The 72,089-nt window shown below is 37.6% G+C and overlaps 1 protein-coding gene across 1 annotated transcript; it reads right to left on the bottom strand.

Annotated features, from left to right (window-relative positions):
- Positions 1–33,730: 33,730 nt before the first annotated feature.
- Positions 33,731–69,643, bottom strand: LOC122536776 (poly(rC)-binding protein 3-like). The gene is made up of 4 exons (XM_043669443.1): positions 69,351–69,643; positions 41,545–41,601; positions 36,482–36,865; positions 33,731–34,634 (listed from the first exon to the last, which is right to left on the bottom strand). The coding sequence occupies exons 1-4, from the start codon at positions 69,429–69,431 to the stop codon at positions 33,873–33,875; spliced, it is 1,284 nt and encodes a 427-aa protein (XP_043525378.1). The 5' UTR covers positions 69,432–69,643; the 3' UTR covers positions 33,731–33,872.
- Positions 69,644–72,089: the final 2,446 nt, after the last annotated feature.

Raw genomic sequence — 72,089 nt, 5'->3', positions numbered from 1 at the left:
TGCCATTCGTTTCTTTTCTTTCGAATCCGTACGTTTGTCCCTCTGTCTCGCTCTTCCGTTGTTGCTGCTTTTCCACTTGCGAATTAACAACGTTCGCCGCAACGTCGGGGCGAGGGAACGGAGCGGAATAATTGAAGAGGGGGAAAAAAAAAAAAAAAAAAAGAAAAAAAATACACGTTCGAACGGAGCGAATAAAAAGCACGAAATACTGGCGTTTCAATACGTTCCGTTTTTCGTACAATTCGTTTTTTTCCCCGCTCCCCCTTCTTTCCACTCTTTTCACCGGTTTTTGTTTCAAAGTTTTAATTTTTTTTTAAGCGTCATATTTTCACGATTATTCGTGCTGCACGTAGAAATTGAAACGCAGGAGTGCAGTTAATAACCTCTGGGAAATTGTTTCCTCTTTTTTTCTCTTTCTTTCTTTCTTTTTCTTTTTTATCTCGTTCTCCTCGCTTGCGCGATAAATTAGAAATATTTTAAAATGCGCGATATTTTTATCGTCGTAAATTCGTTCGTCGATGACTGAAAATTAAAAAAAAAAAAAAAAAAGAAAAAAGGTTACAGAATTTAATAGTTCTTTATTTCTCCGGAGCGAGGCATTATCAAAGCGTAATTGTCAGACATGCCGTAAAAGCAAAGTAATTTAATTGCTCCGCTATAAAAGTGCTATTAAACCGTTTAATCGTTTTTCTTTTTTTCCATAATTGGATTGGAAACATTCCTTTTTCAATGAATTGCCATTACTGCTCGCAGTGGTACTACGAGGTATCAAAGAAATAATTCGGGTGATAATCGTCGAACTAGGAACGAATGAAAAAAAAAAAAAAAAAAAAAAAAAAAAAAAAAAGAAAAAAAGAAACAATTCGAATGTTTATGCCGAGTTGGAAAAGAGATATTCCAAGGCAATTGGAAATCGAGCGAAATGTTGTTTTGATCGCAACGGGAGATTTCTTTCACGGTTAGTCGGTAGAAACTCAGCTAAGTGGATTAGATCGATAAATAGTTCTCCTCCCTCCGTTCCTCCCGTGGTCGCTTAATTCGCTTGCAGATACGAATTCTAACAGTCGGCTTTCACGGCGACGCCGAGTGCATCCGCATCGACGTGTGCATCGCGGCGCATCGATTGGCTGACGGTAATGTCACTCATGTGTACGTCGCCGTCGACTGCGCCAGTTCGCGTCGGTAATGATTACCGCGCCGTGCAGTCGACATTGCCGGGAGTGTCGACATCACGGCGCGATCAGCGTGAGAAATTTACACGCGGAAAATCGTCGGATTACGCCGAAAAAATCGTCGAACGTATAAACACGTGTAATGGACGAACGATCGGAGCACCTTGACACGACTTTTGTTCATCTTTTCTTTAAATAAATTACATTTACTTTTCTCACAGATTTCATTCGTTGTCAATTAATTGGAACCGATCGTTTTGCAAATTTTTTCGAGGAGCAACTTTCGTCGCTTCTTGTACGCTTTAACTTTTCATCGAGCGAGCGCGACGGGTATACTTGGTACGCCGCTAAATTACCGTGGAAAATCTTTTGAGAAAGAAATTACTTGTTAGGAGTAGGTAGGACCGCGCTCCTTTTCGGAGCAATCGGACCGCAAGTCGCTAAAACGAAACGCGATCTTCCGGTCGTGTACACCGGTTGCGTAATGCGATTCCCCGTTGGAAGATCGTGCAACGGGATGCACCCGCGTCGAACCGGGCCCGAACCGCGGAAATGGAATACGGTCATTAGCATGGTGAGGAGGGGCGAAATCCAATTAGTCCCTTACACCGAGGTTTCGTGCGGATGCCAAGGAATTGAGGGAAGGCTGGGACAGAGGAGCGAAGCGAAGCACGTAGCAGCGTAGAAACAGAGAACGAAGAGAGAGAGAGAGAGAGAGAGAGAAACAGTTGGATTGAAAACAAAAGGAGGGATAAGGAGGGATGAGCAACTAGCTTCGCTCGCGCCCGTCTTTGATCTGCATCGACTTGATTATGCGAGTGCATTTCGATGCACACCACCGGCGAGAGCATAGCTCGGGCATGCGCATTACCGACGATAAATATTTATTGACGTAAGACGAGACGACGGTGAATAACAATAAAACGTTTCTATTCCGGTTGTGTGCTTCTCCGGTTTGTTTCGTAGCCTCACGATCGCTCTTTGCTCGCTGCGCCCTGCATCGCTTCACCGGATCTGCATCCCCTTCCTCCCCCTCCCCCTCTCCCTCCTTCCTTTCCCCCCTTCCCCTCTCGCCCGTGGTTTTGCTGTCTTCGCCCCCGCGCCTTCCTTCGCGCCACCCCGCGAACCTCGCGGCCGTTTCTCCTGCGCTCGGCTTGCTCCACGTGCGCGCGCATCTATGTACGTGTTTATTGATGTAACTCGAGACGGTCGCACGCAGTTAACAGCCCGTAAACAGAGAATGCACCGGGAATATACGAGTGTTTTTCGTGCTTGCCTCTGGCATCCACTCTCGGAGAGCCGAACTCGAGATTTCTTTATGGCATTAATCCTGGAACGTTATGTATCCAACGCTGAGAGAGGAGAGAGAGAGAGGAAGGGAGCTTTACTTCGCTGCGTCCCTTCCTTTTTTTCTTCTTCTCTTTTACTTTCTATTCGTTAACCACGCGCCCTACCGATTTCCTTGATATCGAATCACCACGAATTACACGTCACGTTACTCGTGACCCGAGGCTTTTAACCTCTTGCGTTGGAATGACGTGCCGCGCACGTCGAGAATTTTTTTTTTAAATTGCAACATTTTCTCAGTATATTTAAGTATATTTAAATGTAACCCAGGTAGAACAAATGATAAAAGTTTATTCTTAATAATTTCTGTCCAGTGATATACCGAGACGAGTTCAAAAGAAAAAGAAAGCGACAAATTGTTGTATTGGATTTGGTCGCTCGTTATGGTCCGCAAACCAGTCAGTTGCCAGCGCAACGGGTTAAAACTCTCCGAATATCTTTCGTCGCATCGAGTCTCGACACTACCGTGGCCAAGTCTGCCACGTACTTCCTATTTAGGCTTATTGTTAGTGGAATGAAAACACGTCGCTGTCACTCTGATTCATTATAGAGGGGAGTAATTTTAAAATATTTGAAGAACACGGATAGCTTCTAATACGGTCGGTAACAAGTGAACAACAACGCACATTGATGCATATGTTAATTCAATCGGTAAACACTAGTTTCTAGATATCCGAATATCTAATTCCAGTCGATAAAGTATTAACCCTTTGTGCTCGACTGTCCCCTGTGAGGGGGCACATAGTAGCTGAAATTATACAATTTTTTATTATTGTTGATAGTTATAATGAACGTAGGTGTTGATACAACATGATATAACGACGTAAGAGGAATAGTAAAATTTCAAAAGAAGAAATTCTTGTCGTCGAATTATTATTCGAATAACTCGGCATAATTCGCGTAAACTAAACTTCTTATTGCTTCTTACGATGATTTATAAAATGGCGAAGAAAATGTTTCAAGAGATTGAAATTTCGTATGTATCATTAACTTCTATATACTATACTTGGTGATTGCTTTAAACCAAGCCACCTATTAGAGAAGGAGTAGATCCAATTTTGGTTTTTTGGACATCCAGAAGTTTATATTTTAATTTTATTAAGATTTGGAATAATTTCAGAAATTAATATATAAATAAAAGAGGAGAAAAAAGAAATTTTTGGAGATTTAAAAATAATTTATGCAATATTAGGAATTAGGTTTTTAGAATTTATTGTTTGAGCTCATCATATATGTAATTACTGTAGGATTAGATACACGTGCATATCATAGCAACGACAACTATTGCAATTCCATATTGCAGGAATTAAAGTTTCTAGATGCTTAGCTACTTATCACGGATCGAAATTAATTAATACTTCATTTTTATGATCAATTTTTATGATTTATTTTCATATTCACAATTGGAGAGGATGAACAGGAATAATATCATCAAACTCATCAGTTGATATTATTTAACACGACAACGTATCACGTTCGAAAGTGCCGCGGACGCGAAGCGAATTACAGTCGAGATTTTCTGAATCACGGTCACGGACTCGTTTGTGTTCCACGAGGTTCCAGAAGCGAGTCGTGCGAATACCGAATAATATTATACGCGTAACGGGCGCGCGGGAAAGAATGCGAGCTTGATTTGGCGAGAAAAAAAAAAAAAAAAAAAAATGTGAAACGGAAAGTTGAAGCTGGAAAGAAGAAGAAGAAGAGGGAAGGTCCCGGTGCGTTCCCCCTTGCAGCGCCAGCACAATGGCCGCGATTTCACTCAAGGGCAGGTAGCGACGGGCATAAACGAGTGATTTAACAGCAGGTTAAGCATTATTCTATTCGTACGGCTATCGAATATATACATACCACCGTCTGTCTATTCATTCGTTCGTCATGAATCTGCATACATGCATGCATACATGCATACATACGTCCGTTGGTTCGCCGAGTGCCTGCAAGTTCACTGATCCGGATACGCATCGCAGAATCGCGTATGACGCTTTTGCCAGCCCTGTGACGCTGGATCAGACGATCGGAGGCCTTCTGCCTTCCCTTCGTGTTGATCTTCCGAACGGTCAGAGAAAGGAGAAATCAAGGGAGCCGGTTACGCCGCTTCTTCTGTTCCTTTTTCTATTTCTTTCTCCAGTCGTCGTCGTTTTTTTTTTTCTTTTCTTTTTTTAATCATCGTTTAACCTTCGCCGCGCTATCAACGTTCAACGAAACGCGTCAACACGGCTGGAATGAATTTTATTTCCATAAATATTAAACGCGCGCGCTCGCGCTGGCAACGTACACTTGTTGCGTATAAATAGATGACACGTAATTTCGTTCGTTCCCTCGCTGTTTCGCCGTGTTCGCGGTGTCATCGATTTTTGCGAGCGATAATCTCGGAAATACGCGCGGGATAAGCGCGTGGAACGCGCGAGCGGGCATTCCGCCTTCGTGAATAACGAGCACGCTTGTTTACACGTTTCGGTGAAATTTGGAAAATTTAGACAGTCCACCGTAACGAGTCGCTCGGATCCGAACAATTACCAGAAGCCACTCGTAATATCGCGCGCTCGTAATTACCGCGTAAATAGCCGCGATTTAACAGCGTGCGCGTAATTGTTTGCCGCTTCTCGATACGCACCGCGCCGCTGCGTGTGTTGGCGCGCTACGCACGCGAAATGAAATACGAAGCGCGGCCTAACGCGAAATACAGCGGAGCTGTCATCGTCACGCTATGAGCGATAAAGTCTCATTAGTTCTCGAATATTCGCCGAGAACTGCGACAGAAATTGGTGTAAGAACGTGAACGAAAAAAATGAAAGAGTCAATCGGTATTTAACCTTTCAATTTGTTCACTTTGTTCGATCTAGAATACTCGGGATATTCAGGAATTCACTATTTCATTTCAAGTTGCAACACTTACGAATTTCCCACCTGTAAATCTTAATTTTTAGAGTTTACAGTCGTTGAAGGATCATTGGCGAGATCGTACGAGTTGATACTTGTGATAAAAGTGAAATATTCATTCAGTTATTCGTGTTTGCACGTCCAGCGAGGAAGATTTGAAAGTAATGAATTCTTATATTCAATGCAAAAATCGAGATTCCATTTTGTTCGTAATTCGTAATTTCTTTTTTTCGAGTATATAGTTTTCACAAACGAACATTCAAGAAAATTTGTTCAGAACATTCACTTAAAGTTTAGTTTCATTTCATTTAGTTTCATAGTTCAAGTTTCATTTACTCAATGAAAAACATGGTTTTTCATCAATTTAAAACGCACAAAAACGTATCTCCAATAATTTCCGAGATATATTTGACAAAATATATTCCGCGCTCTCAATTTTGAAATTTCACCCTCAGTTTTCACCCCTTCAACATCGACGATTGTCGATGAAAAAAAAAAGAAAAAAATAATTGCGGGTTAAATATTTTTTCGAAAACTGCATTTATTGTAATCAAAATTTCATGAAAATCCCATTAAAAACTTAGATATTCACAGTATCTGACGATCTTGCCAAACTAGTTGGTCGAAATGGTCGCGCGTTTATTTCTTTGAAATTCAACGAGATCTCGTCGACGCGCGTTATTTTTTCAACGAAGAATCGCCTACGCGTCTATGCACGGAGGAACGTCAATCACGTTGCACGATGCGTATGCATTTGCGTGCGAGGTATCAATGTGTTTTTTTCCTTTCCTGTCGTGCGCGCGCGCATCACAGATGCATTGTTACGAGCGTCGATAATGTTTTCTGATTTATTCAAACGGGACGGAATTTGCTCGCTCGCCGGATCGATTAAAACTAAAGGGATGTATCGCGGCACACGTCGTCGCGTTAAAATATTTACGATATCTATATTCGGCACCGACGTCGAATTCCACTCAACAAACGTTCACCGGAATATCGATTTAATCGTCTGTCAAAGTTTAATGAGCCTTCTCCGTTCGTATCTACGTTGGTACATTGGTACGATGATTTATACACTGGCTGTTAATTTTTTATTACACTCTGCTCATATATATATATATATATTTCTCGCAGAGACGACAAACGTCGTTGGCAAACTATTTTTACATTCCATCGACAACATATTTTCCTTCGATCTTGACTTTGCACACGTTTACGTTCGTACGTGTGTGTGTGTGTGTACGTGCGGTACGAAATCGATTCGTAAGATAAAACCTGTGTGTTTCGAACCTGTCCTCGTGAAACTTTTATTCGAATAAAAATCATATATTATACCGACGCATTCGCGCGATATAAATCATCGAAACAAAAGAGAGAGAGAGAGAGAGAGAAAACAGAGTGGTTTGGTGGAGATGGAAGATAAGACAAGTTACGACTCCCACCGTTCCCATAATTGCGAGCCGATCGAGAACGTAATCGCCGGCTCTGCCAGCAGCGGAGGGGGAACAGCCTCGAATGATTATTCACTGTTTACATTACAGTGCGCGCAAAGATGTGATTACGCATTTCAGTAATTCCATTATCGAGTTGGGCCCCATCAACAGGTATAGGCACATTGTACACGCGTTCGGTTACTACCTAAATTTATCAAGCGGCAAGCGAAAACCGGTTGAAAACGAGCAACTTCTCCGAGCAAACTGATCCATCAATCACGGCGGAAACTAACTTTAAAGCTCGTTTAATTGGCAAAGTGACCGAGCGAGGCTACTGTCTCTGGAGCGACGACACGCTATACCCGGCGCGAGTCACGAGCAGGGAATACGAGTGACCTCGACATCGTCGCGGCACGCTTTGAATTTGCTCGTCTCTCGCAAAGGCTCGCGCTTGTAAAATCGACGCAAAGAAAAAAAAAAAAAAAAAAAAAAAGAAAAAAGACACCGCGAGACAAACGGCGATGCTCGCCGCGAAGGGACGACGCAATCAGGCAGCTATGAGAACGCTACCTGCGACGAGCTTTGGTTGCCCGACGTAATAAATAATAAGGCAATCTTGCATCGAAAGCAGAGAGATCTCTTCGAGAGCGCATCATTTCGAGAGGGACAGCTGCGCAATGGTGAGACTGGGGGAGAAGCGCATCCGAGGAATATTCCCGAGGAAATTACCTGCGCGGCGTCGCGCGACGATAATTGCGATGAATGGGCTTTCATTGCGGCGGAACGAAGGAGTTTAGCGATAGAGCTGTTTTACAACTCTGTGGATCGATGCGCCGAGCTGTCTTCCCTCGTTAGAAAATAACATACTCGGTGTACGTGGGTCGATTCACAATGCACAATTCCGCGATGCATCCGGCGGCGTTGCGACTCTATGTACGGTGGAAACGTATTACGTTCACCGTGCCTCTGTATCGTGGCAGATAAATTGAACGTTTATTCTTATCTCTGCGTATATACTGCTGCTTCTCTTTTTCTTTTCTCTCTTTCGCTCTTTCTGCTTGATCGTTAATCCTTGGAGAGCGTGACTCAGAGGCACTAATTAACGCGTGAGCGCTCGTGCTGTTCCATGTCTCGCTCGCTCGCAGGAAAGAATCGTTTCAATTATCATTTATGTAACAGAAATGTACTTCTTCGTTCTGCGGTGTGTGTGTGTGTATGTGTTTGGAAAAATCATTTTGCAAATATGAAACAGAAACTGCTTTTGAATCAGTCTCGCGCATTCTGATCAATCGTCTCGATTCGTATCAGGTAATGGGCCAGTTAAGCCGGCCTCGTTGCACAATGTCGTTCGAACGATTTGTCCTTCCGAGAGAAACGATTAATGTTCATTTAGCAGTACCATCTGTTTTTCTAATTAGTTTGAAAATTAGTTCGACGGCAAATTACAATACGACGGATTGTGCAGGTACTCGTGACAACGACGTAATTATACGCTGTGACGTGTACAGGACGGTTCATTTAAGCGGGGACACTTAACCACTCGCTTGCGCTGGCAACTGGTTGCGCGGACCATAACGAGTGACCGAACCGTATACAATAATTCGTCGCTTTCTTTTTCAACTCGTCGGTGTATCACTGGAGATGTAATAAATTTATTATTTGTTTCGCCTATTATTTTGTTTTACTGAAATGTATACTTAAAACTGAGAAAATATTACAATTTCGGGAGAAAATTGCGTGACCGTATATAAATCGTATACAATAATTCGTCACTTTCTTTGTGAACTCGCCGGTATTACATCACTGGAAATTATCGAGAAGTAATAAATTTATTATTTGTTACGCCTATTTTGTTTTATTGAAATATATACTTAAAACTGAGAAAATATTATGGCACGTCGTTCCAGCGCAAGAGGTGAAACTATCTGTTCGAACTGTGACGATGCGAAAAATATTTTTCGTCTAAGAGGAAAAGCCCTCTGGTAGAAGAACATTTCTTTCCAAGGACGTTCTCTTTCGGAATTTCCAAGGTCATTGATATTTTTTCTTTATAACTATGTATTTTTTTTTTTTTTTATTGCATCCAGTAGCTGGTAAAAAAAATACGTATTTTTTATTGGATACAATAAAAAGAGATATATATATACTTATTCGAAGGAAAAGGACATCGATGATCTTGAAAACTCGTCGGTCTCTCGATACTACTTGTGTCAGACAAAAAATATTCTCTGTATTTATCTATTTTGCATCACCCGCTACACAGTTACTCGCAGTGTAATCAATTGCAGAGTTGTTACACTGCGCTTTCACCACGGATAAGAGTGATCGAGATACCTTCGAAACCTTCGTTGCGCGCGTATTGTTATTTTACGCGTGCGTGAAAACGCAGTTGCGAGTTTCCGTTTCCGTTCACACCGGATATCCGGATATCGACGTTAGCTCGGACGTTTGCACGATGAAAATTTACGCGCCCGCCGCCACCCGCCGGTGTCTTTCCCTCCTCTTCCGCTTTAGTTCCGTTTTTACTTTATCTCTTCCGTTTGCAACCCGCGTGCAAGTCGCGCAGAGGAGAAGAAACGCCGGCCATTAACTAAACGTCGGTGAAACGTTATCGTTCCTCCTGCATGAAACAACCATCGAACGAACGAAGTGGCCGCGCTTCGAGTTTCTCCTTCTAAAATCTTTCTCACTCACTATCTCTCTCTCTCTCTCTCTCTCTCTCTCTCTCTCTCTCTCTTCGCTCTCTCGCGGAGCGACTCACCCTCTTCCGGCTGCTCGTCGCCGTTTCTGCATATTTTCCCGCAGTAACCGAGGAAGTTGAACCGCGCCGAGAATCCAGGGAACCGTATTCCGCCTCCGCCTCCTTCGTGCGCGATCATTGTGTTTTTCTCCTTTGTCGCTCGCGCCGAGCCTCCTCCCCTCCCTCGCTAAAGAAAATCTCTCTTCCTGGTTCTCTCCGCCCGCGAGAAGAGAAAATCTTTCGAAGAACGTCTGCGCCGAATGGCAAAACTCTCCGCGTACAGTCTCCATGCATACTCACGCTCGTACGTTATTTTGTTGCTTAGATGTAAAGTTGCGGTGTGCACAGATAGAGGGGAATGGGGTTCGTTGAATTTATTAAATTATCGGTGGTAGGCGTTGCCGATCGAGCTCGTAAATCACGGTCAACCGTTTGCAAATCAGCAAGTTGGAAATGAACGGCGGCGGTTTTCGGTGGAATTTTCTTGATTTATCGGCGACAGGATGCCGCGCGACCTCGGCGCGTAATTCAATTACAAGAAGCGCCGTTGAATATTTTACAACGCCGGCTCGTGCGTTTTGGTGCAGCGCACGAACGGGCGGACGAACGAACGAACGAACGTACGAACGAGCGAGAGAAAGAGAAAAAGAGAGAGCGTCTCTTTTTGCAGGGGGGGGGGGTAGGTAGGTGGAGGGCGCAGTTGCCGAAACACGGTCAACGTGAATATCGCGTTTGTCGGCTGTGTTCGCGTCGCCCGATCGATTCCGACTCTTTCAATTTCGCGAATCCCGCACGGCTGCACCGCTGCCTCCTCGATTACGTCGCTACATTCTAACCTTTATTGCGCGCCTCCGAACACGATACAACCACGCACGCTGGCTCGTGCAACGATCGTCGAATCGACGATATTCTTGCGCAAGTCTAGAGCGCCTATCTCGCGTAAACGGTAACGTAACGTAACGTAACGTAACGTAACGTGACGTGAGGTGCAAGCGCGAGAAAGGGGGATGAGGAGGACGGTGGTGCCGGCGCGGCGAGCTTCTACGAGCTTGCGAGGAGGTGGAGACGGGAGGAGGCGATAGAAATAAGGAAGGCTAGCCGGGCGAAGAAACAGAGGGGTTGAACGTTGAGGGGTAAGAGAGGGGCGAGGGAGAAAGAAAAGTGGCGAAGCAAGCACGGCGGCTGAGAGGGAGGGTGGCAAGTGGGAGGGAGGGAGAGAGAGAGAGAGAGAGTGAGGGAGGGTTGGGGCGGGAAAGGGGGTGGAAAGGAAGAAGGTGCAGCGGAGAAGGCGATCGATGCACCGTCCGGGCCATACGGCGGTGCCTGAGTCAGCCTTTCGCGAGCATTGGCCGCCGGCATTACGGCTGCGCTCGTCGTAGAAAACCGGCAACTGAGGAGCCGGATTGGGGCTGAAGGAGAGGAGAACAGGGGGATGGAAGGCTGAATCGTTTCCGCCAAACGCAGCCTCTGCAAGTACCGGCTGGTTACCGCGGTAGAAGTGACGTTCCAAATGAATATCAACAAGCGCGCACAGCCTCCACAGATGAGATGAGATGAGACGAGACGAGACGAGACGAGACGAGACGAGACGAGAGAGCAGAGGGAAGAGAGGGAATTTTATTTCCGCGGGCGTGGCGCGGATACATAACGGGGATAGTTTTTCTTCCGTCGTTTCTTTCCACTTCTCCTTTCTCTCTTCTCGGCTCGTTCTTTCGTCTTCTTTTGTTCTCGACCGTGTTCTATCGACTGTTCTCTGTCGTGTGCTGGCTTCAGGCGTGGCGGCCCGATGACGCTTCCTTGGATACATCGGAAACTTTTTTTAAACGTTACACGACGAGGGATCTATCTTTCGGGGAAATTGTATTGCCCGCGAACGAAGACGATTATTGCAGCGAGCGTAAATTGGACGTAACAGTTTTGCATTTTCGTAATCCGCGTGAAGCGTTGGAACAGTATGACTCGGACGTAGTATGGAAGATAGTGGCGTGAACGTACTCGTACGCACACTTGTACGCACGTCTGTCAAAGCATAGAACGCAAAGTTGAAAACGGAGGAGGTTTCGCGTTTTCATCGGTTTCACTCGTCGCCGCGAGGTCGCGATCGAATTTCGCGAGACGGTTGAATTGCACCCACGGATATTCGGACGTATCCGGTCGTATCCGCAGGTGGTCGGCTGCAGTCGGAACGTGACAGACAGCTCGACTGCTAATTGCATCGGGATAACGCTCGGAAACGCCTCGCCTCGCCTCGCCTCGCCTCGTCGGGGAAAACCGTTCGATCTCTCCCGCCTCTCTTTGCTCGTGGCAATTGGTTTGGCACACGGGGTTGGAAAGGAAAGGCGGGAGAAAGGAAGAAAGATGAGGAGGAAACGGAGAAAGAGAGAAAGAGAGAGAGAGAGAGTCGTACGAGAGAGTTTCGAGAGTGGTCGAAGCAAGAGGAACGACCAGGGGGGCTGCTGGCTGGCCGGGGGAAGCCAATTAATTTTACGATGGCAAACAGTGAGACTGTCGCAACGCCGTTTCTGCAGTTCACCGAAGTAATTAAAGTTTAAATTGTTTTGAAGAACAATAACTCCTCCCGGCCTCTGCCTTCCCTCCTCCATCTATCCTGGCCTTTCTCTCTCGGTTTTCTCCCGGCTGTGTCTGCTGGACGCGCGTCTACCCACGGTCTCGCGACGACGATCCGCGAGAAAAGAGAGACGAGAAACAGAGAGACAACGCGGTCAGATTCGAGTTGCGACGAGTCGGGGGAGAGGACGTCCACTTGACGTTTGCCACTGTGATTGCCAGCAAACTTTCGTATACCTCTTGGTATAAGATATATCTGTCGAGCAACGCGCTTGACACCGAGGTCGCTCGATCGACCATTTCTACAGCGACGTATCTTGAACGTCGTTCCACGCGATGCAGCTAACCTCCCCCGCGCGTTTTGAAAGAAAAGTTTGTTCCGTAGCTGTCATAGATGAACTCTACACTTTCGATTTGATTTTCGATATATAGAATCTGCCGTGTAATTGAGCTTGACCTTGAAGTGAAAAAGTTTTTTTTTTTCTTTTGCATTGTATTTCATTCATCATGAAGATAAAACTTTGCCAAAGAACCATAGGTCGCAATCGAATAGTTCTTTTGAAAAATGGCAAAAAAGTTGCTAACAGCGACTTTATGGTTCTGGATGTGTGGATGTTTATTTTATATGAATTAAGTTTCACCAACGTTTGATTTATCCATAGTTGTAGCATGAATGCGAGTCCAAATAATCAAAGGATAAATCTAACTGTCAACATTACTCGAATGTTTATATAAACATTGCGTAGTATAGTCGGAACCATAAAGTCGCTGTTAGCACGCACGCGTCCGCAATGTTAAATGATTAAGAAATTTTTTTACTATGCAATTCAGTGTTCATTTACTTCAATTTCTGATCAGCTTTATAGTTTTATTCGTTCGTTATTCCTTTAAATAATGTAGTAATGTACCTAACCCAAAAACATTTGGCCAGAAGAAAAGAGAACGATTTCCGATCAGTTTTACAATTTTATTTTTCTAATTAACGTAGTAATGTACCTAACCTAGAAACATTTGGCCAGAAGAAAAGAGAACGATTTCCGATCAGTTTTACAATTTTATTTTTCTAATTAACGTAGTAATGTACCTAACCTAGAAACATTTGGCCAGAAGAAAAGAGAACGATTTCCGATCAGTTTTACAATTTTATTTTTCTAATTAACGTAGTAATGTACCTAATCTAAAAACATTTGGCCAGAAGAAAAGAGAACGATTTCCGATCAGTTTTACAATTTTATTTTTCTAACTAATGTAGCTAAAAACATTTAGCCAGGGGAAAAGAAAACGATTTCTCATCAGTTTTACAATTTTATTTTCTCAAATAATTTATTAATGTACCTAACCTACAAATCTAAGAAAAGTGAACGAGTAAACGTGACAGGCAGTAGCGAAGATAGTTAGTCGCGGGCGACTAACACACGTGAATATCCCGCCGCAGTCAAACGGTTAATCCCATACGAGGATTTTTCTCGCGCGCTCCGGGAGAATAATCGAGAAAGACGAAGAAAGACGACGAAGGGTCGAGCGATCGTTTTCTTTTCCCCTCTACAGAGTGAGACGAAGCGGCAGGTAAATACGTTTGCTAATCGTTGGCCACGATACGGGTTGCTTTTTCTTTCGTCGACGAGTGGCCTAACCGGCCACTGATTAGCAGCCCGACATCGATCTACCTGCGATAGAACATCGAGCCTGGGCCCCGCTCTGCCTCGTCTCCGTTACATCGTTTTAATTATTATCCCATGGGATCGGGACCTTATCGATTCGTTTCATCGTGCAGCCGAGAGTAATCGAGGTTCGAACGCGAATCTGACGGGTCGTCCAGATATATCGAGATTAATCGCTGCACCTATTAAAAGCCGGACTCTTTTTTCCCTTTTTTTTTATTTTTTTTTATTTTTTTTTGTTTTTCAATGTCATTCGTTGTTTACGAACGGAAGAAAATTACCGCGATGCCGTAACTGCGGCGTAATTACTCGCGGATAAATAATTTTGTCGAGCATCTTGCACCGCCTGTATCGAATGATTAAGCGTTGCCAGGTTGAAACTTTAAAATTGCGTAACTTTTTGCTATCCGAACGCGAAACGTTTCTTGGTAATTTTGTTGTTGGGGATAAAGTGCCAAATACGAAGGATGTTTGATGATTTATTCGTGAGAGTATCGTTGGAGTGACAAGGACTTTTAATCTCGTTGCTGTGAATGACTAGTATATACTCGTCGTGCGAGAAAAGTAATTGCAATTTTTTACTTGAATTAAATTTTTTTGTGGAAAATGAAACGTATTTGTAAATTTTAGACATTTGCTATTAATATTAATTGTTATTAACTACCAGTTTAGAATTTTTCGTGGAAATTTTATAGAATATTTATAACAGAGACTCGGATAATCTTTTAGTAATATATACAAACAGAAGCTTGTACTCTTTATTTCTTTTTTTCAATTTTAATTCCTCTGCCACAAATTTTCCTTTTCGCTTCGATCGTTGGTCCAGATCCAGTGTTAATTAATATTAATCAAGTTAAACAATAAAATTATTGATTTTTCAAAAAAANTCTCTCTCCTCTCTCTCTCTCTCTCTCTCTCTCTCTCTCTCTCTCTCTCTCTCTCTCTCTCTCTCTCGTTCCTCCCCGCACACGCTGTACCTTTCGCTACTAATTATAACCGTAATCATGGCGCGCATTAACTCTCCTTGTACAGGTAATTGTTAATGAGAGCACGCGAAGCAGATTGCATTATTACGTTGCCGCTGGTAGGCCCTCAATGGTAATTAGAGTCGCCTTCGATCCGGGAGGATGTGTTCCAAGCTGCTCCCCTCTCCTCTTCGTTTCCTCGGCCAAATTTCTGGCCTAAACACACAGTCTCCAATTTCTCCAATTTCGTTTCGTTTATAAATTACGTCTCGAGGAGACGAACGTTGACAAATCGAACGGAACGGGACAGTTTGACAGTCGTTTAAACTCGCAATCAGCTGCAACTGGTTCGTTTCGACCGCGCGTGTGGTAGAATCCACGAGGACGAGAGCTTCTACGTCCGCACGCGCGCTATACGGTCGTTTCTCGCATCGATCGCGCATAGTTTGCCGGTGTCGTCGCGTGATCAATGCGAACGATGCCAAACGTTTGGCACGGCCGCGCCGCGATTACAGTTGCTCTATCAGATTTCTCCTTGACCCGAATCCAATCGTGCCGATCCGTTGCTCGTCGATATCGAGCTACTAAACTAACCTCGAATAAATCAACTCTCGTAGGGTTGATGAATCGTCGCAGTTTTCCCCGATGATCGTTAATTGTAACGTGCTCTACGTTCGAACGAGGCATCGAGGTCCGCAGAGGCAGGATAATTTGGCGCTGAGCCACGCGTCTCGCCAGTTATTCTTCGCTAATTTCGGGATGTATTCGAGGCACCAGACAGTTTTCGCGTTACTTGCCTTATTCAATCGGAAAAGAGAACACGGAGAATTCAGCAAGAACGATTTCTTGGAATTTTTCTGCAAACACTTTCCAGGCAAATAAATTAATAATTTCTGCAAATAAAGTAATTCGTCACTTGTGGAAGATGAAACATATTTGTAAATCTTTGACATTTTTGAATATTTTGAAACTAGACTCGACTAGTTTTTTTTTTTTTTACATCATTTCTAAATATTTTCTTCCTATTGTTATTAATTATTATTAATCAATGTTAACTAATATTAATTAAGTCGACGCATGAAATTATTGATTTTTCAAAGGAAAATAGCGTTATTTCCTTGTAATTTAATTCAATTCTTACAATTAGCAGCTGCACGTACTTGACGAGTTTGACGAGTATAATCGTCATCGCGTCGATTCAGCGGCACAATGTAGATTTTGACCTTTTGACTTGAAACTTCGAGTCATACTCGTAGCCGCAAGTCACGGTTTCTTTACGGAAAGAAAAAGTTCTAAATTTAAAGCGAACATTGACAAATGAAAATTACTTTAAATACTCTAAATTAACGTTGCAATTTTAGTAAAAATTGAAAAGACATTCGTAAGACTTCGTAGGACAATACGTTTTGAGCAGTTTCACATTTAACGCGAGAGGCAAGAAGCCGCGAGACTGTTTTACCGTCCGAGTCGCAGTGCAAATTGCAGAAAAAGGAGAGGAGTGTGCCTCGCGACGCGTTCGGTGCATTTAATTACATCGGCAGCTCGTATTTACGGATTCCGTTTTCGTTACGTCACTAGGCTTTTTAAAAGTGTGGCGCTCTCGACCGATCCAAGATCCAATTGCAACCATCTGTTCGCGTTACGGGTCCGTCGTATCAGGTTGCACGAACCCGTAACGCGAATCTGCCTTTTAACGCGCTGATAAATTGTTACGACCTTCCTCCATGGTCGTTAATTAGACCCACTTAAGCACCTTGTGCTTTAATCCGATCTTGTTTACAGACCAAGATTCGAACGCGAAGTACAGTAGGTCCCCATTTGAGCGTCCACAATTTGGGACCGAGAGTTGGACGCTTAAGCGGGCAGGTGTATTTTGCGAATTGTGTCAAAATATCGGTGTCAAGTGTCACTCGCTTTGTATTGTACAAGTATTATGTTTTATGGGGTCTTTAGCGATAGAGCGAGAGTCGCAATTCCAAGAATTGGTGGGGATAGTAGAGACTTAATGGGAATGTATTCTGCGAATTGTGCCAAAATATCAAGTGTCACTCACTTTGTATTGTTACTTAATGAGAGTGTATTATGCAAATTGTGTCAAAAGATCGGTATCGAGTGTCACTCGCTTTGTATTGTACAAGTATCATGTTTCACGGGGTCCTTGGCGATAGAGCGAGAGTCCCAATTCCAAGAATTGGTGAGAATAGCGTCGGACGCTTAAGTGGGCACTGCTTTAATATTAACATAAATTAAGGCTCTCTCGTTGCCAGTTTTGCACCAGATTTCACTCTCGGCTGACGCACGCGTATCTCGAAATAAAAACTAACGTACAGTATTGAACGAATCGATATGACAAATTTCATTTGCATCGCGTACCAAACGGCATTGTCGAAGTTTCTCTCCACGGTGTCCGTTTTCAACCGTTTGGAAGAAGGTCTCGTTAGCCAACTGACTCTCCACAGTGCGACCTTTGCCCCGTTCGAATTCACGATCGTGTGCCGGTTCGTGGCACAGATGCACGGCGGCGGAAACAAAGAACAGAAAGAGAGAGAGAGAGAGAGAGAGAGAGAGAGAGAGAGAGAGAGAGAGAGAGAGAGAGAGAGAGAGAGAGTCGGCGAGAAACGCCGGAATGCGCTCGTTTCTAATATTAGAGGTCCGGTATGGACGAACGGCTGTCCGATCAGAAAATTTTCAGCGACGTGGCGCTCGTACGAGCGTGTAGCACGCCCAAACACCGAGATAATCAGCGCTAACTTGGCTCTAACTATTCATAGCACGTGCGCAATGTCGTGCCCGGCACGTTGCCCGGATCAGGCGTCAACTCGTAACACAGCTTCTGCTCTCCTCTCTCTCTCTCTCTCTCTCTCTCTCTCTCTCTCATGCATCTATCCATCTCTACTAGCTTCTGCATGCTTCCGCATCGATCGACGCTGCATTATTGCTCGTCGATCGTCGCCACGCTGGCATCGCGCGCAGGTACTCGCCGCTTCAACTGGTGGATGAATTACGCTGCGACTTTCTAGACGATTTTCGAAACAACGCGCGCCGAGTCGATTCATTTGCGACCATGTTGCGACGTAATTGATGGCCCACGCGGTGACCGGAGGAAAAAAAGAGAAACAAAAAAAAAAAAAAGAATCAAAGTGCGTTATCCGCGAGTGCGAGCCGCGTCATTAATCCCCGGTGCCATTATATCTATTATATACCGGTCCGCGAAGCATCTCGGTCGATAAATCTCGCGGTACGAATTAATAACGCGGCGTCTAGACCGGATCAGTCTCCATTGCCAAGGTCCGCCAGCGCGGACGGGGCGAAAAAGGAAGAGGGCGTCATTATCTGGACGAGGATAAGCGCGCGTCTTCGAGGAGCTCGTCTTCGACGAGCTCTCGCAGCCGAGGCAATTTGCTCGCCTCGGGACCCGCCGGTAAATCACCTCGCGTTTCGCGGCTCCCGGTGCCTCGCAACTGCTCTCCCCCTCTCTCTGATAAAAATCCTCAAGACCTGAAATCCGTTTGAACGTGTTTCTCCGCAGTTTTCTCCCGTGCCACCCATTACACCGGGCCGCGTCTTCTTCTTCTTCTTCTTCTTCTTCTTCTTCTTCTTCTTCTTCTAGGCGTCTATCTAGGTGGAACAACGCGTGTTGCTCTCATCGCCAGAGAGCAAATTGCCCACCTTGATGTGCGCATGCCACTCGAACCCACGAGTTTACGTAGCGCACGGTAACAGCCACGAGCGGGTACGTGCGTCGTGTACACACTCGCTTTGTGTTGTTGCACACGTGGTAGCGTTGCGCGCCTGCTGCCGGCACTCTTATTATTGCTAAACGCGCGGTCATTAAATAAATTGGTTCCTTTGCTTGGTATCCTCCTCCCTCTTTACGACCTCCGTTTTCTCCTTTCCCTTTCCCTTTCCTTTCTCCTCCTGCACTGTGCACCGTGAAAATTAAATCGCTTTCCGAGTGAAAAAGTCGAGCGAAATTGCTCGGAGCAGTTCGTTCCTTTGGGACGAGTAGGTATTCTGATATCTCAGACGTTTCATTCAATAGCTGTTCATTCGAACATTTGTGTCGGCGCTTGTAAGCAGGTGAAAGATGTCCGGATACTTAGTTTACTATTTTATTAGCTCCGTAAACAATCGAATGGCTAACAAAAAATTCACACGAGACTAAATCTCTTAATTGGACCGCACACGATGAGAAAGTGACCAGACTTTTTGGGAAAAATTGTTTGGCTCACTTTGGGAAATTAAAAGACGTACAAAATGCAACACAGTTATATAAAATTTTTATTTTTATTAGTTAAAAATCTTGTCTAAGAATATTGGAAAGAAAATTGCAAGGAAAAAGATTCACTTTTTCCAAGCGTTTTGTACTCTAAATGTTACACACAACTTCGTTTATTATAGGTTTATTACAGGTCCTACACACCTGGCAGAATACTTGAACAACTATAACCTCAGCTATAAAATTTTCATTAGTCGAAATGTAGCGAAAACAATTGCTGTTTAACAATTTTAACAAATGTAAGATTATTCTAAAATATGTAAAATTATGTTTTCTATTAATAATGGAACAAAAATCGCAAATAAAATATTCGTCGCCCTCTTCAATATATATCACACATGTCCATTTCGTAGCACACACGGTGCATTGAACCTAGTTGAAGCCAAATACCTTTTTATCACTTTTACCCCAAACGCGTTAATTTAAAAATATTCCTGAAATGTAAAAACTACTAAGAAACAAACGTGGAAACACTTCGAGCCGAAATTTTTCACTCTGCCCTTCACGGAACGCCACCGATGTTGCTTGCTCTGAAAATTCCTCGCGCAACGTCGTGATCGTCCATTCGAACGTCACGTCGTAATTCGATTACGCGTCGAAGCTCGTGTTTCAGAAAACGATGGCTTGTTTCGGTTTACGAGCTTGTAACCGATTTGTTTCAAAGTCGTTGCCCGTATTCGCCAATTTCGCGGATAGGGTAGCAACAGCAGCGAGCAACGGCGCGCCGTTGGTGTGCGAGATAAGTCGTGCGAGCTGGTAAATGGGCAACCAGGGGGATGCATTCCGCCTCCAGAGACCAAAGAGCAACGGATAAGGAGAAATCGCGGGGCGTAATGAGGGGAGGCGAATCGAGCCGATAGCCATCGTTGAAATACCGTGTAAGAATGCGGCGAATGCGTGTACCAAGTGGGCATTATCCTGCAAAGTGTCGATTAGCCGTGACGACGATATCGTGTACGGAGTTACATTACCAGCCTGCAAGATGTTCGCCCAGCAGGCGGGCAGAGAACGGACCAGCGAGACGAGACAAGAACAGAGACGACGACGACGACGACACGTATTTGCCCTTTGGCAGTTTGCTCGTTTGAATACAAGCTTCGCGATCGAACGGACACGACGCGATACGTAATCTGATTTTTCTCGTGCTTAGCTTTATTATATTAGGGACAGGGATGCCAACGTATTACCGTGTTCTGTTTCAATTACCGTAGATGGCCGCTTTGTCGATTTTACGACGCCGGGGGTTAAGGGGGCAGGACAGTTTGACGGGGCCTAAAAATTACGAATACTTTTGAGAGTTAAATAAAGAAAAAAGTATATTTATATATTTGATTGGCAAGGGGCTTTTGTGGTTTATTTTACCACATTATGAACTAAAAAAACATTAAAAGAGAAAAAGAGAGGGCTCTTATTTAACTTTTTAACGGCGTTTACATTGCCTATCGGTGTGCATGATTCCAGCCAAACAGGATTGGCTGTAACAAAAAGGCAAGAAAAGTTCGAAAGTAAACATTATTCTTTAGTTATTTGTTTTTTGATGTATCGAATTTATGCCAAGAGTTTCTACGTTTTCTGTTTATATCTTTCGAAATTGTTAAAAATTAAAAAACGCTCGATCGTCAATCCCTAGTAAATGTTACGCTAAAGATACGCACCAAGTATCACAGTAATCGGTTGGTTAGATATCTTGCACACCGTTTTTAAAATCCTAGTTTCGAGAAAAACGCGTCTAAAGTTGCAGAACGTCATTTTTCATGTGTATCCTTTACATACTTTTTTTTACTTATATATCGCGGCTCACAGTTTCTTACAATTCACAACTAAATTGAATCCAAGTCCCCTAATATTCGAATCAGATGATTTACACTTTGTATAATACTGCTTAAAGTCGTGACATAAATCCAATTATTCTGTGTCCGCGGATTTATTATTATACCCTAAAATAAGTCGTTTCAAAGGCTATATATCGCGACTCACAGTTTCTTACAGTTCACAACTAAATTGAATCCAAGTCCCCTAATATTCGAATCAGATTTACACTTTGTATAATACTGCTTAAAGTCGTGACATAAATCCAATTATTCTGTGTCCGCGGATTTATTATTATACCCTAAAATAAATCGTTTCAAAGGCTATATATCGCGACTTACAGTTTTTTACAATTCACAACTAAATTGAATCCAAGTCCCCTAATATTCGAATCAGATTTACACTTTGTATAATACTGCTTAAAGTCGTAAACAGTGACACAAATCCAATTATTCTGTATCCGCCGATTTATTATTATACCCTAAAATAAGTCGTTTCAAAGGCTATATATCGCGACTCACAGTTTCTTACAATTCACAACTAAATTGAATCCAAGTCCCCTAATATTCGAATCAGACTTGTATAATACTGCTTAAAGTCGTAAACAGTGACACAAATCCTGTGTCCGCCGATTTATTATTATACCCTAAAATAAGTCGTTTCAAAGGCTAGGACCTTTCGTATCTTATTTCCGAGACTTCAGACTATTATTAAAAAAAAAGAAAAATTGATTTTTTGAAAATTTCATATGTCCAATTTCATCTCCTGACCCCTCAATAAGAATAACATTACACGCATCGTAACGTTACACGCCTAGCACGGTCGCGTTCCAACGCCTCGATGAAGTATCTCGGCGGATGGTGTTACGCTCGCTTTTTTCGCGAAGACAATCGTGGTCGATGACGAGGCTGTTTCGTTATCCGTGAAGAAAACACGGGGACGGAAATCAGAACGAGCGCGAAGATCCGAGTTGGAGAATCCCGGCGAGAAGGACGAACGCGTTAGAGTTTATGCTAACGAGGCCGGCGATTTGCGTTCCGGAGTTCCACGGCGTATATTTATCGTTGTGCCGCAGCCCTTCTCGAGTCGACGCGACGCGACACGCGATTGGCAGAACGAGATTAAACCGCTTACCGGCCCACCGCGATAAGCCCTCATTGTTGCTCGTTCCCGTTCGCTTTTAACCGCGACGCGTAAAAGTTTCGCGCGCGTGTCGTCGCGTATCCCGCCACGCTGGAATAAAAAATCCTTGCCCTCTCTCCCACCTGCATTTCCACCGATAGATAACTTATCCTGCCGACCACCGTGACGTCGTTTCCTTTCTCATTCGTAACATCGTTACCGGCTGACGTAACGATCGTCCACTGGCAGAATGACGACTCAACGAGTTCGATGAAATCGCTTCGTCGCGAGGTAATTTCTCTTCTGTTTCGTTAACACGTCAACTGCCACGGTCAACTGCTACTAACTTTTGTTAGTTTATGATGTTTATCATGTTTAAACCAATTTTTTGAATTTCGAACAACGTGAATAAGCGGAGAAGATTGTGCAATAAAAAGTGCACTATTTAACCGTCACAAGTTGAGGCGATGGTTTTGAAGTAGAAGATTTAGATTTCTTATTTAACATGTCTGTTTAAACAGTACAGCTTTAAATACTTTTTAGTATTGCGATCTGAAACATGATTCGTTTCAGACTCTTGAAACTGATCAGGATCAGTTAGTTTCAGCCTAATGACTGCGAGTGTTTTACAACCAGCGGCGACATTAACAACTAAAATTTTTTATAATATATAATATATATATATATTTTTATAATATAATATATATTTATATAATATATTTTTATAATATAATATACATTTTTATAATATATAATATATGATATATAATATATAATAATCTTTTATTATAACAATATTTTACAACATTAAATATGCCGTCGCAATCCGTGCAGTATGTAGCCACTTTTTTTGTACAGTTTTTTGCTTTTTAGATAAGAATATGATTTTAGTTCATCGTATTATTATATGCTAAAAATAATGAAAATTATACTGTGGCCCCCTAAACACACTATGTAAAATGTGCGTGGCAGTCAACGTGTCAATTTCGAAGTGGCACAACTGACCACATAATGATGAAACGAGAATCTGCTTGGTCTCATTTTAAAGCGCAAAGCTTCCACTTTGACGATTATGATCCCAAGTCCATTTTTTCCAAGGATATTCGTACGCGGAGTATTTCGTAAAAATTCAGTCACCTGTAAGAACAACGTCAAAACATTCTTCTCGCAACTTCGATTTACCATGCCTTTGAAAAATTGAAATTCTCTCTTTTGCAACGATGCTTTAAAAGATGCTTTGCGATTTTTCTTTTTTGCAAATCTGTTGAACTTTGAACATTAAAATTGGAATTTTTTGAATTTCTGTAGTTATTAACTCAATGAGTGTTAATGAAAAAAAAAAAAAGAAAATCTTACAGCAATTTTCAAAGAGTTGTAAATAGGAAGCTTTAATCTTTAAGACCGTAAATAATATTTTTCACTATTTTTACATATGTGTGAATTTCTACGATTTTTTTTCAAAGAAAAGAACACTTCTCCATAAACAAATTCAAGGTAACAGAAACAGAAGCTTCTCGTTTTAACAGGTAACTTCTTCTTCAACGAGGTTGCAACAGTTTAAATCGACGATATTTCATTTAAATTAATCGCGCATAGAACGAAAACAATATACAACCGTATCAGACGTTGGCGATGGCGATACAGTTTGCTTCTTTTCGCCACTCGACGAAACATCACCGTTGAAAAGTCCAGTTTCGCTGATCGCTGCGAGTCGAAACAAGCGTGTTGATCGTTGAATTTTGGAGGAATTCGTTTCGCAGAGGGATCGATTCATCGCTGGGCGTGAAACCTGCTGTGAATAGCTTTCGAAGCGGCGGAATTGCGCGGTGCCCGAGAAGGGGGATTGGTCGTGGGTACCACGGTGCTTTTAAGTGGAAAAATACGTGTGTTTACAGCGGCGGAGGCAATCTCGCTGGGGGCGCGGGGCAAATATTTTCTTTCTTATCAATCGCGCGCCAGCATCAATCTTATTTTCCCCTGGTGTCGCGGCACCGCCACCCCCTGGGGGGAGTGGAGTGGAGTGGAGTGGAGTGGAGTGGAGTGGAAGGTAGGGGAGGGAAAACGTACGATCCCCCCCCTCTGCCGACGTTTTTGCGGTCTGGCTAATGGTTTCCGCGATACGATCGCGAAGGATCGCCCGAGGTCGTATCTTTGCAGCGCGTGCAATGACTCCTTTAGTCGGCAGCGTGCACCGCCATGCACTGCCCTCATAAATCCGTCAACCAAACATCATTAAGTTGGTGTTATTGGTGCTTGGCCGCGACTGGCGCAGCAATCCCGGAGCCAGTTGCAAACAGACCTCTCGCTATTCTCGACTCGGCCTGGCTGATGAATCAAGACAGGCCCCGGTACGCTTTAACCCATGGGCAATTCCATCATTTCGAAGGGAACGCTCGATCTACGAACTGTAGTTGCGCGCCTGTAATTCAACGGAGACAGACACGGTAGAAGAGATGGTTGAACGTTTGATACACACACGTTGTTTGCCTCTCGCGAGCGTGAGCGCGCGCCAGCCACGATTCACCTTGATTTAGGTCGTTACACGCTCGGCGTTCGCTCGCTCCCTCCCTCTCTCCATCCTCCCTAAAACCTCACTCCGCGAGCTTCTCTCCGCGCTTCGTAAATTAACTCGGCCTTCTTTTCTTTTCTGTTTTCAGGTAAGCACGCTGCTGAATCTACGAATCTCTGACGCGACCGCGCACTCGGCTTGGCGATGGTCGTTAGATCCGAGTGAAAGTCTGCCGGCTATAGTACGTATGTAACAACGAATTGTCGTGTTTTTTTTTTCCTTTTTTCTCTTCTTTTTTTTTTTTTTTTGGTCGATTGTTTCGTCACTGAAATTTTCAGTTCCCTCTCCTGGATTCGAATGACGGTTTCGCGTCAATTAGTTTCTTTTTTTGAAATCAATGCTCACGATATCGAACCGTATGGAAGAAATCGGCCATCGTTCGATCGAAAAGAAGAAATTTCCCAATATTTATTATCTGTACTAGTATGAAAGTTCGTAGAAATCTTCGTCACTCGATTGCTATAAAAATGTCCACTATTGTGCGAACCTGTACTATAGAATTTGTCCATCATTTGCTCGATATATCCGGGGAAAGAACGAGACTCTCCAATATTTATCCAATATAGAAAACGTATTGATCATTACGAAAATCTCTGTCATTTAATTCAATATAAAAAGATTCTCCGACATACGTTGTTCAAACTCTGTTATTATCATATGGAAATAAATCTCAAGAAGTAAGTCTTCGCACGAATCTCCATCGAAGTCGAAATTATTTATCGTTCGTTCACACGAATGATCGACACACGCGAGAATATGAAGAAACATATTCATCGTCATCATCTATCTAGACTCCCATTTGTCATAATATCCCGATGCGTTCCATCCACCATCGATCTTTAACTTTTAGTGATGCTAAAATCCTCGCGTCAAGATGGCGGTCTCTCTCATAGCGTCTGCCGATCGACCGGACGAACAGGTCGACTTTTCGACCTCGGTGCTGTCAGCATGGCGGCCATTTCGTTACGACGCGCGATCTGTGGTGTCTGTCCGCGTTTGACCGGATCCAACGACAGGCCATGACGAAGAATCCATATCGTGCGACCCGTGAGAGTTAAGCGTTTTCATGCTGAAGCAGGCACGATTTTTCATTTCGGGGAGAAACAGAGAAACTGGCGGAAACGTGCGCGCGGCTTTCGTCCAAGTGCGCTTTGGTTCTCTCCACGTGGGCGAACCCTAACTGCTCTGTCTCTACGATCATCGTACTTGACTTTGAACCACGGGTTGAGAATCATAGTGATAAAGCATTTGCTTTTTTTTTCTTGCTCGTGTTTCAAAACTACGCTAATTTTTTAAAATAATTTTAACCTTCTTTTCCCACGTGCTGCTTGATGTATTATTTTACTTGCATTTTTATAATAATTATCGATACATTGACATGAGACAAGAATTACAGTTATTAATATATTATACAGCGTTAATGTAGACGTGATTAATATATTAATAACAACAGTTACGATTGTTACAATTGTTACAAGTTTTATGAAACAATTTTACATTGTCGTAATTGTAACAATTATTACTGATAATTATTATAAGAAATTCATATTCTTAATACCGAAGGGACTGACTTTTTCTTCTTTAACTGTGATTTGTAAGTCTGTAATTTCTGGTCGTTGTCGAGTACGATTCTCGTGAAGAGCAATATCACGGCCATGTACATCGACGGGACGCGCGATAAATAAAATTTGAACGCGCTTCTTTCACTCACTTATATACGTACACCTTCTGTTTCTCTTTTCAACAAATTTTATTTGTTTCATTTGTCATTTGTTCGAATTTAATTCATCGAAACGAAGAAGTGACGAGGATCAAGATTTGGACGTTCACCGAGTCAGTACACAGTCGACATGTGGAGTTCGAAGCTTTGAAACTAGTCGATCGGTTAAAAAAAAATTCATGTTCCTTAATATCAATAATAATAATAATATTTTTTAATGTTCTTGCAGTGAATACGACGGGTAAGATTCAAATATTTTTTTCTTTCACTCATTCGCACCTATATTTTATTCCTATGCTTACAGCGATTTGTAAAAAGTATCTTCGAACACTCGTTCCGTAAAACGAATTTGATATTTCATTAACGTTGATAATGAAACGCGAGTATTCGTGATTATATTGGTAAAATTCGAAACCGATCTGGAAATATTGCAAATATACATGTAACGAAAAGAATAACGTATAATATGAATAATCACATTAATTAAAATGCCAAACACGATCCCGTTGTAGTATAATAAATGTTATGTTTCGTGAAATTAATTAATTGCGGCGAAATACACGGAGAGGCTCAGAAGCTAATCAGCGTGAGTCACTCATTGGAAATAATTCACGTTATGCAAATATCTCTTTGTTAAAACAGTTTCATCATTATAATACGATTAATATCATGATATTATAACTAAATTGTTCCATGGAAAATCCTGATGAACATATGTTTGCACGACACACAAGCCACTTTTAAATGGGAAATAATTTACAGTGATTGGCTTCTGAATCTATGTTTATCAAGATTTTTTGACGAGTATTACGTGCTCCTAAATTTTGGCACCAATTTTTTTTTTTTAAACATCCTGTAAAATATATATGTGTACTAAATATTTGTTGTTTTTATCGCTAAAAGAAAAAAATTAATCGATCGAAAAATTAGTTAATCACTTAAAAAGAAAAAAAAAAATTAATATCCACCAAGTTGTAGTAGTCGCATTAAAAAATTAAAAATTAAATTATCATGTACTTCCAGAATCGTTCGAACATAATCGCAACAACGTGAACGTTAATACAATACAAGTGTACGAATACTTTCGCTGCATCCGTTTTTCACGAAAGATCTTCCATCAGATTTCTTTTTCCATTCTCTTTGAACTACACTTTGCGTTCAAATTCGACTCGCTTTCCCCAAATGAAGAAACTCCGGTCTTTAACGTCTGGTATTTAACGCAGGCGACCAAAGTTCTGACGTTTATCGAACGGCAGTTACGCACGACAGCGATGGAGTTCGATGCTTTGAAAACTGGTCGAACGGTTTGAAGCACAGTCGTTAAACTTCAAGCTCGATAAACTGGTCTCTCGGTCGAGCACTTGACGCCCGAGCGTCGACAATTTGCATAATACCGATCTTGCAACGGGACAAAGGGAAAACAGTTCAACTGTGAAGATTACCATATCGATCGTCGAGTACGAGAGACCACACCTTTGCACCGTGGGCAAAATTCGCGACGGCCGAGAAACAGGTTGTTCGTTTGACGAACGAAGAAAGGGAAATGACACAACACTGGGCACGCTGTTTTCATGCCAGGTTGAAAAATCGAAACTTGCAGCATTTTCAATTGCTCGACGAGGATCTGATTTTATTACATTATTGGCCAACATGTGTACACGCGTACACAGTCGAATTCGACTCAAGTTAATTTTCACGTTTGTTCATAGCTTTCGACGTTTCGCGAGAGAAGAAATCTCATTTTTTTTTTCAATTAATTTATCGTAAGGTTTCCTTAGAATTGTAAAATGGAACAAATACTTTAGGTTCTGCTTTCGGACTATTATTTCCCTCGTTGATAAGTATAATTCGCCTCTGAAACGAGATAAATATAAATAAATGTTGCTCGATCTTTTCTATCGAAATATTTTATCAAAAGATATGCAGTCGCAAGAATTTCAAGGAAATATCGATGATTGATCGGCGAGACTGACTCACTCGCGACAACCCGGTCAGAAAAACACCGTGCCCAACAACGTATTATCAAAGGTATGAGATCTCAAACGCAACAAATTATCATTAATAAGAATTCAATCGTGGTTACATATTTTCTATTCGCGATGAAATCCAACTGGTCAAATAATAATTTAAAAAAATTCAATCGATTTTGCCTTTATTCTCCACGAGAAAAAAATTGCGATTCGATTTCACGCGAGACGGGAATGAATTCAATAAAAAGATTAAGCCCCGATATTTCATCGGGGATTTTTTAAATTCTTCCTCGACGTTTCTATATTCGATAAATTACGATTTTTATCAATAATGATAAAAAGATCATTTCACGACTGTAATCGATCGTAATTTTCTTCAGTTTTCAGTTCTCAGATGACAACGAATTCAACAAAGGAATTCTTTTTTTCTTTTTTTCTCCGTACACGGAAAGCTACGGATAAGTCCAATGATTAAGAGAAAAAGTTGGCTCGCCATCAATTATGACATTTTCGATCGAATATCGATCGCATTCCAGGGGAAGGTTTTCAATTTAAAAAAATTTTTTCGCAGAATTTCCCTCGTCTTCGCGCGCAAATCTGCGACAAAAATCCAATAACGAAAAAAAAAAAAGAAGAAAAAGAAAGGCACAAAATTGACTCGACGTATCAATTGTGACTTTTTCGCTTTTATTTCGCTTCGAAAAACAAATCACGGTTTGACTCCATATTAGGTGACAAAACGAATCAACCCAACGTTCAATATCAATCGTATTTTCAACAATTTTTCAGAATTTCTCTCGTCTATTCGACTCTGCGGAGGGCTACGACAAATTCCAATAACCAAGAGAGAAAAAGAAGAAAAAAAAAAAAAAACAATCGACTCGCAATTATAACTTTTTCCATCTATCATTTCGCTCTAAAAAAGAGATCGCTACTCGACTCCACACGAGACGACAGTGTCCAATCCGATTAACCTCTTGCGCCGGAATGACGCGTCAGAAATCTTTTGTTCCGAAATTGTAACATTTCCTCAGTTTCAAGTATATTCCAGTAGAAACAGACTAGGCAAAACAAATAATAAATTTACTGCTTCTCAATAATTTCTGAATCCAACGAGTTATTGCATACGGTTTTTGGTCACTCGTTATGGTCCGCAGTCAGTTGCCAGCGCAATTGATTGAAAATACGCACGTATAATGTAATAATTAATCGTGTAACTTTTCGGAATCTTCTCTTCCCTAGTCCATAGGGGAAATAACATCCCACAGAAAAGAACAGCGAACGAATCGAAAACGAAAGAAAGACAACAGAAACAGAGAAAAGAGAAAAAGACGTAGTGTATGTATTTATATATATATATATATATAAATATAAAATCACCGTATCAGTGATTGGTAGATAATAATGGCGATTATTCGCGCGTACCGTACGATATCGTGTATCATCTCATGTCGGCATGCAACAAGAAAATAAATTCTCCTGTGCACCGTGGAGGAGAAGGCAAGCAGTTTCACAAAAAAGGCGATATCAACCCACTACCAATCGCAAGCACAAGAAAAAAAAGAGGGGCAGGGAGGTGGGAGAGAGAAAGTGAGAGAAGACAGACAGAAAGACAGAGAGAGAGAGATAGATAGATAGATAGAAAGAGAGAAAGAGAGACACACACCGAGACCACGGCTGGGACATTACGGAGTACGAGTAAAGAAAGCGAAGTCTTGGCGAACATTGTCAGAGAAAAATACGGAACGGAAATAAATGAACGAACGAACGAAGAGAACAAGTAAAAAAGTCCAGAAAATACGGCCGATACACATATATATATATAACAGACACGTGCGGATCACATGAAAAGCAAAGCAAAGTATAACAGTAATATGTGTAACCGACGAGCGTCACTTCGACGAGTTTAACGATCTCTTAATTATCGATGTTTCACCATAGCTGGATGAACCAATGGGGCAATTAACGGTATGAATTAGAAGTGAAGCGAGATAGAAACCTGATCGACCTGATTGGTGGATACTTAAGAGACGATTGCTCGCGAAGTCACGCGACTTGGGAGAAACACAGTTGGCGTAAAAGTGCAGCCTCCAGTTATCCTTCTTTTCCCAACGTTCTTGCCTGAATGTGTTTCTTCAACTTCTGGGCGAAGAAGAATGCGTATTTAAGTGTCGTTTAATTTAATATTAATATTGTATATTAATTTTATCTATATTTCAATTTATAATGTATTACACGACACTTGGTATCACGTTTTCATCACGTCGCACGCACCGATAAACTCTAATTTTCATTATTTAATTTCTACCCCATCTATTTTTAATTCTCTCTCTTCGTTATATATTTTCAACGCTGACGTTTCTATATTTTAATTCATAATTCTTAATGTCCTTCAACTAAGATACAATTCAAAGAGCGTCGCGAGATAAATGGGAGATGATTCCAAGGCAAAAATATATGTTGAAATACGTAGAGCAGAATTTTCCCCGTTTGAAGCATCGTTTGCTGTAAATTCGAGTTTGAAAAAAATTCGCGAGAAAAACACGCGTGCACTCGAACTGACTCTTGACCGACAATATGCAGTATGCTTGCCAGTGGAGTGCTGACGACTTCTATTTCAAACTCCAATTTTTTTTTTCTTTCTCTTCCTCTTTTTCCCCTGCTGCAGTAAATGAGGCTTCAAACGGAAAAAATTGTAGTTCGCAGTTTCGACTCATCTTTTTTTTTTTTTTTTTTCACTGTGGAATAACATTTTGCTCATTTGTACGTACCGCGCGAGATCAAATTAAAATGTGAACAGTATAAAATAAAAAAAAATCTAATCGCTCCAATGGTAATTAAAAATAAATCAATGCGAGTATGTACGTTTGTCAAAATCTCGTAACCAAAACAAACGATTCAACTGTTGAGCAATATTATTGTAACATTTTAGTACAGATTCGAGCTAAGTTTTAACATTATACGCTGAATGTTACTGTTACTTTTCATTATATAAAACGCAGAATAATAAATTAAAATGAAGTACTCTTTAACTTTAAATATCGTCAATAATCTGTTGTAGACTAACTCATGTTTCATTTAACGATACCAGTTATATTACTATTAAATACTGATTAAATATATCGAATATCCCTTTTCCTATTCTGATATTGGTGAGTAGTTAAATTAGATATTAGTAAGTAGTTAAATTTTATTTTTGTATTAAAAATTTTTCTTTCCCCTTTTTCCATAGCCAAGAATCATTATTTGAATATTAGTGTTAAATATTTTGATACCATAATAGTTGAACATCAGATACTTTTTCCCTCTTTTAATTCTTCAATTCTACATCATTTCCCTTTCCTTATCTTTTATTCTAATGCTGTAACAGTGATGTATTAAACTCTCCTTTTCCCCCTCCTCTTCAATTTTTAAATTACACATTTTAAATAATTCCTTTATTATTACCTTTCATTCTGATACTGTAATGTAATTAAATATTATTACTACTAATAAACTTTGATGTATCAAAATTTGTCTCCCTTTTCAATAAATTTTGTAAACAGCCCATGCAGTACTTTGCACCCTTATTCGTTTCTCTTCGTCCAGAAGTGTATAGAGTATGATATATACGCATATGTGGTACATGTTCGAACGTTGTTTTTGTCGGCTGTTCACTCGAGGCTGCACGAAGGAACGTCGTCGAGCAGAAAAGCCAAGGTGTGTCGGGGGGTTGCGAATGCATGTAAGTACGTGGATACCGGGGGTATGGACTTGTAAAGGGCTTCTCCAGGATGGGGACCAGGTGGCCTATACAATGGCGGAGCATTCCGGTACACGTGGGCAAATATTCTACGCGACGTCACGGCATTTGGTGAAAATTGGATATCGAATGCTTCGACGGTAAACCGAGCGAACCATCGAAACGATAGCTGACGCGTGTTTTCGCTGTACGAAAAGAAAAAAAAAAAAAAAAAATTGAGGATCTCTAATAGTGTCTGCTGTTACTTGATTTTCATCGAGAATTAATGTGTTTTACTTGATTTTGTCATTATATTACGTATCATTCGATATATTGATGTAACAAATACATCATTCTTTTTTTTTTTTTTGACTTCGACTGTACTTATACATCATTCATTACATACCCAACAGATCATTCTTCTTTTAATCCATTCGTATTGAAAGTTTCACAATTATGTCATAATATAGTATATTATTGAGAAGAATCTCGTAAAACAAAGAAAGAAAACGAAAAGAAGTTAATTATGAAATCCGCTCCTATCCAAAGAGAGAGAAAAATAAATAAATAAATTAATTAACCCCTTGCCTCGTGAGTCTCTTTTTCAATCTTCTTAGTCAACACTACAAGAGGAGCAGAGAAACGAATCAATCTAATTGCAAGTCTTCTCGTTAAAGACAACCTGTACCATGCAAATGTACTTTTATCATTGAAACTGTCAGTCGATGGAATAATTTAGTTATTACGTAACATTATATCATATTACAATGATAGCTAAATTAATTATAATTATATTATAATGATGAACTAAACTAATCTATCGATTGAAGGTTTTGTCAAGAGAAGGACATTTGCACGGTGCAAGTCACACAAGTGACTTACATATAATTCGTATCAATTAATTTCCAAGTTGACGAACTAAAATTAAAATCATTCGTTTCCTCTTTCAAATTGTACCACCAGCGTGACTCGACGTTCCAAGACAAGGCGTTGAGAAAGAAAAGAGCTCCAAGCCTCGCAGCCCCATCTCCTCCCTATCCACCACCTTCACCCCTTTCAAAAACACGCGTCAGCTCCCGGTCATTGTCCACCAATTGCCGCGATTCTTTGGAATCATGTCATCTTTTCAAAAAAATCCGGAAAATCAGGACAGAAAACAGCGAAAGAGAAACAGTTCTTTTTTTTTTTTTAGCTAGGAACTTCTTTTCAGATTGCGGAATGATAGTTAAATGTACGAGGAACAACCGGGGGGGTGTAATAGGTGAACAGTGGTTAACACTATAGAAATATATATATATATATAGACAGATAGATAGATAACAGGTCCGCTCGCGCTGCTCCGTACAACGTGTACGTGTATTAAAACGTACATGTATGTATATGTACATTTATATACACAACGCTGAGCCCACACTTTTGTGTTCATGAACTGTTCGCTGGCAATGTGAACAACACTTGTACGATTAAACAGGGATCTACTTGTTCACAAGTGTAGACGAGGGTGATTTTAGGCAAACTAACCGCCAAGTTTACGCGTTCACTTTCCCTTGCATTCCACGTGTACTTGGAGTTTCGAATGGAAGAAGTGTCGCGTCCAAATTGTCACGAATTGATCCGTGTGAAATTTAACAGTCCCAAAATTTAACTATGACAACCTATTGTCGACTGAGCTTTATTTTTAACACGCGTGCGATTTAAATTTTACTCAAGGTTCGCGTCATTGACTATGATAGCCTACCCGACCGTCTTTTCGCGGTTTCTCTTCATTTATCTATCTCTTCATGGAAACTGTTACAATATCAATATTAAAAAGAAAAAAGAAAAAAAAAAAAACAGAAATTCGCGTTGCTCGTGAGCCAAACAACAGTGTTTCATTCGCGGCAAAGCGGTAATAAACAGGTGCGTCTCAACTTCCGTTAAAATTGAATTGCTTCATACAAGTCAATACTCTTGGCGACTTGCCACAAACCGCTCGTTTGTCGAACAATTCGCAGACAACCCCCAGCATGAACAACTGCACCTAACACGATCAGTTCACCAACAGTTCTGTCCAAACGTGGATTCAGCGTTACAGTGTATACATACAATACATACATATCCAAAATACGGTGTGTGTACCGGTTTTCTGATTCGAAGGGTCTGGGTGGTGGTATCTCTTGAGAAGGGTGTTTTTTCATTTTATTATTATTATTTTTTTTTCTTGTTGTTGCTGTTGTTGGTAACAGGATCTTGAGGGGGTGGTGGGGGTGGATCACGAAAAACAAAAGACTTACGGCGTCTGCCACGAGGTGTGCGGGCGGGAGGGCTGCCTGCAAGTGTCCACTCTTCAGCAGGGGGTCGGCGAGGCCTGCCACGCTGGCGTGTAAGGGGCTCGGGTGGAGAGGATGATGTGGGGTTGTAAGGTGGGCCGTGGATAGGAGCGGATGCCCGTGAGAAGCGGCAAAGGCCGAGGATGAAGGGTGGGCCGCGAAGGGCGAAGTCGTCAAAGTTTGGGTGTTCAGCGAGGGCGGGGTGGGCCCGGCAGCGGGCGCGGGCAATGGCAATACTGTACTTACGTCCGAGTGGGCGGGCACCGCGTAATTACCCTGGATGGTGTAGGCTTGCCCACCAGCCAGGATCACTGGCCCACCAACTTGGGGTTTGGGGCGATAAGGGATCGTGGCACCTTTGGGAGGGGACTGAAACAGAAAGAAACACACCGCCGAGTGCGAATACACAATTGATTAGCTCCAGTACTACTTTGTCTAATTTGTGGTGCAGAGATCAGAAGATTGGCTTGGTTGTTCCAACGAGACGAGGCAGTGTAAATTTAAACAAGTGCATACGATCGTCTGGAACAGGGTTCCAACATAGTGGTACCAGTTCATCCTGAGAGGATCAACCAGTAGCACTCGACACTGACAGCCAATAGCTGCAGATGTTGCAATCGAACTGGTGAAAGATTTTGTTCGTGTCTACTGCTTCTCGTCTCATTGCACAGGCTATAGTTAACTTCGACTTAATAGATTCGTTCAACGAGTCGAGGACGAGTCAGATTTAAATCAGGAGAGAATTTGTCAGTAGGCATTCCTACTATTCGTGTTACAATATCTATGACTGTGTTCCAGTTCCGTTTAAATGCCACCACGCGCGTGCGTTTATGGTCGATGCCTTGACTCGTTGAATGAGCTATAGATCAGGATCGAGGGAGATACAGTAGAATCTTATTTGTTAGAAAGCTACTCTCATTTATTGTAACTAATTCGGATAAAATGAGGTTCTACTGTGTACACCAATTTCTCTCTTGAAAATCCTGATAAACTGTCAATAGAATTTGACAGGTATTCAGTATCTTACAAACTGTTTGATGTCCTACTTTCATTTAAACAGTATCACTGACATCATATATTATAATTTACACCACTTGTTCATGTTATCACAAAAATTCGTTTTCGCAGCTTGCAGTGACACTTGCGAATATCGATGTCAGAAATTCAGGATTAGACTCTTCAGTATTTGGGATTAAAACTTTCAAAGATTTCGAAGAACAATTTACAATAAATGCGATGGACATGTACTAAAATACATATGTACACGTGGAAGTTGTATTAAGGAATTAAGAATTTATATTAATAAATCTTTGATATTACAGAGTAGATTTAATCTGTTGATTTAATGAATTAGAGCTGAACCAACAGTGATCTTTTCAACTCCTAATAGTAGTTCGTGATGCCTTGATGTCTAGAATCTATCCTATAAATATCTTCTACAAATTTTGTGACACTGTATACGATTGGTACTTGAGTTTTATCTTTACAACTGGCAAGCTATCTTCTTATCTCTGCACGATACGAAGGTTGAGATTCTAGTAAAATTTCATGGGAAATTAAGTGTGCAAATGCTTTTGACAGCCACTGAAAACTCTCAACCCTCTACGTTCCTGTGTCCAATGAATTGAACGATTTTACTCTAGTATAATTTAAATTTTAATATAATATATACTTTGGTATAATATAACAATATATAATTTAGTATGATACAAACTTTATATTTAACTTTCATCCTGGTACGGAAAATTATAAACATTATCAAAATAAACAAGAACCTGCCAAAATGAATTTAGAAATAATCAAAGAGTATCTGTAGAAAGTATTGCAAGTGCCAAGGGCCAAATTTCTCTCAGGAGAGAGAAAAATCATTATTAATAGCTACTCGTAAAAGGAAAATTCTCCTTAAATTGCACATTATAACATTCTCATTGATACCACACGACATTTTTGGATAATTCTACTTGGTTATTTAATATTTTATTAATAATTTTAATATTTTATTTCATCAACTTTCGAGTTCATTCACATTGTAGTGACTAGAAGAATGACTTTTCAAATTTAACAATTTAAATCAAGATTTTGACACTTGACGACGTTTACTTCAAATGAATTACTCTCTCGAATGACAGGGATCGCAAAAGGCGAGAGCTCGCAGGGCCAAAGGGTGAGGGTCGCGATTCTTCTGGCTCCAGAGTCACAATCCCTGGAACACGTACCTCTAGCATAACACAACAGATGTGATATATGCACTGCGTGATAGCCTCGCTGGTACCGGATATGGTGACAGCGCGTTCCGTCGAATTAGGCAGCATGTCGGAGGCGACCTGGATCGAGGCGCCGGTCACCTCGCGGATCTCCTTGATCTTCGAGCCACCCTTGCCGATCAGTGAGCCGCACTGCGACGCAGGCACGATCAGCCTGAGAGTGATGGGCGGCCTGGGCACGCCGCCGCTTCCCTGGATGTCGTGGAATTGGGAACACCATTCCTCGAACTTTTTGCAGATCAGCGTGAAAGCTTTGAAGATCGAGTTCGTCGGACCGGTCACTGTCACTATCCGCTCCGGGCACGAACCGTCGGAGATGTTGATCTTCGCCCCGGACTGTAAAAAGAAAAGAGCCAATTAGTTCCTCTTCGTCTTCGATCAAAAAATTATTCATTTTGTTCATCTACCAATTGAGAAATTAATGAGAGAATTACATCGAATTAAAAATTCTCCGAATTAAACAATGCGTGCAAATGAGTCAGTGATTAAAGGTTAAATTTGAGACAAGAAACAGGGACAAGTTCAGAGGTAAATCTAAGATAATTGTAATGTACTGTATGATAAATTTTATTCGTACATATCATTTATTTATTATTATATTATTATATATGTGATGTATTGTTGTAACGTCATTATCTAAGAGGGATGGCCAACAGCAGCGACGAATGCATTTTTCAATGACCAACAGAGAACGACTCTTCGTCGTTTGCTGGCTGCTCAAGCGATTAAATAGCGGACAATGGGCGTTGAATTAAACTATTGAATACCGTGTCATTGTTCGAAACCGTATTACGCCACCTGCGAAGACGTTGAATGAAACACACGGACCTTTTCTAAAACGTGAAGTAGGAGAGCTTCGATTAAATTCTATTGTCCCGAATTGAAACTCGAATTGGAATTGTTACACGTTTGTCTACCGAACGCAAGCGACAATGTATACTCGGGATAATAGTTTTCCAAGTGTAATTTTAAACAATTTTCATTGTCAGTAATTTTCTTCTCATAATATGAGAGACATTACTTGAAAAGTTCAAGAACCTATGCGTTAATATATATATATATATATTTTTTTTTTTCTTTTAATATCTTTGCTAAGAGACTTTTTGATTTTTATTGTCAATAATTTTCTTCTTTTACGAAACGAGAGACGATATTTAAAAAGTTTGAGAAGCTGGCTTTATTTTATGTACAAAAGATATTGTATCTTCGTATGAAAATCAATAAGGATTTTTTGGAACATAACTTTCAGTAATGTCTTGTTTCTCGAAGGGTGCAAAATTGAGAAAATATTGTTCAATTCAACATGAATCGATAATATTTAATTGAATCAATAATTTTGTTATTGATAAAGTTGTTTTTCTTTTTAATTTATCGTGCAACACAGGCTCTTCAAGTGAATACAACAACCTAGGAATGTAGGTCGTTGGAAGCTATTTTAAATCTCTTTGTTGCACCACCCTAACGTCGTACCGTCTGATCAATTCGTCGCGTTGGTTACTGAATTAGGCGTGCATCGATTGTGCGCTGCTCGTAAACCGGAAAAAGATAGAATCATTACCTCGAAATGTGAACAAATGTACAAGTAGTTTTAACAATCTCTCTGCCTTTTGTTTCTAACAATTTAACATAAATAATTGCAACATTCTCTTTCTCTCTTCTAAGGCAACGAGTAATTTTCATAATTTTCAGAGTAAAAATGTTTACATAAAATAGAATATTCTCATTCAGAATAATTTCGACGGACCTTCTTCTCGCCTGTCCGCGTAACGTTCATTCAATATTTTTAATAACATAATTTTAGAGATCCGTCCGTTTGTGACGACGATAATGACCGTTTTATTGAATTTTTCGATACTTTATGGCAAACGAGCGTGTCAACAAGCGAGAACGACCCAGCCATAACACGTTCCATCGCCAGGTGTGTGACGCTCAATTAAACCTCATATATCTGTACTTAATACACAGTTGTATCGCAGAATCAGGTTTCTACGATATGCGATATTAGACGCAATATCGAAACAGTTATCTCAGCGTCTTTGCATTATGTATTACACGTATATAAATACGTACAATAATTCGCGATATTTAGATATTTAAAGCGAAAGATTATGACAGTAGTATCACAATTGCGATTTCCGAGAAAAAAAGAGCAACGTTGGAAACACTGCAGAAAAATTAGATTATTTTAATTATATTTATATAATATATATTTTTTATATAAGTATCAAATAAAATATTATATAAAATATTAAATACAAAATAAATATTAAAATAAATATTAAATATTATATAAAATAATATTATATCATATATTTACAATATATAAAATAATATATAATATTATAAATAAAATATTATATGAAATATTAAATATACAAAATAATATTATATAATATATAAAATAAAATATAATATTATATATAAAATTATTTAAAACATATAAAATAATATATAATATTATATAAAATATTAAATAGTTTTTATATAAATATCATACAAATAGTATGCAAATAATATATAGTATACAAGTAATATACTCGAGGATCTTATATCATACACTCGAGTTTATCACCAATTTCATTTTACAAAATTACATAGTTTCGATATTCAATGTCCGTGTATATATCCAGGCAGAATACTAATGCGAGTAAGTAGAAACGTTTCAACAATGTACATTCCCGCGTTAAGAAAACAGGATATGTATAATATTGTTATAGTCATGTACCGGTGAAACGAGCGTCTAAATACAAATCATAAACGCGGCAACGGGAAACCGCGACTCTGGCAGTAGTTTCTTGCTGCGACGTGCAACAAATCGGCACGTCGAATGCGCGACGCGAACTAATTGCGAACGAACCTAACCGGCGGTGCAGTTTTTGGACGCATGTGTCAAAAGCCGGACGTAGAAAGGATGACCTTTGTCCCCGGGTGATTAAAAACTCGGCGCCCTTCGGTGAATTTGAACATTGAGGCGACGAACAGCTCCCAACAGATAATAACGTTTGTTACGCGTTTACGTGATTATCGGGCGAGTTTGGGATGATTCGTGGTGATTTGTGGCCAAAAGTAGATTATTTAAGCTTGATGATTCACAAGTTACGCGTGAGATAAGAAGGATTGTTAATTCTTGGTCTAAAAAGTTAGAGTTAGCCATTCAGGTTTGTTACCGTATTTTTGAAAATACAGCGAGCCACGAAAAAAAACTTTTAAAACATACGGTATACTTTTGTTTATAGTGTAACAGAATGTGCGATTATAATAATTTAGTATAACACGTGATTGTAATAATGTAGCACATTCTACAGTGTGGTATAAAATTTTTGCCTACACTGTGACTTGTAGTATAATATATTTTGAAATTTTAGAAATTTGTTACACGTAGTGAAGGTGGACTGTCAGAAATGTAAATTTCATGCCAATTTGAAAATTTATTGCAAAACATATATTCAGTGTACTGTAATATCCTCGATCAAAGATGACTCCTACTGAATATCGAGATTAGTATAACGAACGATTAACTGTTACTTTGTATCAAATACTTTATACATTATGTGATTTATTTCAGACAGACTGTGCTGGTCAATAGTGCTAGTTTCGAATACTCGTGAGCCATTGACATGTTACTTTATTTTATTCGAACATAAATTTAATAAAAGAGATTTTCACTCGAACGCTAGCAACACCAACGATGATTAGATTCGTACAATATTCTCTGTACGCAGATGAATAAATTTCTAACGAAATAAATACTAATTCTACGTAGAATGTATCATCAAATTTCTGCAATGAAATTTATTTCCACATTTCTTCCTCATTTCACAGTCAATTTGCAACACTATAATAACATAAAACGTAAGGAAAAAAAAAAAAAAAAAAAACAAGCATCACTATAGAATCCAATCGCGTAACATTAATAATATATGCACACCATCAAATGACATTTATTACTCGACAATCAGCGTGTTGGCCTATTAATCAACGCGCAAGGAGAAATCTAATAGATTTTGAATATCATCCAAAACTTGTTCGGATCGTAAATATTAACGTAAGTCATAAATCGTGTTCGCCGCTCAGTTTATATATAAAGTTCGTATTTATCCTAAGAAACAAAAAAAAAAATTTGCGTAATCTTTATAATTTATTTCTCGTAGTTTACTGGTTTTGAACGAACCAACCAAAAGCTGACTGTATGCTCGCAATGTATATGTAAATGTAAAATTATAAAAATACCTAATGCAAATGTATAAATGACGAACATCGACAGTATGAATTATGGACCTGTTCAAAATAAGGAAAATTGTACACCTATGCTTTTTAATTTTAACGTAAGAAGAAGTCGAAGTAATGAAAATCATGATTTTGGAATTAGAATGATAGTAATTACTGTTATTAGATATTATTATTATTAATGATTATTGTTGTTATCTATTAGCATTAATATTAATATTAACAACAGAGTTGCGTATCAAAGTATAAATCGTTATATGAATAATAATATATATTGAAATGATACTAACTAAAATAAGTAGATTTGCCTAAACTTGTTTAAAGATACAAGCTTGTCTTGAGATATCATAGTATTCTGACAAATGTTAATTCGTAATTCTTTTAAGCAATAGAAAAAAAAATTCGTCACATCGAATGATTTGGTATTACAATTACATTTACAATAATTAATTACAAATAATTTTCATCTAATTATTATTGCACGTTCTCTTTATCATAAGCCATGTACCAAATCTTTTCACAATTACGTGCAATTAATTAACGATGCCACATCTTTCTGAATTCATTTTTCAAATCGATCATTCTCAACGCCGACAAATTTTAATTGAAAAGTTGCGTCGAGTATCCCGATTATAATTGGAATTTATGGTATGTGGAGTAATAATTATTAACTGGCGGTTAACCCAAGGAAATGGCAAGAATTATTGAAGAATTAAATAAATTATTCGAGGAACGACAAAAAAAAAATTCGAAAATGTAAACAGATAGGAGAGAAATAGATTAATTACCTCTTCTCGGAACCTCTTGACGATTTCTCCTTTCTTCCCAATGATACTTCCGACCTCCTGCAACAGACAGAACAGAGAGCACGTTAGAATCGATCGCAATGCGAGTCGTTTACGTTTCATCGCGGTAAAACGTAAAGTTCAAAGCGCGTTTCTATGTATCCACGAATCAATGTCCTCGAGAACGGAGCATCTCGATTAAAAAAAAAAAAAAAAAAAATTGTCCTCAATTACCCGAATACATATTCAAACTTGGCTGTTCTCGTGGGTCATCTGAATTCTCAAGAAGAAAAAAAAAAAAAAAAAAAAAAAAAAAAAACTTCTTCGAATCATTGTATGTATCCAATCGCTTGATGCTACTACTCTCTACCGTTTTTTGGGGACACGTGTTCGCAAACAGTTCGAAACCGGTCGGAACCTATAATTAGTCGCGAGAGGGATTCGTGGTCGATGTCCAGCCAGATCTCGTGTCTTCGTTGACACGCTCTGACCCCACGATAATGTCACCGGTTAGGCTTCTCTCGGCGAACCAGGTATGCGACTGTGCGCACTCTCTAAACTTAGACGACGACTTAGAAACACACAAACATACACAAACGCACACAAAGAGAGAAAGAGAGAGAGAGCAAGCCGTAGCGGCCGAGATGCCAGCGTCTCGTTCCGCAAGAGACGATGCCACGAACGCTCGGCGTATCGTGCTAAATTCTTGATATCTCGAGCGACAGCAACCCGACGAAGAAAGCGGATCCGCCGCTGGTTCGCGTTGCGAAAAGCGACGACAACAACAAACCGCTTCGAGACCCCGGGTTTGGATCGCGTTCCGCGGATATTCTAGCCATTTTCCACCGTCTATTTTCGGGGGAAACCGAATGGAAGTCGAGGAACCGTCGCCCCACCGCTCAACGCCGCGCGGTTCGCGGCCGTCTCGAGCGTAACTTGCTCGTTGAGTAGCTCGTTCGAGCGTGTTTGAAGTGAGCGCTCTGGAGGATAATAAGCGTGCAATTGCGCGGATATGTTGCCGCTGTCTTACGGGTCTTTGAAGATTCCCCCGGCTTCCGGTTGTTGCGCTCGTTTCCACCACTTCTACGGGAGAGTTTCGAGCGTTCAGGAATTTAGGATAATCGTCCGCGATAAAACGTAGACTTCGTAGATCTCGAAGACTTCAGATTTCTTTCGCGGTCTTTCAGGGATCGAGAGCTGTGAGAAGCTGTTGGGACTCCAGCTTTTTTTTTTAGGAATTTAGGATGATTCTCGAATCTACAATTCTGCCGAATTTTTTGAAGATTTCTTTGGTTTCTGGCTAGTAATTTATTTAGTAGTTACTTTATCAGTATTTCATACAGTCAAGAGTTGTCGAGTCTTTGGAGATTCCACGATTTTGTTTGTTCAATTTATTTTTCGACATTCGTCGAGTATTTTCAAGAATTCCGGATAGTCGTCAGAAATTTAGAAATGCCGAGGGAGATATCTGATTTTTGGTTGAAAGTAATTTATTTAATCATTTATTAATTTATTTGTCAGGGATCGAGAGTCGTGAACCTCGAAGATTCCAAGATTCTGATTCAACTTGATTCGAGAATATTTAGTGAATTTGTCGTCAAACGGTTTCAAACATAATCCTACGTATCGATCGATTTCAACGTTACAAAACTCACTCACCAGCATGTCTACAACAAAAACAGATCTCCCAATTTGTGATTTGTGCAAAGTTCAACTGACTTGTTGAACATATAACGCAGAAAATAGTCTGACTGTAAGATTTCGAGTTACGAGTGCGTGAAATTGGCGAACTCTTGTCTCTGAAGATTCCTGGTTCTCGATTGTGTAATTTCTTTTTCGCGGTTTCGAGCAGTCAACCACACGGCCTCGAATCGTAAGCGTGAAATTGGTAAAATCTTCAGTTTTCGAAGATCGCAGACCTCAACTTGTTTCTGGATATTCGACAAAACCAGGCCGTCGTCAATTTTCGTCAAATTCAAACAACTAAGAAAGTCGGAATTCGAAGATTTAAATTTTTCACCGCGCTGAACTCGAGAACTGCAATGTTCTCTCCCGAATATAAAATCTCTTCAAAAGTTAGAAAAGTTTCAACTTCAACTCCACTGAGATTCATTGTGTTCATGATCGCCGAAATTTCAACTCGCTTGTCGATATCATATCCGAATGTCAAAAACCCATCTCAATTTGAAGACAGTCCCCGAAAGAAGCTTTCAATTTTGGGAATGCAAACTAAACGAGCAACACAAAAGCTGAATATTCCGCCAAGAAATCTCTGGTTAATCTCTTTATCGCAACCTACCGCTGATATCAGCAGCAGTTACCAAAGCTGAAACTTTCTCCATTAAATTTCACGGCATTATTAAATATTTCATGATAACGGGGCGCGCACGATGTTTATCACGATCGATGGCTCCGCATCAAAATACGTTTACCAAACTCCACTTGTCCCGTGTAAATAAATTACACCGGCCTCCCCACCCTCCCCCAACTCCAAAAGGAATTTATCGAATTTACCCTGTTTACCCATTTTCAAACAAATTCTACTTCAGTCTCGTGAAACACTGAAAATCGAAACTTAACTTCACGTTTCTACCAATTCGAAAATATTATTATCGAAATATAATTCAATCGCTGGCAAATTTCAAACGTTTCAAAGTATTAATTCAAACGCGATTGGATTTAAAAATCGGACTTTCGTTCGCGTTTCGACTAAATTACAATATCCAAGATACATTGAAAAATACAATATCAAACTTGGTCGCCTGCAAACACTTGCAAACACTGAGCGCAACTTCATTACACGTATCTGTAATTTTATTAATTTCAACCTAACACTGGAAGCTCTAATTTTCGAGCGTGTGCTCGTGTTTTAGGAAATCGAAATATCCAATACTTGAATAACGTATGAACGACGTATACCAAAAAAATACATGACATCAGATTCAGTCAAACGGTTTCAAACACAACCCTATGTATCGATCAATCTCAATGTTACAAAACTCACTCACGTCTAAAAAGATCTCTCAATTTGTGATTTGTTCAAAGTTCAACTGACTTGAACATGTAATGCAGAAAATACATCAACTCTCTCATAAGTCTCTCCCTGAACAACAATCTAAAGGATAAACTAAAACAGTCTAACCCATATAATAAATTGTAAGACTTGCGATTAATCTGCGAACGGTTGACGCGACTTTAAACGATAAATTAAAAAGGAAAAAAAGAAAAATCTCAACGCAGTATTTAGACTTATCGTAGGAAATGGGAGATTTTCGATTTCGTAAATGAATAAATCGTTAAAAAGATATTTTTCAAACGCCATCGTCTCTTTTCCCTTCGCGACGTAATTGCGCCGATGTCGCAGTTAATTAAAAGGTTTAACGCACTTCACGCCGCGAAACTAATTACGCGCAAACCGGTGCAAACCGGCTAATACCGCGCGGGCGAATTATCTGTCTGAAAACGAAAAAATTAAACGACGTTCGAGCGAATCAATGGGAACTTAATTGTCCCGTTGCAACGCCGAACTCCCCTCTCGGCGCTTTGATTTTTTTATTCTTCCTCTCGGCTTGGGAAATAAATTTCGAATCGGCGAGAAATCCGATTTGCTCTCGCGGATCGTCACGAAGAAATTCAACATTCAACCGGCGGCGGGGTTACGCGTTTTCGTGTTTTCACGAATAATGGAAACGAGCGAAGAAATGGAAGATAAACAGGGTTTTCAGGCTCGTCCTTTAAAAACGTCGCGACAAGTGCGCTGAATATTTTACACGTCGATGTGTTTCTGAAAAAATATCACACCGGCCAGACATGCAGCTATTGTACGAAAAAAAAACTTGAATTCTAAGGAAATTACGTTGAAATCTCTAATTCCCATACGTTTCAAACAAACGCAACTAATACGAAATCATCCTGGTACAAGTGTCTAGTATAAAAATATCCTACACGTAGTGGTCGTTATAATTTATATTTCATTGACGATATAAATAATTATAATTTAAATGTGTAATTTCACAATTAAAGCGAACGTGCCTCTGTCAACATTAACAGAATTCAATATTAATTTTGACGAAAGGAAACTCTGAAGTCTGTTACATTGACGGACCTTGACGGAAGAGAACTGCTATTGGTAGTTCCGATACGTTTAATATTCCTTGATTTATAAAATTTTACAGCTTATAAAAAAAACTAAATCAAATTCATTGTATCAATCGATTTCTCTTGCCATTTTTGTCGGACAATGTTTTCATCATTTCAGTTTAAACTCGCGAAATGTCCACAAGACATTGGATCGGTTTTATCACTGATGTTCAATTGAACAGCAAGAGCGTACATTTATACAAATGTTAGTAGTACGCGACTGGAAGAAAAATTGAAACTAACAGTAACTCCATGTGAAAAGAAAAACAAAGAGAGAGAGAAAGTTACATTCCGTGACCACATTCCCGGTAATACGCGAACGGCAACAAAACTGAAACGAATCGTCGAAACACGGCGAACCGCGTGAAAAACCGCCATTAGTGCTTGTTATTGGAGCAGGTCTGAGAAAGCGTCGTGTACAGTTAATTGCCCACTTTGTATCTGGTTCTTTGTACCGTTTCTGGAACCATCCCGAAAAGCCTCAAAGGACTCCTCGCGTCCGCGTATAACTCATTTCCGACGAGTTTGAACCACCAACCGGGCGCGCGCGTTGCAACTAAATCACGTTGTGACGCATGAGCTCCAGATTTTATGATTGTTTGCGGACTGTCACGAATATGGTTTACTACTGTCTGTAGTTTAAGCTGGTCCACTCGCGAAAATTCAAAAATAGATCGGCCCGGCTATGAAAACTTTCAATGTTGCCTACGCGCCATCGTAGTAACGTAATTGCGCGTAAATACCATGCAACATTATGATAGTAATAACATATACGCTACGTAAAGGATACAGAGTGTTTTTTTTGAAACTTTTACACGCATTCTATGCGTTTTTCTATGTTTGACACACGTTTAGGTGTGTGAATGTGTAAAATCCGATGGTAAAGGAAATATTTTGAATGTAACTTCACGCCTCCAGTAAAAAGTCTCAACAATATTGAAAATACTTGTTGAAGTGGATTTTGGTAGAAAAATTAGTTTAAAAATCAAAGTTAAGAAGTTACAAGTTGAAGTTTCAGAGTTAAAAATTAAAAATTATTTTAAAATCTGACTCGGGAACATAGTAACGATTATAAATTAAAAACGTACCTTTTGTCATGTAACGACAATGTTCTTTAATATATAATAATAATAATAATAATAATAAATGCAAAAATACGAAAAATATGTAATACTAATAATAACAAGTACAAAAATACAAAAATAATTAATTGATCGTGAATATATCAAGTAGACAATATAGTAACCTAATGACGATTATTATATTTTAACAAGTGTAATAAATAGCAAATATACCGAAGTATAATAAGATATTATTAAGTGTAATAAATAGCAAATATACCGAAATATAATAATAATAAAATATTATTATATTTTAACAAGTGTAATCCAATGTTATTATTATAATATAATCGTAACCCAATGATAGTATTATATTTTAACAAGTGTAATAAATAGTAAATATACCGAAGTATAATAAGATATTATTAAGTATAATAAATAGCAAATATACCGAAATATAATAAAATATCATTATATTTTAACAAGTGTAATCCAATGTTATTATTATAATATAATCGTAACCCAATGATATTATTATATTTTAACAAGTGTAATAAATAGCAAATATACCGAAGTATAATAAGATATTATTAAGTGTAATAAATAGTAAATATACCGAAGTATAATAAGATATTATTAAGTGTAATAAATAGCAAATATACCGAAATATAATAAAATATTATTATATTTTAACAAGTGTAATTAATAATTTAATCCAATGTTATTATTATAATATAATCGTAACCCAATGATATTATTATATTTTAACAAGTGTAATAAATAGCAAATATACCGAAGTATAATAAGATATTATTAAGTGTAATAAATAGCAAATATACCGAAATATAATAATAATAAAATATTATTATATTTTAACAAGTGTAATAAATAGCAAATATATCGAAAACAATCTAAAATACTGTAACAGCCCAATAATCTTCTCCAAAAATAAACTCCAACATTCCTTTACCATCCGAAAGAATCTGAAAGAATCCCATTCCCAACGTCGACATCGAATCCAAAAGAATCGACGTCGAAATCCCTTTGTTCCCCGTTTCTGCGGCGCGTTTCGCGAAATAGCAACCGCCACGTAGGAAGGAGTACGCGGAAAAACGAATGAAAAAAGGAGATGGAGAAAGAGATCCAAGAAGGCGCTAAGCTTCGTAAATCATCGCCAATCCTCTCCACGACCGTTTCCCAGGAGCTGGACAACGCGTCACCGTCGACGAATCTCCTTAGGAAGCAAATATAGCTGGAACAAGAAGACGTCGACGAGACGAGGCTGGCGCACGGCCAATTAGAGAGGTCACCACTGAGAGCACCGTATCGAATCGGTTGGACGACTCGCGAGATTTTCTACTTCTTTTTTTTTTTTTTTTTTTTTTTTTTTTTTTTTTTTTCTTTCTTGTTTTATTTCCACGATAGAAGTTGCGACTTTTTTTTTAAGACGAAAAAAGGGAGGTCCAACGAGCGAATTACGAAGTCTACAAATTAAAAAATGTATAAGAACGTTGTTCAAACGTATAAGAAAACGAAATTCTAGAATAATTAAGAAATTTTGCGAATTTTTCGAACAAGCAAAATTGTTAACGAACTGTTCAAAATTCAATTGCATTAATTACAATGTTTTGACACTAACAAATAATTCTCTCTTTCTCTCTTTCGCTAATGACGTTATTTTTATTGGAAGAAAAAAGTGAAAGTACGATTTGAATTTAATTCAACGACATGACTAAACATTCAATGAAACTTTAGCCACGTTTCATCTGGCGGAAGCAATTTAAAACAGCAAAGTATACTCGTGTTTTCACATTACTCGATCGTAAAAATTTCTTTCCCTCTTTTATGATATTATTTATTTTGTCCAACCATTACTGCACTGCGTTCCAAGATATCGAACAAGAAGAATCGCGTAGATCAGTAGCGACGAAAAGAATTACACTGTATCTATAATCCACCGGCAATTTTTTTTCCATCGATACCATTGCAATGTCACGGTCGTTCGACGCGAGAGTACTATCCTGTCACATCGACATAAATATCTGGCACAAATCCAACCAACGTCTTATCGTTCTACTCGTTCTACTCGTTCTATTCCTTTTCTTTCGCGTTCTTTCTGTCTTCTTCCTTTTCTTACGTACACACACACACAGACATATATATATATATATATATATATATATATATATATATATATATATATATATATATATATATACATTTGTCGAAACTTTCTTTGAACTTTCAGCCAAAGATACACGTCTACGTTAACTGCATTGTTACAAGACTAAATGCCAATCCTCCAAATGTTCAGTTCGTACTGAAGTATCGCAAACAGACAATTTTACTTGTATTAATCGATAATGAAATAATTGGTGTGATAATATAATGGAATGTAACAAAACGTTATATGACAAAATAATTATAGGAGAGTATTTAAGTATTTAATATATTATTTAAGTATTAAGTTGTTATATTCAAGTATTTATAATGTATTATGTATTATAAATACTTGAATATAATATAATTATAATATAATATAGCATAATTACAATTATATATTAATAATAATTATAATATAAATAACATAGCATAACTACAATTATATATTAATAATAATTATAATATAATATAATAATTATAATATATTAAATGAATATGTCGAAAGTTGTGCGTGTCTATGCAATTTTATATTTTTTCATTCTTTTCTTTTCTAGAAAGTTAGAAATTATATATTATATTTTATATTACTGTTATATCATATAATTTTATATCTTACAACTATAATTTCTCTCTTTCTCGATGACTCTGACCTTGTACACGTGCAAAGAAAGTTGCCCGCTTTGCAAATAAACGAAACTCAATCGAACTGCGAATATTAATCCGTTTGAAGAGGAGCAGCGTGACAGTTGGAAAGGTCAAAGAAGCAAAAGAAGAAGAAAAAGAAAACGAAGACGAAGAGGCTGAACAGTTGCGCGAGACAACGTCGTGTGTACCATTGAAAGGATAATGGAATCATGATAATTCGCGTTGGACGAAGCGATTGGCCGACGTCCCTGGCCACTGTCCAGGGCCTGTCCTACGAGCTCGTCGTTGCATATTCTCTTCGCAGACATAATGCTTCCCTGGCCAAAAACGCGGCCAGACGTATTTATTTCGCGCGAAAGAGACTGTCCCCGCGTATCCATTTACTCGCTCGCGAGTCTTCCGAACCGGCTATTTTGCAACATGCGAGGCCACGACATTGCCATCGTCAAAAGGTTCTACAAAACGTGCTGTTTTCCACGATCTGACACTGTCCATTCTTTTCTTTTCTTTTTTTTTTTTTTTCCGTCACTGGCAACCCCTTTTAATCTATTGTGCGCTCGAGCTATAATTAAAATTGAGGAGTGACGAGTATATTCGTTGAGAATGAATCATCATTATTATTATTATTATTATTATTATTCACCGTGAATTCCCAAAAAAAGAAAAGAAGGGATATTTAAATAGTTAAATTAAAAGAATCAAGAATTCAACTCACGTAAACGAGGATAATTCATAAATAGGACAATTGTTCATGCCGCAGCGCGCACGAACATTTTGACATGGACTCTGTCGATACGCGTTAAGCATGTTAGCGCAAGTGTCCTGTTTAATTTCACGAGGAAACCTCTCTGCACGAGAAAGGCTTCGTGTGCCTTTTAAGCGTTGAACGAGCTGTTACTTAAGAGTACGAATCGGACGTTACATGTGACATAAAACAGAGAGTAACATCGTGTGATTTTTCTGATACTGAATAACAGATGTCCTTTCATGCGAATATTACTATAAAAATGTCTGCGTTCTTCGTATAGAATTTAAAGTGCATGCTGCACAAGACGAACGATAATTTTATAAAGTTCAATGTATTTTACATTTAGAAACGAGTTGCGAGCAGATGATTGTTATCAATGTCGACGAAAAGATGAAATTAACAATTTTCACGTACAGTACAGTGTACTCATGCCTGTTCTAACATCCTGTTCATAAATTAAATCTTTCATTAATATCATAAAATCACGACTACGCGTATAACATCCTTTACAATTATCCAATATCCTGAGCTTGTTCCTACCAGTCCAATATCCTCATTCATAAATTTTCAATATTCTTCGATATTCAATATTAAAAAAAAAAAAAAATAATAAAGAGGCAACCCCGGAGAGATTTTACGCGCCTCATAAATTCAAATACCGCTACAAATATTTATACAGTTATCGCTGCGGTGCGATATTCCTGCTACCCCTCCAGGTGCTATCAAACAAATATTCTAATATTCGAATTTCTTCAAGCGCCTCCCTCTGAAACTCTAACCTGACACAAAAATGTCACCGAAATTGACCACCAGCCAAGAAAACCCCCAGAACATCCCTTCTTTCACTCAACGAGAAACGAGAAGCTTAACCCCGATCGTTTGCGGACCATAACGAGCGACCGAACCGTATACAATAAATCGTCGCTTTCATTTCCTTTCGAACCGATGTCTGGATATAAATGATCAAGTAACAAACTCATCGATTGTTTCGCCTGGGTTAACATTTAAATGTACTTGAAACTGAGAAAAATTGCTGCACCATTGGGACAAGAGATTCCCTGGCACGTCATTCCAGCGCATTCGTGGAATGATTCCATCCAGATTCATCCAGATTCCGAATTTCGACTCTGTTGCGGCTGGCGTGCGACTCGTCTTCAAAGGGACGAAGAGAAACAGAGCGCGGGAGGGCGCGGGGGGGTGAGAAGCCCCATCTCTGTCAGTCGGCGTCGCCATCGGGGCATAAAAACGCCGGGTGTAACGAGATTTGTCATGGAAGTACTTCCCGCGAGAGAGAGAGAGAGAGAGAAAGGGGATGATTTGCAGCAGCTAGGAGAAAGCAGAAGGAAAGCAAAAGGGGGCCGAGTGAGAGGGAAACCCTCCAAGAGGGTGGCTCGTGTCGAGCAGAGGGTGCGCACCGATAGGATAAAGGGAGCCTCCCCGACTCGGCCGACCGACCGACCAACCAACCAACCAACCAACCAACCAAGCAACCGTCCCTGGAAAGAGAGCTCTATGCAGCGGAGAGCATCATCCAGATATGCAGAAACGTGCAATAATTTCCGCGCTGCACTTCAGCACGAACACCGACGTCCGTGTATCGGATACGTGCGCGTAAGGGATACGCCGTTCCACGTCTACCGGGTGTCCCGGTTTTTGTAGCACGTTTCTTGCGAGAAAACGGCGATTGATGGCTGGATGTAGAACAATTTTGGGCACGGTGATGTTGTAATAATAATAATGATTTAATATGTAATATTGTAATACTATTATATTGTATTATAATTGTATTATATTATAATTATATTTAATAAAATATTATATTGTGTAGGATATTATAACATTATGATAAATACACAAAATATTATATCATACTATCATGATACCAAATATAATTGTATTATATGTTATATTTAATATTACAATACAATATTATGTTGGGTAGAATATTATGATATTATGATAAATATACAAAATATAAAATATTATGTTGTGTGTAGAATATTATAATATTATGATACAAAATATTATAATATCATAACACAAAATATAATTATATAATATATTATATTTAATATTACAATACAATATTATGTTGGGCAGAATATTATAATATCATGATAAATATACAAAATATAAAATATTATGTTGTGTAGAATATTATAATATTATGATACAAAATATTATAATATCATAACACAAAATATAATTATATAATATATTATATTTAATATTACAATACAATATTATGTTGGGCAGAATATTATAATATCATGATAAATATACAAAATATAAAATATTATGTTGTGTAGAATATTATAATATTATGATACAAAATATTATAATATCATAACACAAAATATAATTATATTTTATTACATTATAATTACATAATATATTATATTTAATATTGTAATACAATATTATGTTGGGTAGAATATTATAATATTATGATAAATATACAAAATATTATATCATACTATCATAATACAAAATATAATATAATATATTATATTCAATATTATAATAAAATATGTTGTGTAGAATATTATAATATTATGATACAAAATATTATAATATCATAATCCAAAATATAATTTTATTACATTATAATTATATAATATATTATATTTAATATTGTAATACAATATTATGTTTGGTAGAATATTATAATATTATGATAAATATACAAAATACTATATTATACTATCATAATACAAAATATAATTATATTATATATTATATTCAATATTATAATAAAATATTATGTAAAATATAATATATATTATATTAGAATATTAAAATATTATAATATCATAATATAAAATATAATTATATTATAATTATATAATACATTATATTTAATAAAATAATACAATATTATGTTGGGTATAATATTATATCATAATACAAAATATTCTATGTACAAGTTATTAGCAATTGAAATAATTGAAACGTTAAAATATCACAATACAGAATATTATAATATTATATAATACGAAACATTCTATACAAAAATCATTAACAATTCAAAATCAACATAACAAATCAATTAAAATAAACAGATTTGACACCTGCGTTTCTAAGCAGACACAAATATTAATTTTGACAATCCTACTTTTTTCTCACAAGCAGCCGAAGAGTATGCAGCAAGGAAAAGACAGCTTCAGCTTAAAAATCTAGCAACTAATCATTTCCAATCACAAATAACTCGACCTTGATAAAACATAATAGCGGTTTCTTCCGCACGTTTGATCAATACAAAAACTTAACTTGAAAAACTCCTATTCTCTCGATAAACGAAGTCCCAAATTATTCTATAATTATTTTTGCCTGTGGAATCACCCTTTTTCTCGCGAAACGTGTAAATTGCAACCACCCTGTACATCCGAATGCACGCGCAAGTATGCACGATGCTTAAAAGCGGGGCAGAGTGTTAGAGAGGGTAGGAGAGACAAGACGCGGTGGTTGTTTGTAGCCGAAGAACGTTCTTCGAAGGTACGCGTATTTCCGAGATACGAGACGATTTCAATGTCGAAATCCCAGGAATTGGGCTATTATTCGGAATCGAAGGTTTCCGAGCTGGTTTCCCCACGACTTTTCAGAGATCGATGCATAGAGGGATGTTTTGGAGGAAATGGAGTAATAGGTTTTGGGATTTTGTATCCTCGTTGCACAGGACGGAATTCGCTCTGGGGATCGTGAATGTACCGAGAAGTTTTATTAGGTGATAGTATCGTATTATAGTATATCATATTATTGTATACGTTTTTTTTTTTTTTTTTTTTTTTTTAGAGAGATTTAAATGGATTTTAAATTTTATAAGAAGTGACTCTGATTTCATTTAAAAATGATCTTCATTTAATTTAAACACATATATTGGTTTGGTAATCGTAGGTAAAGAACACGCGTTTTATTATCCGTTTTATTATGGAATTATAATTTTTTTGAAATTTCGATCGGTGCTGCTTCGCAAAGAATTAGATTCGATTGTAGTATCATTGACGTGATTGTTTTAATAATCAAATATATCGAGAAGTTCTATCAAACGTTGAAATTTGTAAGAAAATAATTCTCATATTTATTGAAATATCTGTGAATTTGCAAATTTTCATTATTTAGTGTTCACTTCAACGAGAGACAATCTACTCGATTCAATTTCGAATTTTAAAAGACAAGCTTTTAAAATTGCTGTCACTTAACTTTCCTCCGTGATCTTCAGAAAATGATAATATTAAAAAAAAAATTTTATTGGATGATAAAATAATTTTTTTATTAAATAATAAAAAAGTAATATTTACTGGAAGTCTAATATACTTTCGAGATAAACCAATGGAATCCCTTTTGAACAAAACGATGTTAAAATTGCAATTGGATCAATCCCTTAAATTCTGCAATTAATAACAATCGTTCCTCGGGTGAAGAATATTTTATTTCATACTGAAATAAATAGCTTTAAACGACGAAGAACGGCAACGAGGAACGTTCGTTGTTAAATTGGTTGAAACAGGTCTCCTTTTTGTTAAAATTATAATAACTATTATCATCTCGTGCAACGACGTAAACGCTGACACACATTATCTTTTAATACTGTGCTTATAAAAAGAACAGATTGCGTGACTTCTTCCTGTAAATTGAACGTAACCGTACCTGAGATCATCTTATCGTGCTATTTCTGCACGTTAAAAGCTCCGTCTCGTTAATGGGAAAATAAGCATATAAAGTATTTATTACGCGAATTAACGGAAGACGCGGAAAGCAGAAGATCAGCTTTTCAATATTAAACACATGCGCGTTTGTGTACACCACACTTCGCAACTTCAAGTTTAAATACTGCGAATTCTCGTCGGACGAATCGCACGAATTTCTCTTTCACTCTTGTTATTTGAGCTCGACAGTGCAAAATGAAATTAAAAGTAAGATACCGAACGTAAAAACACAAGATTATTATAAATTAAAATTAAAATAGTCGCGAATATATAAAATTTAATAAATTGCAATATAGTAATTTCAACCTTAGAACCGTGATAAAAATTACAAATATACAATGTGATACTTCTCGCCTTAGTACATAAAATAAAAATACAAGAATTAAATTCGGATAAAAACTACAAATAAAAATTTAATTCATTGACGTAAAAATACATATTCTCTTGTTTATTAGCGACGGAAGTAATAAGTAGGAAAATTGACAAAATCCAACTATGAAGAAGATACAAAGTATCGAGAAAATCGCGGAAGGATTTCCTAGGATTTTCCGCCAAGTGATCGCAAAGTTTCCGAGTCGCCTAATTAGCAGTATTTAATCTTAAGTACCCTACGAATATTCAACGGGTATTTCGATATCAATTCTTCTCGGTTTCAACTTGAATAATTTATCGATCTATTAGTAACCGTAATATCCTTCTCGATATACTTATACCTTCGTCGACCTCGAGCTCCTTGTTCATTTTATAATTAATCTCGGCGAGATGAGCTTTCTAAACACCTTAAGCTCTGCAACGATTCATTAGAAATATTCCTTGTTCAATAAATTTAACTTTTGAAAAATTGTTGAGAATTTATTGAATTTAATTTATTATTATAAAGAGACATTAATAAATTTTTCTATAGTAATAATACATTTAATTTGAAACTTTTAATTATAAATTCCAGTTTATTAACAATTACATCATTTCTCTGATATTTTTCCGACCAAATGAAAGAATCAGAAAAAACCACGTACTCATTTATTCAAACAACAGATTAAGTTTAATTTTCCTGTGACTGCCACAGAACTTTGTGTAGCGACGTTAAACATAGACACACATACACACACGACTCTAACAACCGGTTGCACATAATTTAATAACAGAGATTGTACAACAATCTTGATCCACTCGAATTCAGCAAACGATTCCAATTACGATTCCTTAATCAGAGAAATCCAACTGTGGATATTTCGACGATATCCTACCAGCAATGATATTGTCGCGGTTAGCAAAGAGAAACAGTCAAAGTCGTTTTCTAATTGTCGATTGAATTTAATTCTCAAAACTCCATCGTTTAGAAAGAAATTACGATCGCTGAAAATTTCAAATGACTCGCGTCGCGGACAGTGGTAATTTTGTTCGGCGGGCGGAGTCAATGGGAGATTCCATTTTAATCTCGAGGTTAATCCAGGAAATCAGTTTCAAATTCTACGTCTTCGTTCGAAATTGAACTCCAAATGGAAGTGTCTCGTCGTGTCGAATGAATTCTGAAATATTATTTCTAATGATTTAAAAATCAATCGACTCGTGGCAAATTTGCACTTGTGATTTTGAGACTCTTTTCTTTTTTTCAAAGTAAAAATTATACCTGTTTACTGTTACTATTATTTAATGAAACTTAATATAGAAAAAAATTTACATTTTACTCTATTTTTATATTTTTACAAAAGACCTACGTTTTATTATTGTCGTTTAACGAAAATTACATTTAGATTTTTGCAGGAAACAATTTAAAAAAACACACACACAATAGAGAATACTTTTTTTTTACAGAAAAGTATATCTTTGTACTATTATTTAATAAAAATTTGGGGGAAATTTAACGAAAAACCAAGAAGAACTTACATTTTTCTGTCACTATTTAATAAAGGTTATATTTAGAGAACATCGACATTTTGCTATTATATTATCATTTAGCAAAAATTATACCAAGAATTTTATAGAATTTTAAGAGAAAATTGCAAAGAATACAATTTTTGCACTGCAATGTTTAAAAAATATATTTTAACTAGATATTAACATCCAAAAATACCTAAATTTTTACTGACAAGAGTAGTATATATATATATATATAAACCACCACATTTAACGAAACTCAATTCAGAAAAGCTTGTCGTGTTTTTCAACGTCGTGTTTAATAAAAGTTGCACGGAGGAAATTCCCGAAGAATTATGTAAGAACATCACGATGACAATATCTCTTAGTCCCGATCAGAACGCCAATTCCAACGACAATTCCTCGCAAGCCACGCCTTGCACATGAATCTCAACTGCACATACCCTATAACAGAATCAGATTACGATCCTAAACGATTCTGAAAATACTCCTCTCGCCTTTCTTCGTCAAAGATCCAACTCGATCTATCCCAATAATAGAGAGGCCACTCCAACCTCAAATTTAATTTCGAAAACAATTCCAAATTCATCCCTCTCTCTTTCTCTCTCTCTCTCTCTCTTTTTCGTGTGTGTGTATCACAGATTTAACCGCGCACAATTTAGACACAGAATACCATCACAGAAGCTATTACATTCAGTTGGATTAGAAGATTAATAATACACATCGTCTCGTTTAGTCAGATGTCAGTTCGTTTAAAGACAGTTTGCTTTTATTATCTTCCTGATCTAATTTATTTTATTTGTCTAATCGAAGATGATCTACTTTGGTACTTGTCTATCGAATAAAATAATGATTTATTTGTCTAATCGAAGACGATCTATTTTAGTACTTGTCTATCGAATAAAATAATGATTTATTTGTCTAATCGAAGACGATCTATTTTAGTGCTTGTCTATTAAATAAAATAATGATTTATTTATCTAATCCAAGATGATCTATTTCAATACCTGTCTATCGAACAAAATAATAATTTTCCATTTCATTTTGTACTTTGCACGAATCGAGAATGAATATGTTCCAGAGATCATCTATTTCTTATCTTTTATACTGATTTCTGTCGACTTTTAAGCATTTTTAAGCAGAGAAACGTAGGAAAATTATTCAAAATACAATAATATAACATTCAACATTTAGCTAAACTGTCATCCTCATTCGTTAATTATTTTACCTCGACGAATCGAAACGACTCAAACGAAACATCTCGCAACGCGCAGTTCGATCTATTTGACTCGGACGTAAGTCGTTCGCGTTATTTTTAAAGAGTTATTTTTAAAAGAACAAACCGACGAGTCAGCCACTTTCTATCCCATTTAATATTCTTCCCAGCGCTCGGAATTACCAAAGTATAACCAAAAAAAAAAAAAAAGTCGAAAAGATGAAATGAACGATCGTACCGATAAATTAATAAATTAATTAATTAATTTCCCCTTCGTCGGAAATCGTAACAAACACGTTAGGGGAAGGGAGGATGATATCTCGAGCGTCTTTCAGAGGCGTTCCCGATGTCAGGTCGCGGAATAACACAATGCGCGCCGCAAAAAGACGTTTTCGAACAGGGCCAGGCGGCTCGTTCGACGTCTACCGGGGACGATTAATTGCTAAGACGGCGGACATTAATTGCTGGTGCCGCGGGCACGGCCCGTGCGACAATTAATTACAGATCCAGACGATGGCAATCGGATTTCGAGGGGAGAGGGGAACACAATTTCGACGAACACGACGCGCGGCAACGCGGCGAACAGGTGAACTTCGACACGGTAATGGGCTCGTAATAGATCGTGAAATCGTCCGAATACCATCTTCATCTTTCGTGATCTTTGTTTTGTCTTTTCTCTTGCAGAGTCACGTTTTCTTTTTTTTTTTTTTCTTTTTTCTTTTTTTTTGCATCATCGAAACCCACTTGCAAGAGGGGATTTAAGTTTCTTCAATAATTGTTCGATAGAGATTCGGTGTATGTATCTATCTCGATAGTTGCGAGTAGACTAGGATTTTAAAGACACGAACACACAGCCAAAGTGCGATGTGACTTTCATTTTCATCTATTTGGATTTTTTTTTTTTTTTTTTTTCTTAGATTTCAAATTTCATTTACGAAGGTATGGACTCGGAGAAAGATCCAAAAAGAAGCAAGCTTGAGCTCCGACTGATCCAATACCAATTTCTAAAAGACGTATTTTATCGTATAATTGTATTTAATACGTATTATATTTAATAACTTATGTTATATATCATAATATTTAATACGTATTATTATATTTAATAACTTCTGTTATATATCATAATATTTAATACGTATTATTATATTTAATAACTTATGTTATGTATAATACGTATTTAATAACTTCTGTTATATATAATACGTATTATATTTAATAACTTATGTATATAATAATATTTAATATTATGTATATAATAATATTTAATATGTATTATATTTAATAAATTTTGTTATATATAATAAATTTAATACGTATTATATTTAATAACTTTTGTTATATATAATAAATTTAATACGTATTATATTTAATAACTTATGTTATATACAATACGTATTTAATAACTTATGTTATGTATAATACATATATTTAATAACTTATGTTATATATAATACGTATTATATTTAATAACTTTTGTTACATATAATAATATTTAATATTTAATATACGTATAATAATATTTAATATTTAATATACGTTACATTTAATAACTTATATATAATAATAATTAGAAATAAACTAGCATTTAATACAGGAGGAAAAAAATATTCATTACTTTGTTCATACGCGTCTCGAACTTGCTTTCGTACGTTCGATTTCACTTTGCACATCGATCCCTCGTCACTTCTTCGATCGATCGTTTTCGAAAGATCGTCCACACGTTATCGGTTGCGAAACAGGTAGCTTGACGATGCATTGTGTGATTTATTCACCGGCGAAAAAATAGAAATGGAAGGTTGCCGGATCGGCAAGAGGGAAGGAAGTTCAAATTCTTGGCAGCCGATCAGATTCCCGAAGAAATCGTCTGTTCCGCGACGCTTCGCGTGTTTCTTTCTCGCATTTCATTTTCTTTTCTTTGCGCTATATTAATTTCGCCATTGTTACTTCGCTGGTAACTTCTGTTATTAACTTGTCTCTTTAATTGAACCGTATGTTTAAAAAAGAAATTATAATCCTTTGATTTCGCGTTATAATTAATTCTCCCCCCTAGTTTCGACTCCACATTAATTTAAGTCCAAATCTCTCGTTAAAACTGTATTAAAAATCTCTTGTTAAAATTGTAAAAAATGTAAATTGCTAAAATTGTGTCGAATTATTTATACGATCGCCGATTGTCAATCCTTGGAACTTTTAAACTTTTAACTCTTTCTGTTCAGAACTTTCGAAAATCTACGAACTGATTTTCTCCCTGAGAAACTGCGGCGAATCGAAATTGGAAAAAATGCTGAAACCAAGTACACAGCACTTAAAACTCCTCTTTCGGCTTGTCATTCGATTACGCAGGCCGTTTCATTTTTATAAAAGCCTTTTTAATACAAAAATGAATTCTACAAACGACGCGTCGCATCATGAAAAATGAAGTGAGCCGACAGTGGATCCAATTAAATTTCTCATCGCCCGCCTAGACGAGAATTTCCTCAAAGAACGTGTAACAACGGCGAGATTGAAACGAACTTATCAGTGGATCGTGGCAAAAATGGAATCTAGATAGAAATTTATCTAATAAATATTGTAATTAACTCTTTGATGAATTTTTGAAGGAATTTTATATTCTTGGGAACTGAATAAAAAAAAAAAGAAAGGAATAGAATTTGAGTTAAGAAACTTATTTAATTAACGTTGTAATTAACTCTTTGATTAATTCTTTGCGAAATATTTCTTTCTGCGAATAATTATCTGCACGCGTAATTAAAATTCAAGCTCAGAATAAACACATCTACTGTAAATATAAATTAAACTATAACAAGAAGACAAATACCACTAATACCAGGTATTTTATTCTTTTACATGACGAATACATTCGTCATTAACTGAAGGAAATTTTAAGAAAATTCTCGGGAAATTACATATCCGTCAAACTCGATATAATTAATATTCCACTCTGGATATTTTTTTACGCACGCATGTGAATTTTTCAACACTTGAATTTTCCAAAAGATACGTGACACGAATGCTCGTGCTAAAAAAAAAAATATTGGTATTATCCGGTGAAACGAAATTGATAATTCGATCAATTTCAACAAACATTACAGCAAACTCGTCGCTGCACGTTTCAATTCGAAGCAAATTGAAACTATCGTTTGTTCATCCGTTTCGTATTACGAATTCATCGCGTTTGACGAAGTATGGCCCCGTTTTTCACTTTTTAATCGGCGACGAATCACAATAATGGTTACGCAACCGATGTTCCACCGCGCCAATTGAGAATTAAGTAGCAGAATCAGAGTACGTAGCTGGCTATAATTATCCCCGTGACTTTCGATAATTCGGAATTAATAAATAAATTTTCGCTATTATCTCGCGTGGCTCGGCTCTTTTCACGGAGTTTTTTTTCTTCTTACGGAGATCGTGACTCGTGAGATAATTATGATGTTGCGCATGATGATGAAACGTATAAAAATAGGTTCACTGTAGCCGTTGAATAAATATATAGGGCGATTACAAAACGATCAAAGTTAAAAAATTGAAGAAACTGAACGTGACACGATATATACACAGTTTCTTTAATTTTTAAGTCCTCATTTTTGTTTGTCCCCATAGTTTGAAGTAAGTCTGAACTAAAATATAAAAGAAAATAAGTGAAATAGTTTGAAGCAAGTTTGAACTAAACTACAAAAGAAAATAATTGGAGTAGTTTGAAGCGAGCTTGAAGTAAGTTTGAACTAAAATACAAAAGAAAATAACTGAAATAGTTTGAACTAAGTTTGAAGTTTGAACTAACAATAAGTTTGAGGTAAGTTTGAACTAAAATACAAAAGAAAACAACTGAAATAGTTTGAACTAAGTTTGATGTTTGAACTAACAATAAGTTTGAAGTAAGTTTAAACTGAAATACAAAAGAAAATAATTGGAGTAGTTTGAAGTGAGCTTGAAGTAAGTTTGAACTAAAACACAAAAGAAAATATCTGAAATAGTTTGAACTAAGTTTGATGTTTGAAATAACAATAAGTTTGAAGTAAGTTTGAACTAAAACACAAAAGAAAATAACTGGAGTCGTTTGAAGTCAGCTTGAAGTAAGTTCGAACTAAAATAAAAATAAGTTCAAAGTTCAAAATACAAAAGGAAATAATTAAATAGCCAAAGTCCGCTACGAAGCGAGACCACCACGTCTTTCATTTTCAACTTCTTCGGTACGAATTTTCCACATCGCCTCGGGCAGCAGTCGCAACAGACATTCATCTCAAACAGGTTCGAATAAACGAGCCCCTCTCTCGTGCGTTCAACTCCTCCACAGTATCAATTTCCACGCACATCTCTCCCCTCGAGTCGCGATATTATCCAGCGAGGAACACGAACGAGGAACGAACGAACGACGAAAGGATTACGCGTTTTACACGCGGCGGCTCGGTTTTATTGCCCGGGCGAAACCGCCGAGGAGAACAAAATGGATAGACCTAGGAACCGGGAGAGCAATTTCGAATTCTATCGCCGACTCTCCACCGAAACGCGCTACGATCCTCGAGTTTTCAAGTTCCGCAGGCCTGACTCCTCTTCCCGGCGCGGTGAATGAAATTTTTCAGCCCCTGCCTCAATGATTTTTCAAGTATCGATCAATGGCAAATTTCTTCAACGAACAAAAGTCCCGCGAAATTTTCGAATGTTCGTTAATTACTTTACAAGGTTCGCCGGTAAGTGATACTTTATCAATTTCGATCACGTCTCTACACGTTTGTAATTTGTTCAACTGGATGTTATTTGAGAGATGAATCAAACACTTTATATTCTCCTGTATTCTGTGGCCTCTCTATTAATAAACGTGTTTCGACAGAGATGCACGTTTCACTTTTGCTTCCAATCTTAGAAAAAGAAGGAGGCGAAGGAACCGCCTCGGTCTCAGATTGAAAAAGCGAATCCGTGTCGAAAATAAAGTAAAATAAAATGGTGAAACGAAGAGAGAGAGCATCTTGGCACGCGCGCTAACCGATTTATTATTGACTCGGGTCATGGATAGCCACGACCGAGCACGACAGCCACGGCGAAAAAAGCAAATCGACCGCGATACCTCACGCTGCTTCTCGTTTCCGGTTCAGCCTCTCTTGTCAACCCAACGTCGCGCGAATTTGCCGAATTTTCTTTTTGCCTCCTAATTTTCTCTCTGTCGACGAACAACAAATTCTATCCAGTATCATTCTAAACTTTATTTAGCTTTCAAAATTTATTACTTGTTCCTTTTTTATATATACATCGTTGTACTCGTCACAGATCTGCAATCATCAACTTCTAATATTCATCGTTACGTTTTCGTTTCTCTCTTACCGGAAACGACCAAAAAAAAAAAAAAAAAAAATTTTTTTTAACACAGAGAAAATAATCCAAGAGAAGACAACAAAGCTAATAAAAATTTCTTCGAACCGTCGCGTGTGTATCTACACACAGATGATAAATCGACAGAGAGACAAAGAGGACGATCCGGAAATCAGCCAATAAAAAGCGAAAGAGCTGATGACAGAGCGTAACGGGTGACGAAAGGAACGTGTCTCGTAAATGCACGCGGGGATTAACTGTCAAAAGGAAACAGCGCGATGGAGATTGTGTAAAAGGCGGATCGACGAGCGACGACCGAGCCTATCTTCGTTGCGTATTCGAGGCTTCGACAATTACCATTTTCTTTTTCTTCCTCTTCCTTTTTTCTTCTATTTGTTCTCTCGCGTCCGACGCTTAGGAGGGCCGGTATTTTCGGTCGGACTTGTATTACCGTCCGAAAATAACGAGCACTCCGCGTGCACACAGCCACCTCTCTCGCCTCGTAATTGGCCTCTCAGCGTCGCTCACGATCGATGATTCGTTTAACCCTTCGAACATTACAGCGCCAGCGAATATACGCGACTGACGGATGGATGGTGGTCAACATTTATAACGTGTACCGTAGATTTGTGCTGTGGATATAGATACATCGGCCGAGACACCTACATAAGTTGAAATATTCTCGAAACGATTGATTATTCGCGTCGAAAAATGTTTTAGACCAGAGGTGGCTAACTGGCGGCTGGTGCCCCCCACTTTTCACTAACGCTATCCCCTCCACTGCGTTTAGAGCGTCGCGACCACAATACTCGTATTAGATGTATATGTATACGTATAAATTGTTGGTTTTTTTTTTTTTCTTTTTTCAAAGTGTAGCTATTATTAAAGTTAAAGACAGGGAAAGTAGTTGTAGTATGGTTCGTTGCAGTGGAAATTAATTTTCATGCTAGATTCAATGAGATTTGTAGATTGAACGAGTTGACTTGGGCGAAAGTCGAATGGTCTCGAAAGGTGTACTAATACACCTGTGATTGATATTTTTGAATTGTTCATAGAAGACGTTCAAAAGTACGAATAGAACATCTAGACCGAAGGCAACCAAGTGACAATTCTTTCAACAATTAATCATTTCGACAAACTTTAAAATATAACTTTAAAATATATATTCAATGAATGAATTCTGAATATTAATTTTTCAACAATATATTCAATAATGAAAATACTTTGTGAATTTCTGTTTTAAAATAATTCTATATCTAGAATATTTTCTAGATTGCATTATTCAAATTGTCCTGATTTTTAGAATGAATATTTTCAACGATCAATCGTCTCGACGAATTTTGCAGCGCGAAGCACTGTGAAAATTCTTTCCCCGAATTCTTATTTTTAAGTCGCACAAGCAGCAATTTTCAGAATGAAAGCAAATATCTTCAGTTCTAAGATATTTGTCCAAAGCTATCCTGATATTCTAATTTCAGGAACAAAAGTTTTTAAAATATTCGTTCGAAACTGTCCTCCACTTTAAATTTCCAAGATGCAGGTCTGAATATTTTGAATTTTAAAACGTTCGTCCAAAGTTACCGCAAATGATATTTCGCATCTCCAAACTCTACTGTTATTTAATTAACACCATCCTCCGTTTCTTAAAGAAAAGTTCTCAAAAGCAAATATCCAGAAACTGAACTCTGACATTTATTCAAAGTCGTGACGAATTTTCCAAAATAATAAAATTTCCCAAAGCGTCGAGATATTTATTCGAAATCTGCTGCTAAACCGAAAACCAAAACTTGACTCACGAAATCGAATCCTCGAAAGGAAGTTGAGTGGCCATTGAAACATTCGCCCAAGAGCTGCCCTCCGAATTCCCGACGTTCCGAATAAAATCCTCAAATGCAAATTCCTGCATTCCCGAATGTTGAAATATTTATCCAAATCAGCCCTTGAACTCCAATTTCCTAAATCAGATCCTCGGTAGCGAATTTCCGCAAACTGGATACTGAAATATTTATCCAAAGCTACTCTCCTGAATTTCCCGACAATCCTAATAAATAAAAATCCCCTAAAGTAAAACTCCTATATTTCGAAACGTTGAAATATTTACGTCCAAATCCGCGTGGTCTCTTAATTCCCTGAATAAAATCCTTTCCACGAGCTGAATATTTAATCAAAGCTGAAATCTCGAATCATTCAATCTCCGGAATAAAATTTTCGAAAGCAAAATCCTACATTCCGAATGTTGAAATATTTATTCCAAAGCTGTCATTTTTCTAAATCAAATCCTCGAAAGCATTCATTTAAAATTGAAATTATCAAAAAGTCCTGAAGTTCTAATTTCCTAAATAAAATTCCTACGTTTCTCAAATACGTTGAAAAATATAATTTATCCAAATTATATATTTATAAATTATACGCAGTATGTAAATTTATATTATATAAATTTATAAATATATAATTTATCCGAACCTATGCTCTTGCATTCTAATTCTTTAAGTCAACACGAGAGCGACAAGATCACAAAATTTTTGTAAATTAATTAATTTGCAAAGCCTCTACAAAATTCTCTAAACGAAATGCGCGACTCCCATGCAACCGAGTGTTGCCAACATTCTCTCGAATCAGCGTTCGCGAAGTTCCAATTTCTTCGATAGAATCGTCAAAATCAAATTTCCACGAACCGAGTGTCGAAACACTGATACAAAGCCTGTATATATCTCTGAATTCCGGCGTGCATCTTGGAAATATTCTTCGACGAGGGAGGTAGGGGGGGATATTTCGAAGGATCGCAGACTGGAGGAACCAGGGAACGTTAATGACGATCTTTCGGTACGGTTTCCGGAATTCTGCACACGGATCTGCAGAAATCCGTCGTACCGGGCATACACAAGCACGCGGTGCAGACATTGCTTGCGCTCTTGATTTCTGTCGGAATTCGAGCAAGAGACGCAACCATCGAATGTTCTATCTCAACAATGAGACACACATAAGCCACGTCTGATAGCAAAACTTTTAGAAACAGTTGCTACGTTTGTTTCGAAACTGAAAAACAAAACCTGATGTTAATGATGTTTATATATTAACGAGTTGTATGAAATTGCAACTGTGTGCCAAGGATTGTAAAATATTGCAAAACACAATGGAAAATCTGACGGGAAACACTGAACGTTGAAAGTGAGTTTCTTGCTACGATGCTGGATGAAATCTTCTTCTCATCGTTTCCTCTCCCGTTCTGCGAAATTGCAATACGAAAAATAGATAATTCTTATCTACGGTTTTTTTTTTTTTTTTTTTTTATTTCCGTACACTGTAACTCTTTCATTTCCGAGTCGACTTTACCAGGCGTAAATATAACGTGTTATCTAATTGCTTTCATCATGCTCTCCAACATGCTCCAACTTTTTAATACAATGCGCTTCGCGGAGCAGTCAGAGTTTGCCTGTTCGTCGGGGTTTCAATTCGGGGCGTTGTATTTTTTATAAACTATATTGACTAGCCAAGTAATCAGTTAATCGAAGGCGATTGAGAAATGTAGAAATTGGTGTATGATATGCCATTTTGTGGAATTTTATGGCTATTTTTTTTTTCAATAAATATCTATCCACGTTTATCAGAATTTAAGGAATCATTTGTATTAGAAAATTTGCAAAAAAAAAAAAAAAAAAACACTGAATGCAACTGAAAGATACAGAAATTTGTCAATATGATCGTGGAATTTATAATTTTTCTATTTATCGACGTTTGATTTTATATAATTTCCTTCTCAACCAATTAAAGGTGATTAAAAAACATAGAGGCCCGACTTTTCTATTCAACGAGACTCGAGTCTAAGAAACTGCAGACGACACAAACTTTATAATTGATAATTCTTGCTAACCAATTATCTGTCATTGAGAATGATTATCGACGACTGAAGCATAAAAATTGTACCAAAGATATTAGAATGCAAGGAATAAAAAATAAAAAATAAAAAATAAAAAAAAACAGTTCTCGATACAACAAAGCAAGCATTGTAAAACTATTCTAAAATTATAAATTGGTCATTTTTACTATTTTTGATAGGTCCAGCGTTTTAAGAAACACTATTTGGAAGATCAAATCCTCGGAACACCGAAACAGCCGGAAATTTTCACTTTGAACAGTGGTTCAAAGTCCTGAGAACTATGCACGGAACAACACACAGCTAATAATAACGAATGCCATTAGCATTGACACGTCCTGACTATAGTATAGAGTATCGTAGAATAGTATCATAATTATTAACGTCGATGTAGGGCGCCTCTCCGCCGTGAACGAGGAGCCGAGTGACAAATGCGTGTTTTTATGCAATACCGTGTCACATCCAGTTTTGATTTATCTCTGCAACTTGTTTTCGATGTTCAACAAATATCCGCATACTTGTACGCCAGCTTATGCTAGAACTATTACGTAACCGTAGGAATTAAAACGATTTCTTTTATCATTTGCTCTTCATTGACTCTTCTTGAAACTTAGAGATAAAGAAACTTCGTAACTGAGAGTGTATTATAAAACTTCTTGAAGGAACGACAAAATTAAATGTAATAGTTTTTCTTTTCTTCTTCTTTTTTTTTTACTTTGGAACTTTTGCTTTTTTTTCAATAAATTTTCAAATAAAAAGTTTGAAGTTGAAAATTATCAGCTACTCAATTACTTAGCTAATAGCTTGAGAAAAATATTATATTACGTTGTGAAAAAATTATTATATTTAACGATGAAGAGCCTTTTCTTCCACGACATTGGCATTCATTAGATAATATTGTAATAATATTAAAAATTTTCAAACTAACAGATAATATTGTAATAATATTAAAAATTTTTAAACTAATAAAATAACCTTGAAAAATATCACACTAATAGACGATTACTGCATTTAACAACGAAGATTCTTTCCTCTTTCAGAACTTAGGTATTATTATACTTTAAAAGAACATCATTGTAAAAGGTGCACACAAAGAACGAAAATTGTTCCTCTACTATAATTTAGGTAATATTACATTTTGAAAAATGTCATTAGACATGTTACAGAGAAAACAGACTGTTAAAATTCACTTTATCATTTTGTCGTCGATTATTATAAGCCCCGGCGGGTAGGATAAAGCACGAGTTGCATAACTATACAGCAGGATGCAGTCAAAAAACTAGGGTAACTGTCAATTGCTAATGATGAGTAATGTCTTGTAGGCGTTGCACGGTGTGTACACACATCAAATAAATTAACGGGAGTGATTAAAGCGTTAGTTGCTGCGAAACTTTAAACGAAAAAACCAACGCAAAATACCGTGAATAAGGAAATTATTCCTCCTGGTAATTTGATCGTCGACAAAAAAAAAATTTTGAACTGGAGAACGCTGTTTTCATGTTTTCACAATCAAGACAATTTCAATCGCAACGTGATATTTTACAAAAATGAAAATTTCGCGTGGCAGTAGATTATTAAATTCTAGTTTCTAATTAATTTACAAATACCTGACACTGGCTACATTAGTTGAACAATATTGCATCGATAATGTAATGATAATAATCTGCGTCATTCGTGTTAGATACGATTTTTAATATTTGAGTCTACGAAATATTTTCCTCGTCATTGCCTGGACGCCAAAGTTCCACGAAATTCGAAGAAATTAAAATTATTTATCGAGATACATTTTGAATATTTATCGCTTGGTCCTCTAAAAGTTTAACACTGGAACTACCAGTAGTCAAATAGTAAAATTGACCAATTTTAAAATTGACAATATTTTTGTTAGAAATATTTATAGGTATAAAACAATGTGTTTTTACAGATTTAAAATATTTTCCGTAAAATCTACGAATCTATTGTATCATAAATTTCTTTCTTTTTTTTTTCTTTTTTTACTTCAATATTAATGTCTCTAGAAATATTTACAACAGAATTAGTATCACACGGTGATACCATGCGATTGTTGCCTTACCTTGCCCTGCATAATCAGGCGGATGGTCAGAGTGACCGAAGGGTCATCGTTCAAAACTGGTTTGGAATCCATACTGTCCATAATGGAGTCACAGATCCTGCGATGTCAGACGCGATGTCTTCTTGAGATTTGCGGAGGAAGGGGAAGGATAAGAGGCAGGATAAGGTGGGCAGGGGAAAGGTTAGGCAAGTGATTTTAATTGGAGGGGTGTTGGGACGTGTTTTCCAATCGCTCCAGGTGTATTCAGTCCTTGCACTGCAATCAGAACGTGTAAACTTGGATTAGTTAATTATTCAATCATCCTGTTACGTTCAAACGATTTACGACTATTGCACGACACGTTGCCCATATTCTTATAAATTTATAAACTATCATATCATTACCACATCTATATTACTACCATATTTTATTTAACATTATGTCGTTGCTATATTTTTATAAATTTATAAATTATATTATTATGAATAATATTTGTTCGTATCTTTTTTTTTATATTTCATTTAAATTACTTATGTATTTTTATTTTTACATAAATCTATGGCTATATTTTTATTTCTATTTAAATGTATGGCTATATTTTTGTTTTTATTTAAATCTATGGCTTTATTTTTATTTTTACTTAAATCTATAGCTATATTTTTTATTTTTATTTAAATCTATGGCTATATTTTTATTTCTATTTAAATCTATGGCTATATTTTTGTTTTTATTTAAATCTATGGCTATATTTTTATTTTTACTTAAATCTATGGCTATATTTTTTATTTTTACTTACATCTATGGCTATATTTTTTATTTTTATTTAAATTTATGGCTATATTTTTATTTTCATTTAAATCTATAGCTATATTTTTATTTTCATTTAAATCTATGGCTACATTTATTTTTATTTAAATCTATGGCTATATTTTTATTTTTACATACATCTATGGCTATATTTTTTATTTTTATTTAAATCTATGGCTTCTGAGTAACGCACGTGACAGAAAAATTACAATTGATTCATATAAAATTCATCGCGAGCCTTTGAAACAGAACGAACGAAGTTCACCCTGTTACACGAACGATTTTTTAAAATAATTTTCTAAGAGCAGTTTACCAGCATTTAAACAGATCATACCGATTTATGCCTTCTTATCTTTGAAAATGCTGATCTCATCCATCGACAAAGCAATAATCATCAAAGCAGCTGCTTTTGAATCCACCTTCTTGGAAAACCTTTATATAATCGAAAAAGATGAGGAGAATCCGATGAAAGGATTACAATTATTCAAATAGCGCTAGTGCGAAGCCTAGTGTCACCGTGTGCCTGGTTCTTCCAACGTTCTATCATCTTCGTTTTATCTGAATGCAAACAACAATTCAGCTGCAATTTGAAAAAAAAAAAAAAAAAAAAAAAAAAAAAAAAGAACGACACGCATAAGTTAGATAATCACGCGTGATTCGATCACAAGATCGATCGTTTTCGCGTGGAATCTCACGTCTATCTGAATCTTTCGTGCATATTATGCCTAATTAGACTGTCAATTTATATATTTATGGAAGATTCATTTGACATTCGTAAATAATTTGTTTCGTACATGTTGCACTTTACCGTGAAATAATTAATGAAATATCGAATACATTAAATTCGAGGCTCAAACTTCAAATTGATCGGTAAATGTCAATTAACCTTTAATTTAAAAGATTTCGAATAACTTTTAATACACAGCTGAGAAATCTGAATGTATCACTGTTCAAATAATTGTGATTTTTGTACCGATTTTTAGACTTGTTTCGAGTCTAAAAATAGATACAACAATCTCAATTATAATGCTAATAAAATGCTGTTACAATTACATCTTTTATATCGTACTGACTGATTTGTAAAAGATTGTTACCTTCGCAAGCAACTATCTACGAGTCATTTTTAACTCGAAGAATATTTTTTTCTTTTTACGACGTTCTGTTTGAACAAATGATAAATATAAAAAGAAAGTCTCTGACACGAGAGTGAAGACTGAAAGATCGAGATCTAAAGATTTCGAAGCTTGCAACGGAGTTGCGGTAGTTCACCGAAAGATCGATAAATTCCAATTATCCCAACTTTGATGAACTTTGAAAATGGCAGAGGGAGGAGGGGAGTTGTTGAAATGGATTTGCAAAACGCAACACAATACAAGAGACGGGGAACAAATGTATCTTAGCTCGGGAAAAGCCTCTTTTGTTAAAATAAAATATGTCTCAATCGTCGGTTACTCTATCGTTAAATGATTATCGATTACACGAAACGAAAAATGTAATCCACCATTTCCTCCAGTTCAAACGAAATGAAATATTTCAACGTACACTAATGTTTTCTAACCATCGAGCAAAATTAAAAATTGCTTCGACTCCAAACTCCAAAGAAATTCCAACTATTATTATATCGTGGTGTTTAATATAATAATATTTAACAAGCCGTGAGAATTTTACTCGCCTGTCAAATTTTAAATTCATAATAAAAACGCTCGCATTACTTGAACACTGATTTTCACCCGAGGGACGAAGAAAATCCCGTTTCAGATTGACGTTATTTTCAAGGCTCGTGCTATTTCACGAGCCTCTACGTGAACATGTATGTACGCGCATGTATATATCATTGGCTGTCTGTTCTTTGTTCGTTCTAACGAACCGCTTCCTCATTACGAGCACGTGTATAGAAGCCACTTAAATATAACTTTCTGTCACAAAGAAACCCTACGGCAACTGGACAGAAAA

The sequence above is a fragment of the Frieseomelitta varia genome, unplaced genomic scaffold, assembly GCF_011392965.1.
Source record: "Frieseomelitta varia isolate USP_RPSP 00005682 unplaced genomic scaffold, Fvar_1.2 scaffold_871, whole genome shotgun sequence".
Lineage (NCBI taxonomy): Eukaryota > Metazoa > Arthropoda > Insecta > Hymenoptera > Apidae > Frieseomelitta > Frieseomelitta varia.
Note: the sequence above shows the minus strand (reverse complement) of the source record. Positions and strands in the feature narration are given on the sequence as shown.

What these genes read in the sequence shown, in the direction of transcription:
- LOC122536776 (XM_043669443.1), bottom strand. Translation starts at nt 69,431, where the DNA reads ATGGACAGTATGGATTCCAAACCAGTTTTGAACGATGACCCTTCGGTC. An exon ending in GCCTGATTATGCAGGGCAAG is followed by an intron (nt 41,602 to 69,350) that starts GTAAGGCAACAA and finishes TGTCTGTTGCAG; the next exon opens with GAGGTCGGAAGTATCATTGG. An exon ending in TCAAGAGGTTCCGAGAAGAG is followed by an intron (nt 36,866 to 41,544) that starts GTAATTAATCTA and finishes TTCTTTTTACAG; the next exon opens with TCCGGGGCGAAGATCAACAT.